The sequence below is a fragment of the Ostrea edulis genome, chromosome 5, assembly GCF_947568905.1.
Source record: "Ostrea edulis chromosome 5, xbOstEdul1.1, whole genome shotgun sequence".
Taxonomy (NCBI): domain Eukaryota; kingdom Metazoa; phylum Mollusca; class Bivalvia; order Ostreida; family Ostreidae; genus Ostrea; species Ostrea edulis.
This window is the reverse complement of record NC_079168.1, coordinates 34097582-34163103: the sequence shown is the minus strand read 5'-3', so window position 1 is coordinate 34163103 and position 65522 is coordinate 34097582. Positions and strand designations below refer to the sequence as shown.

General features: G+C 34.2%; 4 protein-coding genes and 1 long non-coding RNA gene across 9 annotated transcripts in view; 4 read left to right on the top strand and 1 right to left on the bottom strand.

The window, feature by feature from the left end:
• The window catches only part of LOC130054869 (uncharacterized), an 8261-nt gene extending 6468 nt beyond the window's left edge, over window positions 1-1793 (top strand). Inside the window, exons 4-5 of the mRNA XM_056165888.1 lie at window positions 567-879; window positions 1714-1793. Of these exons, the coding sequence (XP_056021863.1) occupies window positions 567-592 (26 nt within the window). The 3' untranslated portion in view covers window positions 593-879; window positions 1714-1793. The remainder of the gene's footprint in view (window positions 1-566; window positions 880-1713) is intronic.
• Window positions 1794-5103: 3310 nt separating this feature from the next.
• LOC125649232 (uncharacterized) lies at window positions 5104-24020 on the top strand. 2 transcript variants are annotated; one of them, XM_056165882.1, is made up of 12 exons: window positions 5104-5118; window positions 5256-5395; window positions 12401-12625; window positions 13207-13518; window positions 13608-13663; window positions 15262-15304; window positions 18237-18365; window positions 18476-18688; window positions 18891-19178; window positions 20072-20236; window positions 20536-20817; window positions 22564-24020. In XM_056165882.1, exons 2-12 carry the CDS (start codon window positions 5353-5355, stop codon window positions 22785-22787), a joined length of 1980 nt encoding a protein of 659 aa, XP_056021857.1. In that variant the 5' UTR covers window positions 5104-5118; window positions 5256-5352; the 3' UTR covers window positions 22788-24020. The 2 variants fall into 2 exon arrangements, with proteins under 2 accessions (XP_056021857.1, XP_056021856.1); XM_056165881.1 differs by having other exon boundaries at window positions 13596-13663.
• Window positions 24021-25247: 1227 nt separating this feature from the next.
• On the top strand, window positions 25248-27172 carry LOC130054870 (uncharacterized). The gene is made up of 3 exons (XR_008803204.1): window positions 25248-25700; window positions 26622-26706; window positions 26841-27172. It is a non-coding gene; the product is annotated as an uncharacterized LOC130054870 (long non-coding RNA).
• A 10305-nt stretch (window positions 27173-37477) lies between these two features.
• LOC130054868 (ATP-dependent DNA helicase Q1-like) lies at window positions 37478-39139 on the bottom strand. Its single transcript, XM_056165886.1, has one exon. The coding sequence runs from the start codon at window positions 38486-38488 to the stop codon at window positions 37889-37891; it is 600 nt and encodes a 199-aa protein (XP_056021861.1). The 5' UTR covers window positions 38489-39139; the 3' UTR covers window positions 37478-37888.
• A 1342-nt stretch (window positions 39140-40481) lies between these two features.
• The window catches only part of LOC125649230 (uncharacterized), a 40409-nt gene continuing 15368 nt past the window's right edge, over window positions 40482-65522 (top strand). For 2 of the 4 annotated variants that reach the window (XM_056165875.1, XM_056165874.1), the window contains exons 1-12: window positions 44477-44530; window positions 47978-48031; window positions 48140-48362; window positions 53850-53969; window positions 54166-54247; window positions 57232-57294; window positions 57479-57547; window positions 58373-58479; window positions 58649-58714; window positions 61423-61533; window positions 61699-61764; window positions 61902-62045. In XM_056165875.1, the coding sequence (XP_056021850.1) occupies window positions 44525-44530; window positions 47978-48031; window positions 48140-48362; window positions 53850-53969; window positions 54166-54247; window positions 57232-57294; window positions 57479-57547; window positions 58373-58479; window positions 58649-58714; window positions 61423-61533; window positions 61699-61764; window positions 61902-62045 (1111 nt within the window). In that variant the 5' untranslated portion in view covers window positions 44477-44524. Of the gene's footprint in view, window positions 40567-44476; window positions 44531-47977; window positions 48032-48139; window positions 48363-53849; window positions 53970-54165; window positions 54248-57231; window positions 57295-57478; window positions 57548-58372; window positions 58480-58648; window positions 58715-61422; window positions 61534-61698; window positions 61765-61901; window positions 62046-65522 lie in introns of those variants that run through there. The other 2 variants (XM_056165876.1, XM_056165877.1) reach the window with 2 other exon arrangements.

The following is a 65522-nucleotide window of genomic DNA, read 5'->3' as shown; positions in this document are numbered from 1 at the left end:
ATTAATTGTGGATCATGTGTAATTAGTCATCGTTGGATATATTTTTCTACTTAAAACATATACCTTGGACTTTTTCTGCAATTCCAATTCCAATGTATATATATATATATATATATATATATATATATATATATATATATATAGTGTTAAAAGCTATACATAAAGAATTTTGAAATAAGAATACAATTTATCTCTTTAATATTCAAGCATCCTCCTGTAGTGTAGATTCGCGTTTGTCACAGAACCAATGGACAGGGCCACAATAGTTTATTGCTTTACACAGGAATATATAGAAAAGGGATTCAATTTATTTCATGTACGAAAAAGATACAGTTAGTCTAATTAAAATGATAGTCTACTCTTGTCATGTCGTTTATTTTCTTCATTCCATGGGCCTTAAATCACAAATTAAAGATATATGATCCTAGTGACCCAAACTCCCTGCGTGATTCAGGTTAGTTTTCTAGTCTATGAACCTCTGTGTTTTCTCTGGCCCCTTTCCTAGTAACAGAAAATCTTTAGTCCATGTAAAAGCTTTCATTTATATGGTGATTTCCTTTTTTAAGTATTACAGTTTCAACAACAGCATTGAACACAACAGATGAACTGTCCACAGAAAGATCAATCACGTAAGAAAGTTTTATGGGAGTTTCTCTGATATTTTGAAGCTATTAATCCTTGCATACCACGATTTGGACCCACATATTCCGCCAAACATGTGGATCCAAAACCGTGGTATGAGATAACTAAGTGATCATAAAAGACATAAGCTGAAGTCTCTGGTTTTTTTTTTTTGTTTTTTTTTTTTAGGAATGACGTATCACAAAACAGAACACGAAGTGAAAGTGGTATTTCATACGTGGTACGGGAGAGTAATGGGTAAGGGTACTTTCATTTTCTTCGTTCTGAGAGATGATTCATAGCAATATAGTAATCAGTTCTAAGCTTCTTTTTGAATAATCCATATATGTCATCTCAAATTTTACTAACTGCTGATATGAAAATGATGTCTCATCATAATGATATCTTGCTGAGAATGTGTTAACATATTATGTATCGGATGAGGTAGTGCAACCAATGCAGTCCAACAAAAATTTAGAATAAGATTTGCTTAATTTTCCTCATCTCAAAGTTTTATCCGTAGATAACGGATGGAACAAACGAATAAACTTGCTTTGTTGAACTGTTTTTTAAAATTTACATTTTGGTGTACTATAATCCAGGATTTATTTGTGAGATTTTTGGCGCGTATGATGATGAGAGGGATCAATTTAAAACCAATTACGGTTTACATTATTTGTATATGTTGTTTTTATGTTTTTCCCTCGTATAAAGAGCACATGGATCTCACCCAATTTCAAAATGATTAGTCTGATGTGGCCATAACGATTATATTCAACATAAGATTGGCTTTGGAATCTCTACAAAATACACGTATTCTACATTTGGTATTTCCTGTTTTGATTGTGTAACACAAAATGTTGAACAATTTGACGTAATTCCCTTTAGTTTCCTGAAATCGACAATATCAAAACTATTTTCTTGATACTGGAAGTGTTTGAAATCAAGATAAAACATTAAACGTATCTATCATTATAAGTTTTTGTTTTCAAACAATTCTTTTATCGCAAAACATGAACACCAAGAGGCCAAAAAAAAAAAAAAAAAAAAAAAAAAAAAGCATTATTCTTTGCGTGCTGTCTTATTTTTCAGAAACCTAGTTTTGATGGTAATCTCCGGGATTCTGGGAGGAGTGCTACTGACAGTTATCCCGATTTTCCTCTTTATCAGTCTGAAGTTGAATTTACTAACCTACCTGAGTATGTTCATTATATTTCAATAGTATTTATGGGCGGATTCAGGATTTCGATTTATGGGTGTGGAAAATCTTAGAGGAATTCATGCTGTCATGGGATTGGATTTAAATGACCCGTTGTTTTGATATAAACATGCAACCATATAATGCCTAATCACATAAAATTTATTTGACAATTCAGAAAAGCAGTTGATGGACAGAAGACAGTGTGAAGAAAAACAGCATGTAGATGAAACTGAGTGTATATGTAAGTACTGAATCTGAATAGAACAGCTAAAATGTGTTCTATACATAAACAGCCAAACCATCGATTACATCCAAACCATCGATTAAATCTCATTATATTTATTTACATTTCCAATATTTTTTATTCGATATCTACCAATTGAAATGATTACCTTTTCCTCATGAATGTTAACAATGTACGTTTGATTTTGTTAAATATGGTACTATTTTATCGTCTGGGAATTCTGTGAGAGATGAAAGTAAAATGCAAATATAAAACATAAATTCCATTCTTGAAATAGAAGAGGGCATGGACAGCACCGCTTTACACCAGCATACTTTTCATGAAACGCGTTAACGCTACATCAGGTATGCTGGTGTGAAGCGTAACACATCATGTCCTCACGTATTTTCAAAAATGAAATTTATTATATAGGCTAACTACTACGTTACAAAACAACTAGTTTCTGTAAAATGCACATAATTAGAAACGGATTCATTTTGATTTTATAATCATGTGCAATTTAATTCTATTCTTTGTTAATGGCAATGACTAAATAATGTATAATCATTTCAATATAATTCTTCCCGAAATTCAACTAAATGGTTTGGAGAAATCGTTAATCATGGTGTTTTTGATTGGGAATGGGGCATTATTCGGCATACGGGATAACTGCTATTGAATGCTGAGGTAGGTCTGTCAGTTTGATATGCAGAAAATTCTAGAGCATGAAGTTATTTTGCTTGATTGTTTTTTCTTTTACGTTCATTTCGAGAGTTTGTCACTTACGGATGTGACTGGTCGACAGGGTATGCTTACTCCTCCTAGGCACCATATCCCACCTCTGGTGTGTCCAGAGCTCTGTGTTTGCTCTATTATTAATTTTGTGTTCTCTATAGAGTTATAAGATTCCTCATTGTTCGTTCACCTCTTCATTCATGTAGAGACGCCACTTAATTGAGGTAAAGTGTCACAAATTTTGACCTATGCATGGCGCATACGGCATTAGTAGTGATGGTTCTTTATTTTACCAACGCCTACCGGAGAAGGGTCCTTCGTTTTGAGGTCGTATCCGAAAGACCCATGAAACGACTCAAGTTTGACGCCGTGCGAGAATCGAACCCGGGATTCCTGGTTGCGAAGCGATCGCTCTACCCATTATGCTAAGCGATCAGTTGTTAACCAGGGGCGTAACTATGTGTATGAAAATTTATACACGAATGCTTCTGCATCATTTTCCAAAATATAGTGTAGAATATACTTTCTGTTCAAATAAATAAACTTACCATCTAAAAATTCCCTACAGACTACTGCTTTAATGGTAAATATTCCTCTACTTAAAACACCTATCTAGATAATTAGCAAATTACTACAGTTCCTATTATTTCCCAAATAACACTAATAAAATCGTTCATTAGTACAAGTGAGGAATTGGGAAATTCCACCCTCGGGACAATATGTACAATCTAGGATGAAACTTTGTCGAGTCCTAGACAGCGAATCTTGTCCCCCTAGGTGCAATTTCCCCATCCCATACGAATAGATAATGAAGGATTACTTTTCTCACATTTTGTCTACAGTTTTAAATTTACATTAATTATGGAGCTTTAGGAAGAATTAAAATAATCCAAATCCAAATTTCATCTTACATGCAAAAACTAAACAGTCTAAAGGACCATAGACTAAAATGCTTTTACTTAAAAAAACCTCCAAAGACTACCACCCACAAAGTTGTATCAAATCGATTTTTTCAAATATGAATACTTTCAATTATATAATATTGAGATTAATAGAATTCTTTAACTAGTACGAGTGTGGGATAAGGAAATTCCACCGAGGGTACAAAATTCGCAGTCTAGGACGATACTTTGCCGAGTTCCATATTTGATCATGATTTCTATCTTTGAACAATAGTAAAAGGAAATCGTCCGAGAGAAACAAACTCTAAACGCATAAAATAAAATATCATAACTTTATTGAATTGCAAATGTTACTGTACTGCTTGAACCCATTTGTTCGTTTATAGTAGTTCAAAGAGTAGTTCGTGGAAAGTATAATTCATACGCAGACAGACTGCACTAAAACGGATCTAACTAGATCGAAACGGAATGTGTTGTGAATTACAAACAGTGATTTAAATAGAAATGTAGGAGAAAACACACAGTGAATGTAAATGTTTAAGGATAGAATTTAATTGTGTGTGTTCTTTTTTTTAAAGAATCGTAAGGAAACACAGTAACATTTAAGGAGATACTCTACATCGTCATATATAATGGCTGACTTCCTTTTTAAACATGGATGAAAATATAAATATCAGCAATATTTATCTATTCATTTCAAAATTCATCACCTAGCTGAGTAACTCAGTAGGTTAGCACGTCGACTGCTGAACTGTAGACTGCGGGTTCAAGTCCAGCAGGGATTTTACTAAAACTGCATTTTTTTAAAGTAAATAAAGTAAATATGAAAGTTTTCAATTTCAAAATAATGTTGTACATATCCTCCACCTTTCATGCATCTTAAATTTCTCTGGTGTAGCATACTTCCTTTAGCAAAGATAATTTCTTACCTCATATTTCACAGGAACGACCATTTGTTGGACTACCAAAGAGCATGACTCCTATTTAGAGTTTCTCATTATATTGTTCCTAATGAATGATTTCAAATGTTCATTGCACATTTTTCACGACCTTGTTTATTGATGATAAAATATGCACTGTATTTTTCTCTGAAGCAATGCTGGAGACCCAATCTGCAGAAGACAATCCAGAAAACAATCCAGCATACGTTGATGTGCTGGGGGCGTCCGAATCCACCCTAGGAAGTGATTCTGGAGTAGAAACAGGTTTTAATATTAAAAACAACGCTTTTTTGTATATAAATGATGTGCAAAGAAACAACAAAAGTATACAACTATATCTTGAAATCACAGTAATAAAATATATGCATTAAGATTCTGTCAATTATGTTTTTCATTGGACTAAATTAGATGATGAGTTTTAATGTTTAGGAGATAATGGAGGGCAAAAATACAGAACAAAGAAGAGACCCGAGACACATATCAATATGGAAAATGGTAACATATACTAAGAGCAACAACAACAAACATACTTACTCCAAAATCTACATTGTAGTTTATTCAAAAGTAAACATTTTATGTGTTTTTAATGAATTTGCATTTTTACTTTTAAATTAATGGTGTATGTTTTGCAGAAGAGAAGAAAGCTGGTAAGAGTATTAAAAACCTGGAGGCCATCGTCAAATTATCAGACAAGAATTCAATGCCTTCCTTCGTGATGTAAGCAAAGATATGACTCCTGGGACGTTAGAGGAAATGAAAACACTTTTAAAAGGTAATCCAATGATTTCTTACGAGTTTGTCTTCTCTCCGGAAATATTTACATGAATAATGATTTTCCCCATATACTTAAACATGCATGTTTAAACGATTAAGCAATGATTTGAAGAGGGTAAGTATTTTTTGGGGAAAACTTCTCCGTAAAGCATTTCTTTGTTTTACTACCGTTAAAATGACACTATGGTAGAATAAAATGTGGGAAATACTTGGAATATGTGTACGAGATGTTGCTTATTGAAACATACGACCTAGATAAGAATTTGGAAGTTCTGTGTTTGATCGACGTTTGGGATGATAAATAAATAGCCTGTTTATAATTTGTAGGATGGGACTCTCTAGAATTGTCGTTTTAGTATAAACAGACTGAAAAGTTTGTGGTTAGAAGCAATTTTCAGAATTACAATTGATATCAAATCATTGGGACATGACACATGATTTCAACAGCGCTTTAAGTGAACAATGTACTTTATGAATTTTGTGTGAAATTTACTGTAAGTTAATTTTTTTCATTGATATTTTGAAATGTAATTGATAGGTTTATTAAATCTCTCAACGGTGCTATCTATACAGTATTCGATGGACTTTTGTTATTCTGATTCATAACATGAGGGGGTTCGTCCAGAATAAAGAATTTTTCCAGATGTAAATATTTCTTTAATTAATTTCAATTAGTTGTCAGCAGAAATCAACATGCTTTCGATCACAGAATTTGTTGATTCGCCGACAGTTTTGGTTTTTGATGCTTTGAAAAAGAATGAGTTGATAATAGTAAAAGGTGTACACTTCGGGTTAGAGGTAAATCTAATATGAAAAAATAAGATAAATTTAAGGTTGTAGAAGAAGTTTAAAGGAAGGAATTTTTGAGACATGGTTTTCCAAAACAAATTATTAAACATGTGAAAATGACAGAATTGGAGTTCAATTAAAGTTAGAATAATGAAATCATTAGGAAAAAGAAAAACAGAAAATACGATTAGAGCTTGAAATAAATAAAAATGACAGAGCATAGAGAGAAAATGAAATTGGAGAGAGAGAAAAAAAGATACCCAAAAGAGTGTAGAGAGAAAAGAAGGAGCATAGACAAAGGAAATGAAAGAGCAGATAGAGCAAGTTGGCTGATTGTATATTGTTCAATGTCCCGCCGCGGGAGCAATTAAACCAGAACAAAGACACCCTCAGCCGAGAGCAGTTTTTTCTAAGCAAAACAAATACCCCGATATTGTCCAACTTAGCAAGAATGGCTTTCACCAGAAGAGATCGCCATAGTCAGAGAGTTCTACTACATAAAAAGGCATCCATATGCGAAAATTTCGACAATCTGATGCATCCTAAAGAAATACAAAGTATCATTTACCAGATGTTGGTCTACTCATGAGTTTGACTCGCGCCACACTCATGGGTAGTAATGTAAGTGTCAATCACTTGCATTGACCCAAGTTGTGAAAGGATGTTTCTGAATTTGGAAGGCGTATCATGTTTATCAGATGGTAGGTAAACCTAATCAGAAAATACCATCTAACACTCTCCAACCCATTCCAACTTTTGAAGAACCTTTAATTGAACGTTGGTGGCTTATGTAGGACCTTTGCCTATGGCTAGTTTAGGGAACCAGCATTTACTTACTATCATGTGTATGTCCACTCGATTTCCAGAAAATATCATTCCTAGAAATATGAAGCAAAAGACCATATTTAAGGTCCTTACCAAGTTTTTTTTTAGTTTTATAGAAATACCAAAGGTCATTCAGTCTAAATAGGGTTGTAATTTGATGACTGGGTCATGGATGATTAGAGTTAGTATGATTCCATTGCTTATCATCTTGAGTTATCAGGGACGCTTGAACCTTAACTATGATTAAGGCATATTGTTATTAGTATGATTGGAATCATGGAGTTCACCTCTTTTTGATTCGTCACTTTGAACTTGTGTTTGATCATACAGCCAGAGGTCCTTAAAATAGTTGAACGAAAGGTGGTTGACTAAATCCAGTGCCCTTATTCTTTTAAACCACATATCTACGTTTTAAAGAATGAAAGTATGGTATGACAAAGATGTCAGGAGGAGAATTTTTAAACCATTAAATAAGGATTTTGTATTTTTGACTCATCCTGCTCATCGTTTACAGGCCAGATATTATGACCATTATGAAATTGAAAGAAAACCTAGTAATGTGATCTATATATGACGCGTCATGAGACTTTGGGTCCAAATGAGGTAATTGCGAAATAATGTCACAAACATCGTATATTGTTCAGCACGTTAAAAAATTCCGCAGAGGTTGTATTGTTTGTTTTGTTTTTTTTGCTTTTTTCATATTTTGGTTTATCAAGGTTTAAGAGAAAATATTTAATATATATAGTACTTACAAGTGCCTAAATTCAGAACTTTAATTTTTAGCCCCAGAAGAGAATGTTCGTAGAATATATAACGGGAGTTATTGGCCTTTACAAAAGTGAAAGTAAGATGCGTTTTTCTCCCTATAAGAAAGACGTAGTTTGCGATTTTGTAAACATTTGTGCTAAATAGGAATGTGACAGATCAAATGTAAAAACTTTCAGTGTGAGTCAATCGAGCTGTACATCGAGTGTCTGTATTCTGCACTATTCCATCATCCATTGTATACGACAACGAAGAAACAACCCGGGTTTTCTTTCCTGCACGATATTCGAGTGTATCTGAGAGCAATGGTAGTTATGGGGGTGATTAATTAATTATAATGATGAAAAACAGAAATAAACAATTATATATTCTGTGAGCTTGATTCAACAGGCATTATAGGAGAAAAAAATAAATACGCAAGTATATTTTTACATTTGTTAAACAATGCTAAAATGCAGAGAGATCACCACCGAGAACAATGTGATGACAGGAACATAGCTCCAAAATTGAAAAGGGTGTGACAGCCAGATAAAATATTGGAAAGGATGGGGGGGGGGGGGGGAAGGTTGAATTCATAGCTTGCTATTAACAAAAAGTGAGAGGCGGCAACCAGCCAAGGCATGGAACTTTGCAAGCAATAAAGACTTTCCAATTGGATATAACAAAAAAGGATACATGACGATGTATACGATGCCAAAATCACCCTCTCTAGTTCTTTCTATCTAATATACATAAAAATGAAAATGATATATTTATTAATCTATATTTTAGTTTCCATTTGTATGTAATGAATTCAATTGTGCATCGGCAACCTCAATGTTTATAGGTCCATGATTAATTATCAACATAGATATAGTAGTGCATCGATTATGAAAATTCAAGAAATCTGCCATCGTCGGATAATCACTTGACGAGTAGAAGACGAGATCAGCCGTGGGTATCTGGCGATGGAATTTTGTATTACCTGTAGAAATGATAGCTCATGAATATAATTTCAGTATCAATTCATTTACTAATATCCAATTTATACCAACTGTTTTGTGTGTTAAGGGGGGGGGGGTAATATACGAACATGTAATACAGTTGAAACATGTAAATAATACGCATGCCAAGTATATAATGCATGATTTGATTTTGTGGGTTATCCAAGTTGTACCCCTACAAGAAGCATTCCATTACAGTTTTAACTATATATAGATATACACAAAGTTCACTAGTCATGTTATGCTCTGGACCAGTAGCGGCAGCTCAATGGTATTGTAACCGGGAGGTCGTGAGTTCGAGCTCCGCTCGTGCCAAGGCCGCGTCAAACCTAAGACTCTAATATAGGTAGTGATTGCTCCTCCAAACGCTCGGTATTTAGAAGTGAGAATCACGGATCTTTTTGATATGACCTTAAAACTGTCACGGCTGGCATTGGCACGTTAAAAACATTCACTGCTATGGTCCTGAGCGTAGGTACTTCACCTACAGCTGATGACGTCTCAGTATGAGTGAAAAAATCTCGACGGGACGTTAATTAACAAACAACAAACAATATGGTCCGAAAATTGGGTCACTCTTTTCTTTAAAACATCAAAGAAGTGTCGGAGCTTTGTCATTTATGCATAGGAATTTGGCATTTTACATTCTTGAATATCTGTTATTGTCTCACGATAGAAAGATTATATATATTTTAAGATTTAATTCGATAAGTAAATCAACACGAATTCCAATCAGGTCTATGGAAATAATTTTGCCTGAAAACAGAAAATTAAACTAAATTCTGATAAATTTAATTTATTGAGTGCTAAATATAATTCAATATACGACTTATCATTTCAGGAGAGACAAAAAATATTATAACACTTGATTATACTTATGAAAGTTGCTTTGAATGTTTACTTCAGTAGCATAGAATATCGTAAGTCCCAGTACATACTATATACTTTGAATAAAGTACATGTATCAGTTTTCATTTTTTTCCAAACAAATTAGTACGTCTGTGAAATATTGGTCAGCCTATTTGCGATGAAAAATGCAACTTAATTGCATTGAATGATTCCAATTATAAATTGACAACATTGACCAGTCAAAGTTACACAAAGTTAACTTGTTACTTGTACATTATAATGTTAATCATGATTAAATGCTCATAGTTACAATAAAACTTGATACCCGGTATAATACAACAATTTTAAGACATTTGTATGTTATCATTCTTATTAGCTTTTAAATCTATCATGATTGAGTTAGTTTAAAATACAAACTTGGCATGCTAACTTTAGAAGCAGGTAAGAATAATTATTAAATTATAAGAGAGAATTATCTACATCTAATGCGATACAAGGCAGCCATGTTTCACCATGTTATATATAGATATTGTATAACCTTGATAGTATGGTGTATGGAGTTTGACTGCATGGATATTGGTAGTTATTATCTATTGAGTTGAAATATTTTGCAACATAGCGCTACATGCAATCAGTATTTTTTCTACCTGTAAATAATTTTACTTACTGAGAAAGTTAAAGAAACACGATTTTTCATTTATAATTATATATTTGTAATGGTTGCTATAGTGACAGTATTCTAATGGGAATGTTTCCTATGGCAGCTGTTAGCTAAGATAATGTCTGTATGATACACTTTAGAGAAAATATTGACAAAACGTGTTTGTTCTTAATAAATATCGTAACATTGTTTAGAATTGACTTCAAATTGTGTGCATCATTGAGTTTCAAGTGTTACTTCTAAATTAATGAAATTCTACACCATAATACATCATATTCGTGACGTCATATCTCCGGAACCATGCAAGATAAGACCATAAAATTTTCAATGCGCAATTAGGCATACATGTGTGTCATTTTAAAGTGAAAATCTCAATTTTTGATAAATTCCTCATTTGGACCCAAAATCTCATGGCTTGTCACATATAATGGTTAAGACACCAGAATCACATAAAGAATAAAACGAGTTTGTCACACTAATAAGTTGAAAGAATTTTGATATATGTAACCAAAATCAGTTTTGATTTCGGCCAATGTTAAACATTTCAAGATCATACTAAAAATGATGTCAATATAGATATCAGTGAAAAGGACTTCAGTCAGAATGTCCGTTTAAAGAACTACGAAATTCAAGATGTAAATCTTGAACATTTGAATATTCGCCAAAGAACAAGTACAATATCTGATGACTCCTTATCCTTCAATCTTTTTGGATGTTTCAAACCAGACCATGCTGCTTGTCATGATGTTATAGTAGGTGTTGCTTTGCCTTTCCATATCGCTTGAATGCACCAAAGTTACAGTATTAAATAACCAAAATGCAGTAAATGCTGGACAATGACATTATATATCCAACTGAAAGTGATTAGAGCTCACCTTGCATTCTTGTACCGAAACTTGACGGTGCCTACTGATTGTGTAATGACTTCGGGAAAGTAAACAATGTCACAAAACACTCATCCGATCCCCAGAATTGATGACTTTATTGATGAAATGTCAATAAATTCGACCTGCTGAAAAGTTACTGGGAAGTACCCTTAACTAAAGAACTAAAGAAATTTCTGTATTTTTGACTCCCGATGGAATATTGCAGTACAGGGTGATGCCCTTTGGGTTGAAAATCATCCAGCTACCTTCCAGAGGATGATTTACTCCCTTATTCATAATATAAGGATGTATAGCATATATCGTTAATGTCATTATACATTGTACAGCAAAACATGGTCGAACATCTCCGAATCATGTGTACATTGGTAAAGATTTTTGCTAAAGTGATCATATTTCTGAACTTTGTGGAGAGTGACTTTTGTCATGCTACTGTGTAGAATATTTAGGCCATAAAGTAGACCAAAGTTATGGTATACCTATTATGTCTAAAGTGGAAACTATAGCAAAGTTCCCGATTACTACAAACAAGAACGAGTTATTGAGAGTTTGGCTATGACTGGTCTCTACAGAAAAGTTTGTCAAAATTGTTTAAATGGACAAAGGATTTTGATGAATCATTTTTAGAAAATTAAATATATCCATATGAGTTGTCCAGTTCTCTCATTCCCAGATTTTAAAGGAATTCCAGCGTACTGTTGTTGCTACCCCGGTAGTGTGGACTAATAGTCGAAGATGTTTTGTTTCAAGAACATAATGACAATGTAGATAGAGGCGTTTCTTTTTTAAAAGAAACTTACAAAATGTCAAAACAATTCATTACATTGAGAAAAGGTGTCTTATTTGTTGTTAGCTTTACAACATTTTGATGTTTACGTGAATGTTACGGTGCATACAATTCATGTTTCTAGGGATCACAATCCCTTTACGTTTTTGCTTAAAATGTCAATGAAGAATCAAATACTCAGAAGATACAGATATGATATTGATAATTTTAAAGCATTTAAAGGCAAAGATAATATTATTGCATGTGTCTTGTCAAGAATATGTATTATTTCAGTTTCATTCTGAGCCCAAAAAATCCGCTGAATGGATATTTTTCGAAACTGATTAACATGGATATAGTGAAGGATTTTCAATTTCAATGAAAGTATGCAATATATCAGGCTTTGTAGACATCATCTTCCTGTTCATCTAATCGAAATAGTTGAATGTTGTGGCTAAACATCCTTGTTATTATTTAGATCGAATTGAAGGGTTGGAGGATGATCTTGGAGATATATCTACTGCCTTCGGACTATTGGAGTATATGGATAGAAAGTTATCCCTTTACAATAATCTGGCCATACTTCAAGCATATTCCCTAGCAATCGCTCCTCCTGATGAAACACTGTATGAGAAATGCTTGAATTATGGAAAGAAAGCAAGGGATATCTTTTATTTCCAGAAATGTACAAAGAATTTGAAGGGTAAGCGAACAAAGCAGATACAATTTGTTTGTATGATGAATTTCAATCTTTTTCTTATTTCAGTAGTGTGATAAAACAGTCTCATTTAAAGTCAGCATTTCACCAATTCTATGATCGTTATAATGACCTAATTTGCTAATACGGCATATCATTGGGCGATATGCTGTCTGACATGTTTCATACTGATTGTTAGGCCTTTCTTGGTACACTGATTTTAACTGCGGATTAAGTACTTCGTTTACCTGATCGGGATATAGGGCTTACGGTGGGTGTGACTGTCGACCGGTCACATCCACTGTGAGCTCTAAATATTGATCAAATAAACGGAGTAATTCGTAGCCAAAATCAGTGTGCTAAGAATGGCCTAACAATCAGCATGAAACTCGTCAGACAGCATTCAACCCAATGACAGGTTCTATTGGCAAATTAGATCGTTATAACGACCATAGAATTGGTGAAATGCTGACTTTAAATGATATTGTTGAAGACCCTGTAGCATCAATTTGTTAGTCAGTAAGCTGACTCGATTTAAAAACTGATCATCTATGAAAAAACAACAACATTTCTTCTATACTTTGCAGGTTTTCAAAAAGTTGAATACCACATCCAATGTGAAAATATTAACGCCTATAATAAAGGCGATCTAGACATCCTTCGCAAATCTTTAGCGAAGGTTCTTGGAGTAAAGCCAGATGACATGCTACTTGTTGGGATACGTAAAGGAAGCATTATACTAACTTTCATGATTCGGAGTGCTTTCATTCCGAACTTGAGAACAATACTTTTGGACAGGAAGTCACTGAAGAACATCACGTACCGAGTGATGCTATTCAGACGACTGACTCACAGAGTATTCAAAGTGACCATTAACGGAGAAGTCGTGTATGAGCCGGGTAAATGAAAAAATATATAAAAAAGTCTTGATATTTTGTATGCGGAGATACAAAATAGTATGTTTTGATATCTTAAGGTAATATTGTAGGGAAGAGAACAGAAGAAGTTACAGTTCCAACAGTAATAAAGGAAGCTCATTTGAAGGTAAAATTATTAGAATTATATTATTTTTTTTTTGCACAGATCAATTTTTTTTTATAACAAAAAGGCAAAACAACTTCATAAATCATCAAAAATCTGTAAGTCATACGTTAACTAAATAAGCTTGTAAGACAAATCCATATAGTATGTGAATATAGAAATGAATACTATATCCCTTCGGAGCATTGCTGAAATATTATTAGCTTGGCAGTAACATCGTGTTCTCAATTGTTTTGGGTACAAGTATCAGCTACTTTAAGTTTCCAAAGCATGCACTCGGAAAGGACATACATGAGAGAATCATAATGAAAACAACATTAGTAGATGGTTTTTATTAACATTAGACATTAAGACTTGTGAAATAAAGAAGACATAACCAACAAATTTGGTCTGCACAATTTATCATTTTGTACGTACAGTATATATGTGTAAAACTTATACGGTACCAATTTTGATGCACCAGATGCTCATTTCGACAAATAATGTCTCTTCAGTGATGCTCAACCGAAATGTTTGGAATCCAAAATAACAATGAAGTTTTAAAGCTATTTTAGGGGAAAACAGTATATATATATATATATATATATATATATATATATATATATACATACACACACACACACACACACATATATATATATATATATATATATATAAAAGCACTTAAATCCAACAACACCCTACTTTTTTTAAAGTGTCGAATCTGAGAAGATACAAGGCCAGTAAAGAAATTTATAAAAGCACTGGAAAGGCCACAACACTGTTGGTTATTTAAAACTCAAATTTTCGACGCAACCCGCGTCTTTATCAAGAGACGTATATTACATAAACAAATAACACACACCACGAAAAACGACAAGTATCAATAAACTACATTGGTGACAAGAATGATACACTGTTGTACTGGGTGATAAAAATGGTGGTTTTGATGTAAAGCGTGTTTACTGACGTCAAATGGTGTAGAGAGTTTGTACCATGGTCGGGTCGGGATGAAAATAGAATTATTCTTGAAAATTACAGAAGTCATAAATTTAGAGGGAACACTTCCAAAACAATGTGATTATGAAATAAAATGGTGGGTAGATAATGATATAGAGTGATTACTTTCAAAACAACATTTGGTAGTCCTTACCATTGATGATTATTATCACCCCCCTTTTAAAAAAAAAGAGATTAAAAGTCGCAATGTCGAGACTAGAATGAGAGAGAGAGAGAGAGAGAGAGAGAGAGAGAGAGAGAGAGAGAGAGAGAGCTAGAGCTATATAAATTCATAATTGTAGTGATTTCTTATGATGTTCTAACATAATTAGGAAGTATTGACTGTTAAATATATTTGTAAAACTTATACGTAGAAGCCTTGACCCATGGGTTGTAATGTAAAACTTATACGGTACCAATTTTGATGCACAAGATATATATATATATATGAAACTTTACAGCTTTATGAAGTTTTGTTCTGTTTGTGATTAAGAATCGAATTGAAAGACCAATCTGACTAAATATTGCATTTCATTGATTCACTTTTATTGATGAATGAAGAACCGTTGATGCTCTTTTATGTATTATTCCATACTTTGCTGTCAAATACACTTGATTTTTAGAGAGCAGAGGTTGAAAAGTACCAACAAGTTACAGATGAAAAAGGTAAATTAATGATTATACATGTTAAACTTCAAGCTTACTGTGTGATTACATATGCCAGAAGTGGTTTTAATCTAATATGGATTCTAAAAAATTCTAAAGAACTTTAAGTAAACTTGAAATCGCAGAATTTTCCCCAAACCAAAAACATTAAAACCTATGACTTTTCAACACTATACACGACCATTCCTCGCGATAAATTAAAGACTAGACTTTTTGACATTATAGACCGTTGCTTCTTCAACAAAAACGGAAAACGGAAATATTCATATCTAGTGATCAGTCATTCAAAAACTTACTTTGTTAATCACCACTCTGGTTCCACGCACAAGTACTCTGAAGTTGAAATAAAAAATATGCTAGAGTTCCTCATTGACAATATGTTCGTGGTCTTTGGTGATCAGGTCTTCCAACAGTCTGTTGGAATTCCCATGGGCACGAATTGTGCTCCTTTGTTAGCTGACCTGTTTTTATATTCATATGAAGCAGAATTTATTAAAAAACTACGTGAGAAGAAAAAATCTCTCGCTGTGGCCTTCAATTCGACTTTTAGATATATCGATGACGTTTTGTCTATTAACAATGATAGCTTTCATTCATGTCGATTTGATATATCACCTGTGAGCTCGAAATAAAGGACACCACAGAGTCGTCCACTTCTGCTTCATACTTAGATATTTTATTGAAAGTAGACATTAACGGCAAACTGACAACTCAACTGTATGACAAACGGGATGATTTCAGCTTCTCCATCGTCAACTTCCCATATTTATGTACCAATATTCCATTATCACCTGCATATGGTGTTTATATATCTCAACTGATTCGATATGTAAGAGCTTGTTCTGCGTATAGTCAGTTTTTAAATCGAGGTAAGCTACTGACAAACAAGTTGATGGTACAGGGATTTCAAGTCTCGATTAAGTCAGCATTTCGCAAATTCTATGGTCGTTATAACGATCTACTTCGTCAGTACAATCTTGCATTGAGTCAAATGCTGTCTGACGTGTTTCATACCGATTGTTAAGTCGTTCTTGGCACACTGATTTCGACTGCGGATAACTCCGTTTACCTGATCAGGGTATAGGGCTCACGGCGGGTGGGACCGGTCAACAGGGGATGCTTACTCCTCCTAGGCACCTGATCCCACCTCTGGTGTGTCCAGGGGTCCGTGTTTGCCCAACTATCTATTTTGTATTGCTTATAGGAGTTATGAGATTGATCACTGTTCGTTATCTTCACCTTGCATCAAGTAGGTACTTTATGAAGAATTCTAGTTACCAATTTTTATAGAAATGTTATTTAGATTTAGGTAATAGGTAAGTTTACAAAAATTACAAAACCCTTTACAGACTTTGTCAATAATGCAATATATGAATATGATGAAATTTTGCTATTCACCCACAACTTGCGCTCTGTTTCGTCTTATAGAGCTACATGTACCCTTCTTGACCAAGAAATTGTTAATTATACGTTGACTATAGCTAGTTGTACTATAATATGCTCAGCAAGGAAACAACAAGTTGTCCTCTATTGATTTCTAACGTATAACCCGGGTGGAAATGAAATACACAGGAACACAAACAGGTATTATAAGTGGGAAAAGTCCGAATGTATCGCCTTGGCCATAATACGTCAACGAGCGTTTATATCAACATATCAAACACATATCATGGGATACCATATTGGAATCTTTTGACATTTAGTGACATCACTTTAACGACTTATTTATATCATAAACGATTTATCAAGTAGTATGACTTAAGGAGGAATGATACATCGTCATAATGGCTGACTTCCATTTCGAAGCTTGAATGAAAATGTCAAAATTAGCAATACATGATTATTCCTTTTAAATCTAAATGCGTAGTGGGTAGCTTAGGTAGGTTTACGTGTCGACTACTGATCTGTAGTTCGTGCGTTAAAGTCTAACAGATTTTATTTTTCAGATAACTTTCTACTAAAACTACTTTTAAAAACTAAATAGGGTAAATTTGAAAGTTTTCCATTAAAAATATTATCGTATAAATTCTCCACTTTTCATGCATATAAGATTTTACTGGTTTATTATTCATCCTTTATCGTTATCACATTATCATTGAGATATAACATTCATTATCATTTAAAGTAGAAAACATGCAAATTTAAACATGTCAGTATCATAAGGTGTGTAGCATCCAGACTATATAAAAAGTCTGGACAAGTTAATTCAGACCAAAGCTCAAAATCCTAAAATTGGGGTGGGTGGGTGGTAGAGTTGTTCAAAATCAATATTTTCACTACATTTTACGACAGCCAAAAAGTAGGAATGAGCTGGTGTGTTGTAGGAAAACCAATCAGTAAATAAAACTGTGTGTAAAAGAGTGGTCTTTGCGGGTGAAAGTAATAATAAAAAAAGATTTGCTAAAAAACAGGGATATCCCCTGTTGCTACACGCCTGGCTTGAGATTTCTCGAAAAATTGCAAACTTTAGCTTGAGTTTTCTTCTATTTGAAAACTTTAGACTTAAGTTTCTTTAGAGAAATCCAGACTTAATTATTCATGGTGTTAAGGTAATGATAATTATATTTTTTGCCATAAACAATGTAATGGTCATTGGTCTATATTGCCTTTATAAGAAATTTCTTACCCTAGAAATGATTTTTGTCAATAAAGCATTCAGGTAGGAAAGACAATTGTTTAGGCAAACAGTAATTTTGGTGGCTTGATGAGGACTTGAACTTCAAAATGGATACATCACATTTTTTTTTATCGGGACGAGAGCTACGGTTTTCGGTTTTCGAGGTCTCATGAAAAAACAACTAATATCCTTCCTTTCCCAAACAGTCTTGTATTGGAGATTGGAACTCTATACTACAGCTCAGCAGATGAACATATTTACAAAAGAAATAAATATCAATTTTAACTTACAAATATTTATACTTTTCATTTCAAGGCGATACTGAGACGGAAATAGAAATCCTTAAAAACGATGATGAGGATGGTGTTATTGTTGAATTTCTGGATAAATTAGGAGGCTCAGTCACGGACGATATCCTTACTTCAATGAAAATGGCCTTGAAAGGTACAATTTTCTATATGATTATTCAACCGTATGAAATCACTATGCAAATTGTTAGCAAATTAATTCTCTTCATAGTTATGGATTATTATTTTTGATGTAAATCATTTCAGATTTCATCGATGAAAATACATTGAGAAATTTGGACACATCAAGCCTTTTCCGACATCTTCAAGCTAATTTCAAGATTGAATATAACTTGTATTTTCTGCAATGGATATTTGAGAAATGTTCTGCACATCAGCTTAGTGAAGAATGCTTCGAATTTGCGTCAAAGCATCGATTTCCATTGCTGTATTTCCAATCAAAACCTCTATCAGGAAAATGTAAGTATGAACATTTTCTTTCTGTTTAGAATATACAATGGACCCAAATGTATCAAGGCAGTACTTGGATTTCATTTTCATTCAGCATTTCATTTGAATGATATTCCAATTTTCATTCCGTTCTAACTCAATTTACATTGGCTTTGTTTCTGATAAAATGTATATTATACACGTATTACAGACAGGTTTTTGTATTTTTCAGCAACGGAGGAACAGTGCATAAAGTTTTATATTGAAAATGATTTAGAGAAATGCCAGGATGAAGTATATGATCTCCGAGAGTGGATTGCCAAGTACCTTGAAATAGATATTGGCCAAATTATGATCGCTGGATTAGAGAAGGGGTCTGTAACCGTGATTTTCAGAGTGTTGCCAGGAAACCCTGCGACAGATCTAATGGCACTGGCAAGCACAGATGAATTTCAAGCAGGTGTATCACGCAAAGGTGTGAAGAAAATTTTCGTCGGTAGTGAGAAATGTATCACAGTTGGTAAGTTTGAAATTACAATGCAATTAACATGTTGACATATTGATACTACCAGCTTGTTAAGATCTGCATATAACCAAATTACAACTCTAATTTACTTTCTTTGGTTGTGGTTAAAATGCGAGCTAATCGGCGCAATCACACCCCCCCCCCCCAAAAACCCAATTAACTCTTCAAGTATGGTTCTCTATATTTTCTCCCGTTTATTTTAAATGATGCAGACCATTTCCTATCATTTTTTCCAACTACAACTCGAATGATTTTTTCCATATCTGGCACCCTGTAGGCAAGTTTAATCTTTGTAAGTTATGCAGTGTTTAACATTTGTAGATGCCTAAATCTTGATGAGTAAGTAAAACTTATACGGTACCAATTTTGATGCACCAGATGCGCATTTCGACAAATAATGTCTCTTCAGTGATGCTCAACCGAAATGTTTGAAATCCGAAATAACTATGAAGTTTTAGATCTAAATATAGCCAAAAACAGCGTGCCAAACAAGTGGAGCCAAATTCGTCCAAGGATAAGAGCTATGCATGAGGGAGATAATCCTTAATTTTGAAATGAATTTCTAAATCTTATAACAGCAATTAAATATACATCCGTATTTTCAAGCTAGTAACGAAGTACTTAGCTACTGGGCTGTAGAGACCCTCGGGAACTAACAGTCCACCAGCAGAGGCCTCGACCCAGGGGTCATAATGTAAAACTTATACGGTACCAATTTTGATGCACCAGATGCGCATTTCGACAAATAATGTCTCTTCAGTGATGCTCAACCGAAATGTTTGAAGTATATGTTCATATTCAAAGTGCATTTATAAATGAGCAGTAAACTTAAGTACACATTACTAAATACAAAGACACACTCTTTGAATGATTAGTTTCTTTTGAAGGGAGAGCACAAACATTTGTTCACATTCATTGCTCGGGTCTGCACGAGGGAAATACAGTAGAGAATGTCAAGAAGATGGTGTCGACTGTGCGTCAAAAGGCAAGGGAGTTGGTCATAGATGGATCAAAGGTGTTTTTACGGATGAAGGATAAGCAGAAAAGAAAAGGTACAGACTTCGCAGCATTAATTATTTATCGATACATTAAGTAAATTTAATTTTATTAATACTGCACATGTAATGTACATGAGATAATAATGGTATTGTAACCCCCCCCCCCCCGATTATTCTCACTCTTAATTGGTATTCCACAATTAAGTATATTTAGGCGTATAAATATTTTGTACTTTTGAATGGCAGTATGTTTCTCGTGGGAATTTTATCACAGGAATGATGTCATATTTACTGTATCAAAATATTTTTTGCTTAATTGTCCCATTATTTTGTTTTTTTTCTTAAAAAACCAGAAATCGGAAAAAAGAGGACAAACACTAAGGAGGGACAGCGTTTACTGGAGGAACTTGAACCGACACAATTTCTAAGGAACAGAGAAGTGCAGAAAGTAATAGAAGGGCAAGGAATCAATACAACGTTGGTTCAAAGTCGAGAAGAAAAATGTAACATCGTAATAGATGTGGTCGATCAGTTACCTGACGCGACAAGAGATGTTATATTGAATTCTGTGGGTGAACAAGAGGAAAGTTGTGACGAAACAAATCACACCAAGACATGTTCAAATAAAAATCCAGGTATCATTTAGTATACTACAACTATAATTCCTCATTTTGTTACAAGGCACAAAATGTTATGTAATTTGAACACTTTTTGAAGTTGTTGCACAATGTAAATGTAAAGAAATAGCAAAATCTTCAGATTACAGTTAGTAATCACGAGAAATCATGCATGATACACTACACAATGTCATTTGCTTTTAATTGTAGCAAGTATTAGTGTTCGATAAGTATTTCAAAAATATTGTCTAGAAATGGAGTTTTGGGAAACAATACTTTCCACACTCATTGTATTTGAGTTTACTACTATTCCAATACTCTCTAGCATCTGTACAATATCGACAAGATAGGCATTAATTGAAACTTTATATCTAGGTTTCAACTAATATTGTAGAAATTTGTTTTTTACTCCTTTTCAGGTCACCTGAGTCACTTAGGTGACCTATTGCTATTGGTCTGCGCTCGTCGTCGTGTGCCGTCTATCGTGCGTTATCAATTGAACATTTTTAATTGTTTGATAATAACTACCATTCCAATTTCATGTATATTATATGTACAATGTATTTTCAAAATTGGTATGAAGCATCTTTGGGACAAGAAGGGCAAATTGTAAATTTCAATACTTCTGTACCCCCGAAGCCTTCGGGGTGGGCAAAAACTGCTAGAGATTGAACATTTTCAAAACTCTTCTCCTCTCCCCATGTATATCTGTGAGAAAAATTCAGAGTCGGAATGTTTTTTACCATAAATTTAAATTTCATAATCCCCCGGGAAGAGGTTCTGACTTGAACGTAGGGCCAAATATGACATACAATATTTTTGTGTAAAACATATATTTAAATAACATTTTGTTTAATATCATTGATAATAAATTGAAACTGAATAAATATTTAGAAGGAGCATTAACCTTTTACCAAATTTGTAAATTCTATGACCCAAGGGGTAGGAGTTTTGGTTCCAGGTTGGGCTAAAATTATAATGATTTATTGTCTTTTTCATTTGAAAGACTTCTTTAATTTGCTGGTGCTGTATACAATCTACATACATACTGTTCTTTATTTTAATATTTTCATGCATATTTTAGGGAAAGAAGATTAATTAATTGATTGATTATGTTTAACGTCCCTCTCACGAATCTTTCACTCATATGTAGACGTCACCATTACCAGTGAAGGGCTGCAAAATTTAGGCCAATGCTCGGCGCCTATGGCCATTGAGCAGGGAGGGATCTTTATTGTGTCACAGTTGCTGTGACACGGGACTTCGGTTTTTGCGGTCTCATCCGAAGGACCGCCGCATTTAGTCGCGTTTTACGACAAGCAGGGGGTACTGAGGACCTATTCTAACCTGATTCCCCATGGTATTAGGGAAAGAAGAAAGGAGTGTACAAAAGTTGTATTTTGGAATTTCGTAACAGAAAGGGTCTAACTCTACGTCGGGTCCAAAATCGTCATATAGTGTTACTTTATCATATGTTATGCAATGTCTTTCAGTATTATGGATACGTTAGGCGCATTTCTGTTTTGGAAAGACATCTTGTTTCATACTGCTGCTAAACATTAGAATTTAGATTAGATATGCAAAATGGAAAAGTGTTATAGATTTCATAGTCCTTGGGGCTTGTGATACTTTTAGCTAATATCAGGTGTCCGATAAGGCCTGTGGGCCTCTTGTTTTAATCAAAATTAAGCTAGAATAGTCAAACTTTTAAATGTTACCTAACAAATACAAGATATCCCTATGATAAAAATTTTGATTTTGCAGTGACACTTCCGGATTTTGATACGTTATCTGAGGAGATCGATTCATCTATAATCGACGAAACATTTGAAAAGATCCACAATGTGCCCAGTCACATTAAGCAGAAATGCAGCAGTGCATCAGGGAGGAATCGGAAAGAAAGGGCAAACACTTTCCTGAATTATATCCAAGAGAACGCGAATCATCGACAGCTATTTATGATGGTTTGGCAAAAGTATGTGGAATGAAAAATTCGATGTAACAATATATATGTGTATACTTTAAAGAGTGACAGAATTACTTCTTTTTTCATTAACCATTGCATCCAAACTTTAATGTTTTCATTTTACACAAGACAATCATTTTGAACATTGTTATTTGTACATTATCCCGATAATTTATAGTGTATATAATGTGTGTGGGATGGGGGTTTTATTTACAAAAGATCGCATGCGGAAATCATTATCATAAGTAATTTATACATCCAAACAAAATAAAGCAAAAACAAAACAACAGCAACTTTAATTTCTGCAAAGAAATATATTTTCTGAATTTTCATTCAGTTGTTTTTCATCAATAATTAAGGTCATAGATTATCCAAGATTTTAGTCGCATCAAATGAAGTGAAATTTTTGCCGTGTTTACTTGCGATTTTTTATTTTTTGTTCAAACAAGAATGTAAATCGGTCATTAATACATGAAATGTATGAAACGGGGTTAATATGGTTTTTAGCAATATTAAAACAGTGGAAATAGTTTTACAAAATTGTATATCAAATATTTTGGGGTGGATCTTTTGTTCTAAAGTGTTGTTGATACATATACTTGTGTATATTGTACATGTGCATGTATATACATATTAAACCATTGTGAACGAAATGTTACATATATTTGTGATATTGATACTTTATTTTATATGAACATTTTTATTAGTAAATCAGATAAAACTCTCCATTTGCAGCTGGTTTTTGATAAACAGATTCTTAAAAAAACTCATATCACATGTCTGTACATATTTCTATTGACATAATTTATGTGTTTGATTATTGAATATTTTAGCAATATTGCCAAGATTTATAGATCATACCTAATAAGGGAAGTCTTCTATTTATGATCTATAAAGATTATACACATACATTTATATTGCAGATATAGCTTGATTGAATATATGGTATATGCCCAACTCGTAATTTTGTATTCCTTATCGGAGTTATGAGATTGATCACTGTTCGTTTTCTCCACCTTTCATTGAATGTATAATCATATTGACTGTAGATAATGTATATTTAATTCATTTTACTTTGAAATTCTGCATAATAATTACGTGTGCCAAATACTGTAAATACATGGAATACTATTAAATTCTTGAAGTTTATGTACGCATTGATGAACATATTTCTAACATCTAATTTTGGTACTGCACATATGCAATGAAAGATGCTATGTATCATGTTTCTGATTGATAAAAAAGTGAACATTTAGTTTTTTATGACCCAGTTTCTTGTAATGATGCATTCAGAATACATGCAACTTTTCTCAACATTATATCATTTTTCATGACGTTTCATGTACAATTCACTTCCATCTTAATTTCATAAAAAAAAACTCGAAAAGGGTGTATTAGCAGGTCTGCTCAAGAGTTAGATTGCTTTGATAATGTCTGGTTATGGTATGTAAAATGTAAAGTAAACTTTTATGCATTACAGAAAGTTGTATGCATATATGTGCATTACTAAGTTATTGTAGTAAAGACCGAAGGGAAAAAAAATAAGTGGATCAATCGGAAATCGATATCGTAACCTTTGCATTTGCACATCTGCAACCACTGAACCAACCAGGCCTAATAGTGATATCAGTACAATGTCAACTTTAAACCTATTCAGGAAATATTACCACTATATAACATTTAAACTTGTTTTGGAAACCATAAATTTACAAAAACTATTTATTTCACAGTTTTCGAAAACAAAAAAGTCACATGTAACCTTAAGCCCCGATCCCACTGACACAATTTGGAGGTATGATTTATCATGAGTGCTGGCGAGTTATATCTCGCCAAATCATACACGAATTTGCGATGGTTTTTGATTATGGGGACATCAGTTCGGCGTCTGCTTGAGTTCTCTTTCATACTGACACGATGTTAGAACGAACGACAGTTTCTTTTTAACACGAATTTTAGACAACATCTGTACAATGTGTGTACAACATTTCTCCAGAATCGAAATTTTTCTACGAGAATATACAAGCTCAGACTAGTCTAGTCGACATTTGCACAAGTTCCTGAGGAGTTGGGACGATTGTGTTAAGGGAAATGTACAAATGTAGGCGACCTTTTATGACATAGCTATAAATATTGGTAGTCGTTCAGTTTTGGATCATTCCTCTGTTGGCTATTTTAGATTCAACATTATGTCCATGGCCCGTTAGAGGCTCAGAATACAGGCCAAAAATCGTGAATTTTTTGCAGCAGTTGAAGGAAGATGCTGCTGAAGATCATCTTGCGATCGCCCATGTTATGAAATACAGGGAAAGAAGAAAAAGAAGAGCTCACATAAGATACTGGGTTAGGCCTCAGACGAGGAGACTTTGACTCTGGCAGACAGTCATGAATTGTCTGAGGGTTTAACCCAAATCGAACAGAAACTTTCTGAGAAGTTGAAAACGTAGAACACTTGATCCTGAAATGCCCTAAAACCTGGTTTAAGGTAGAGACCGATAGCAACCACGTGATCAGTAAAAATCGTGTATTTTCACGTGAAATTATTTTTCGGAATTCCGTACATCGCCATAGAGTAGTTGAAAAACAAAAAGGGGTTCCGAAAGTACAAGTTGCTGTGACTGAATCGATGATTGAGAGGGTCGTCTCGACGAAAGATATAGAAATTTGGCCATAGTTTAGATTAGGAATACGTCAATGTAATAATAGTGGACTAAATGTTTCGTCCGTGCAGAATGGCACTTTTTACCTCACGAAATTCACCACCATGCATAGCTGCGCTACGTAAACAAAGTTGTTGATGTAGCGTGATCGTGGTGTCCGAGTGCTGCGAGTTTCAATACTGTTTATGTAGTCATTGAGAGTTTAAACAAAGTTTCTTCTGAGAAGAGGAATTCGATGGATGCATTCAACGTGGACAACGAAATCATAATTTCGTTTGGTAAGTGAAAAAAATGGCAAATTGAATTTGTATTCAACCCACTTTTCCTCTGCTATTTCACAACGCGATTTTATAATAACATCTATAAACGCACAATTTGGAGCTGTTTCATTTTTTGTGCATTTATGTATTCCATATGTGCCCAAAATATAACTCCTACATGTGCATGTAATTGTAAATGGATGTCATGTATATGCCAGATTTGAAAAAAAATAGGGCTCTCACAAGTTTGGGGGGGTGGGGGTGTTGCACTAAAATTCTATTAGGTATAAATGATAGTACTTATAGTATCTTGAAATTTCATTGACCTAAGGGATATTTCAAATCTGGGGTTTCATGTTTCATGCAAGCATGTAGGTCTACAAAACTTTATTTAAAATATTTGTAAAATCACAAGCCCCCCTCATTGGCAAATAAATGTATTGTATGAAAATAAGATATGGATGTCCTTCTCTTGACCCACACTCCGTTGACTTGTTTTGATATTATTAGAATGAACTGGCAGTTTATGAAAACATATCTGTCATCTCATATTGTAATATGATAATTATGATGTTTATTCACCTCATTAAGGACCCGGGGGTGGGAGGGTATGTACAGTTTAAATAGAAGGTAACTATAACAATATGAAATAAATAGCAATCATGCAGATGTACTACTACTGCAAGAGTTCACATTGCTGCACTGCACACATTTAACATACATGTAGTGTTACATATGTAATACTGATTTCAGACAAGATTTTAAAAATTAACATAATAAAATACATGTTATGTGTGTATTTTTCAATATATCAGCATTTTAAAGTTCACTAAACATGCATTGAGACACACGATTTTAAAATTGACATTGTCTGACACAGTATAATTAATGATTAATACTGACTGTGCAAATATTAATTATGATGATTTTTTTTCTAAGCATCATCCTAAGGACCAGTGCAAGTTGAAATGGGCTTCCAGCCAACAACTTCCACAGCAATTTGCCATGAAAATCAGCAAGAAAGGTACAATATTTTCTATCTTAGTAAGATAGAATTTTTCATTTTAACACCAGACATTTATAAAGACAATTCTTAGTATATTAGATATTCATCTTTTTTTCAATATTTGAATATACAGAATATATTTTTTATAACAGGTACTTCATTTACATTGATGATGTCATATCCCCTGGACCCCACAACTTCACAGGTTACAGAGAAAATTCAAGAACTTCTGCAAAATGTGGGACTTGGATAGAATCAATAATGTATTTGTGAGCCCAGAGCAATGGATATATTGTGCAACATACTAAAGTGTGAATTTAATGGAGAACAAGTACATGTACTCATGTATTACATGTCTTTTTTAAAGACAATAATATTGTATAAATATAGAGGAAGTGTCATTGTTGATTATTCTAAGTTTTTGATATATCAAAATCAGTAAACATTTCTAAATGAAAATAAAATACCAATTTTATAACTTTAATCAATGTGTTTGAATTTCTCATTTTCTAACAACAACCCCCCCCCGTTACACACACTCAGTGCATATATACTGCCAAACGCTCAGCATCAGGTGTGAATGTCACTGGTCCTCGGAGATGACCATCAAAACGGATGCCCAGCGTCACAGTAGATGTGGCACGCTAAAGAACCCTCACTGCTCAATGGCCGTAAGCGCCGAGCAAAGGCCTAAATTTAAAGCCGTTCACCGGTCTTGGTAACGTCTCCATATGAGTAAAAAATTGTTGAGAGAGACGTTAAACAAGATACAATCAATCAATCCATGGGTCGATTAGGTGGAAATCTTTCCATTGATATTAAATATAAAGTTGTTATTTAAACATATTTGGTGCACTATGCTGTATAATCATATCAATATCTTATAATAGGTAATCGTGTCTGGTTATTATAAAAAAAATGTATGAAAAATAACTAAATATTAATGCAATCATTGTGAGTGCAAAAAGGTCAATCGCAAGAGCACATACATAAATGCATTGGCGGATATAATGGGTGGGGTGGGGGGCAACCGGCGCGAGCCCCCCTAAAATTTTCAAGTTTAAAGTAAATCGTGGTCTCTTGTTTAGAAAAATATATACGATAAAAGAATCCATAATTTCCTCCACTCTCAGAGAAATAAATGTCTGACACAATCTTTTGATTTATTGAATTACTTTTAGTGGGAGAACGGCTACTTTTTCCAAAAACCCTTAAAATTTGCGTTATTTTATTAATTTCACCTTATTAAAAATGACAGAAAATAATAAAAATGACTACATAGGAGACATATTTTAAGCCCTAAAAAATCTGTAAAATCCAGGAGTTTCTGGGGAATCGCCCCCCCCCCTTTCAAGGCGGCCCCCAGACCCCTGCCTCATACAGTTGCACCCCCCTCCCAACTTCAATTCCTGATCCGCCCCTGAAATAGCTTATAGAAACCTTCTTATTGTCATGTTCAATTTTCAAAGAGGTAATTTGGGAATGCTTAAACATTCTAAGTTATAAAAAGGTCAGTAGTTTATCTCTGCTGGCTGAATCTTTCTTCTCAATGCACCGAGTGCATATTCATGACGTCTATGTTCCTGCTCATTCTTAAAGGGGTTGGGATGTAATGGAGACATTTGTTTTAACAAATATAAATTGTATTTCAATTTTTTGTGGGGATTTTTATTTGAGAAAACTCTTAATATTAATCATCAAATATGATGACGTATGATAAATCTATATTCTGAGTGTAAGTGCACAAAGGTCAACAACGAGAACTACAACAAAATATAAGCTAAAATTTGAAATACATACTTTCTGTATTATATTTATTAATTTAAAAAAGGTATTACAAAGAATCTTCGAATTTCAGCAAGCTGTTTTTGATGGATTGTTTACAACATCTTTTAATAACCCTTTTTCTTACGAAAATGTGTAGTTTGTTAAAAGGGGGTGGGGTTAGGAATTTTTTGCTAGTTCCATATTGAACCCCATTATGGTGTATAATTTTTTTCATATATTTTACTTACTAATAGATTGACCACTTAATGAAATAAAATAAGAAATTTGATGGGTAATTTTTTTTGCAACTTAAGCAAAGGTATGACCCTGTGTGCAAATATTGTGCACTGTTTTAAGGTAATTGGCCAATGTAGCTCTGTTGAAGTATTGTTGTTGCATGTTAATAATGATTGCTGAACTTGAAATTGATGTGTAATATACAATTATGTGAAAGGTTGTTTGGAACCATATATGACAAGTTATGATCCTTTTTACAATAAAAATGTTATAGCTCTATTTGTATATTGCTCTCTACTTATTTTTCTTCACTTTTTACGCTTTACAAGGACTAAAGAAGGTGTTGTTAAAATCGCCATATTTCTCAAAAACAAGGTCGATTACCTACATTGATTTTTTATTATGTTTTATATCGAAGCTTCATCATAAACATATATCAAAATAAAAAAAATTCAATGGTTAATTTTTTTAGCATCAACCTATCAATCTCTACCTTAAAACTTGTCATTACTCTTCGGTGTATGGCTTACGGCGAGGACTGCTGCCCGGGTCTTATATACGGCTTCAAAGTGGCACACAACACTATATGTCTCTTTATAGCAGAAGTTTACCAGGCTATCATCCAGGCGTACAGTGATGAAGTGATATCGTGTACTATAATTCGAGACGAATGACGGGAAGTTGCACAGCAGTTTGAAGCTTGTTGGAACTTCCAATATGCCATTGGAGCAATAGACGGAAAACAGGTTCCGAATAAGTGGATTTCTTTATTACAACTACAGAAAGATTTTTTTTTATCGTGATGCTTGGAGTTGTTAATGTAGACTAGGAATTTTTCTGGGTAGACATTTGGGCTAATGGCTGAAGATCAGATGCACATTTGTTACATTCTTGTGAATTGAAGGAAGTAATCTACAGTAGGAAGATAAAATTTACAGATCGTGTGCCTCTTCCTCAAGATAGAGCTCACGGCGGGTGTGACCGGTCGACAGGGGATGCTTACTCTTCCTAGGCACCTGATCCCGCCACTGGAAATGTCCAGGGGTCCAAATTTGCCATACTCTTGATTTTGTATTCTTTGCAAGAGTTATGAAATTCCAACTTCCCCTTCAAAAGATGACATTCTTTAAAACCATAGTTTAGTTTTAAACACATTTAATATCCCAGTCAATGGGACAAATGGATATGAGTAACCGTACCGATACTGGATTGGTAACAACCCTTACAAACTTAGATACATTGCTGAATTCAGTAAATGTTCTACCCAGTCCCTTTGTTTGCTCCTCACAAAAATATTAACTACCGTGAAGGAGAAAATTCAAACGAATTGTGCCACAACCCATGCCAGAATTGGTATAAATCAAATGTTGATTCTAAAATATTCCCAAAAAAAATATTGAATCGAAAAACTGTTTGCCAATCAATATCGAAACATGACTTTTCAACACTTTACACAACCACTCCTCATGATAAACTAGACTTTTTGACATTATAGAAAGTTGCTTCTTTAACAAAAACTTCATATTTTGTGATCGGTCATTCAAAAATTCCATTGTTAAACACCACTCTGATTCTATGTACAACTACTCTGAAGTCGACATTAAAAAGATGCCGAAGTTCCTCATTCACATATTATTGCAGTCTTTGGTGATCAGATCTTCCAACAATGTTTAAATTCCCATGGGTACGAATTGTGCTACTTTATTTACTGACCTTACGAGACAGAACTTATTCAAAAGCTTCTACATAAGAAGAAAAAATCTCTTGCTGTGGCGTTCAACTCAACATTTAGATATTTCGACGACGTTTTATTTATTAACAATAATCATTTTAATTCATATGTCCATTCGATCTCGAAATAAAAGACACCACAGAGTCTCCCACATGTGTTTAATACTTGCATGTTTTATTGAACATAGATGTTAACAACAAACAACTCAACTTTATGACAAACGGGTTGACGTCAGGTTCTCGATCGTCAACTTCCCGTATTCATGTAGCAATATTCCATTATCACCTGCATATGGTGCTTTTGTTTCTCAACTGCTTCAATATGCAAGAGCTTGTTTCTTGTTTTGTGTATGGTGTGTTTTTAAATCGAGACACGCTATTCACAAATAATTTGATGTTACAGAGGTTTCAACAGTCTCATTTACAGGAGCAACAACCGCGCTCGCTAGATGGCGCGTCATGTTCTATTTTTATTTCTACTGGAAAAGTGGGACGAGGTTCCACCCTGTTTTTTACGGGCTAGTATGGATAAACCTAGAGCCTACGAATGATGTGAAGTTGATCGTTCGGATCTAAAATAGCTATATTTAGCGTATCTCACGTGATTAGGCACACTCCAGAAAATCCCTTTGAGATTGAAGCGGTGAAATACACAACAAAGAGTGACATATTAATCATTTTTATGCATAAATAAATTATACTGAGGTCAAACATGGACGATAATTGCCCGTGTTCATATAGTATTTGATTGATTTCAATATCCAAGGAAAGATAACTCTCAATATTAACGTACACGCAACGTAACGGAAGTTTACAATAATACAATGTTTATACATCACATGTGAGTGAATCTTTATTTTCATCAGAATCTTTTTCATCACACTCACAGACCAGGTCCCCATACCCCTGCCAGTGTCAATCTGTGACTGATAGTAGTGCAGTATTTAATTTGATATAGTCTAGGGTAGAGGAAATTCGAGATATAGTGACATTTCTTCCTCACTGAATTAGCTGGATTTTAGTGTTTAAAGAAAAGTGGAATATGGACAAGGGGGGGGGGGGTGTGGCTAAAATGCTATTTGTCAAATTTTCAACAATATTAATTACAAGGCAAGACAAATTTAAAAGGGGTCATAAGCTACAGATGGTACAATTTTCACTTGCAAGTTGCAGTGCCTCTAGTTACACTTAGTGACTTACTTACAGATAAATAAAGTAACTTACAGACGAATATTTTATTTATCTATTATTTCATTTCATTTTTTAAATATATTATGGTTTGTACTTGAAGAGCCATTGCATTACAGGGACATTATTGGTGTTACAAAAAAAATCTGATCATTGAAGTTTTTAAATTTCTGAATTCTGAAAAAATAAAAATACTTAAATAATCAACATTTCAACCATTCATTTTCAGACAGATTCTGATACCACTCAGCCCCCAGACTGGCCAGAGAGTTAATCTGCTTCTGTCATTTCTGATGCAACTCAGCCCCCAGACTAGCTGCAGAACTGTAGTTCTCTGAAAAAATATTTTGACAGAACAGAGATATATAGATACCCATCATTTCATGACGTGATACGCATGTAGCTCAAAATCTCAGATGCTAAGAGTTCTAAAATGGCGTGCATTAAATGCAATCAACCATTTGAAACAAGGAAAACAGATTTTAAAAGAAAGTTGGTATCAAAGTTACCTACTCCTTTGATTAAACTTAATGATATTTTGGACAAGAAAATTACTCTGCCATTAACCCCGTCTAGTAAATTTATCTGTAATGATTGTGCCTTTCTGACTGTAAGCATTTATAAGCATGATACTGCCAAATGTTCTAGCAACATTGCTACAGCTACAAAACCGGTTAAGTCCTCACAAGCACAAAGCTAAAAGAAAATTTAGCTTCACACCACTAAAAGTTGTGAAGAGGAAATGTTTGACCTCAACTCCATTGAAGTCTTCAAAGCACTTCAATTTAAAGAAGGAAGGTTTTAAAGAGCAGGTGTACAAGTACATCATGGACTCTCACTATGAATATCCATACCGACTTCTTTTAAGAAAAAGCAAAACTGCTAGGGATGCATTGGTGAGAGTTTTGAAACTTTCCATAAAGAAAGAAGTGAAAAGTGTCAATATTCCATCACTCAAGAGGCCAACCAATCTGAAGTCATTCAAAACGTTTAGCTGGAACAGTGCAATGCATGAAGCATCTTGTGGGATGCTTCTCTTGACAGGGGTTTTGCAAGGTGCACTGTCATGTCGCCGAGCTAAAAATGCTGAAATGTAAGTTGTAAAATCACATGCACATTATCAAATTGAATGTAAATCCAGTAAGCAAGAGTCTTTATTAGTTCGTTGTACTGTCAATATATTATGTTTGGCATATGTGTAATATTTAGTGAAAATTAGATTTTTCCTTGCTTACTTTGGATTCAATTTAAAGTTTTTTTTGCATATATATCAATTATAACAATAGACTTTTGCAAAGACATTAATTCAGGAGAAGGTATGTAGCACTAAAATAGATATACATCATGAATACATGAACATAAATTCTATAATAAACATTACAGAAATGACATGGGAAAACTTGGCTCTTTGGTTCCAGTTCTTGGTTTTATTTTGGGAACCATTCTCTACCTCCATAAACCCCAGCAGTACAACTTCCTACAAACCATTATTTCCATTACAATGTACAGGTCGGGTAGCAGTCAAAAGGTAAAAATTAAAATATTGAAGCCTCCGTTTTCTTTTCACAATATGATAAGCCAACTTTACAATTTAAAGAATTTTCTCGTGAATCTGAGGCAATATCAAAATTGTCACCTTGCGCATTGCAGCTTTTCCGATGGTTCCAAAAGTTAGGTTGGAGCAAAGGAGTGAAAGGAACACGAATAGCAGCTGATAAAATATGCAGCGAATTCGATCAGTAAATTGTCATGGAAGAATGAAATACAGGTGAATGAATAATATTCTGTCCATTCCCAAACTCTTGAATAGTACATATACATGCATTGTAAATCTGTCATGCACCTATATCTCAATTCAATTATGTACTGAGATACTGGCAGTTGTAAATCCCTGTACTACCCTTAATAGACATAAATTAAAACATTATTATTTGTAACATATACCACCAATTTATTTATTAACATTGGATGAAAAGCCTATAATTGTGTAACAGGAAGGGAGAAAAATGCAACGGACCAGACCGGGATTCGAACCCGGGCTCCCTGAATCTCTAGTCAGGTGCTCTACCAACTGAGCTATCTAGACACCGGCGATCGAATCCGGGTGACCGTTACAATTGTAATGTCAATCAAAACGTATCCACATGTCATATATTTTAAACTTCTCTTGTATGAAATTTGTTTAGTCATTTTACTTACACATGAAAATATAAAAATTATGCTCCCACAAGTGCATATTTTCCTCATTAGATGTAGTAAAGAATTAAGCTGAGCAAAGCAAAATGTATAGTACAAGTGATCATTGTCAGAAATCGACCATTTACATGTCCATTATGAATACTCTTGTGTATACATTCTTGAATTATTCCGTTGGTACCATAAATAGGTGGAGCTTGGAATGCCTGAACCTCCTCAGCAACCATTGTTGAACGTGGACTTTGAAAGTTCAGATACAGACAGCTACTTGGATACAGTAGATAATACATTCTCTGTAACAGATATAGGACTGCAGGTGAGAAGTTTTTCTTAAGTTATTTATTTTTATCCATTAGAAACTTGAAATAAATTTCAATATAAACCAAATGTAGTAGATGCACACAAGTTCAATGCGATTTACAAATCAATTGCAAATCATTTCAGAACTACCTACCCTCTGATACAGACTGGAGAATACTGAGGAGTAGAATGGAGCATCTTGTACAGAAAATAGTCCAGGTTTACTTCCCCCAGTTCAGTGAAATGGATGTTAAAGATACTCCTCAGCAGTACACACAACAGTCTAAAAAAAGTCTGAAATAGTGAGTATATACATGTATATCATTTATAATATGTGTGCACACATATATACCTATAATTTTTCACAGATATATAGCAAACTGCAGTGCATTTAAAGTGCATGTACCGATCATCAGTTTCTGTTCAGCTTTTCATAAAAACAAGGTTTTTTCACCTGAGTAAACTCAGGTGACCTATTGCAAATGGTCTGCGTCTGTCGTTGTATGTTGTCTGTTAAGAACGTCCTCCCAGAAAGTACTGGGTCAATCTTGACCAAATTTGGTATGTAGCATTTGTAAGTGAAGGAGACCGGAAATTGTAAATTTCATGACTCCCACCCCACCCCACCCCAAGGGGCTTTAATTTTGGGGTACAAACTGTAAAATTGGTGTATTTCTTTACGAATCTTCTTCTTTACTCATGGGCATCTAGCAGAGAAAGTGAGTATATAGTAATGATGAGCAAGGAAGCTTCTAACAAAATTGTAAATTGCATGATCCCTGGGGTAGGGGTTCTAACCCCAGGGTGGGGCCAAACTTACAATATACTGTTTACATGTAAAACACTTAAATAAGATCTCCTTTAGTGCTATGGATACTAAATTGAAACTAAATGGATATTGAGAAAGAGCAAGTAGTCCTTTACCAGAATTGTAAATGTGATGGTCCCAAGGGTAGGGTTTTTGGTATAAGGGTGTGGCCAAACTTAGTATATAGTATTTATGTATAAGTTTGCTGATACTGTATGAAATCTAAATGCATAATTAGGAATAGCTAAAAAGGATGTACAAAAAATGGTGTATTTCACAACCCAGAGTTTTGACTCTAAGGTGGGTCCAAATTAGTCATATCTTTCAATGTTTTAATATTAATACACTTATTATATTATGTAAAACCTTTCATCAGTGTATGCACTTTTGAGGGCATTGAAGTTTTAAGAATACATCTAGTTTTATACTGTTGCTGAACATTAGAATTTAGCTTAGATAATCAGAACAGGAATTTTATTCTAGATTTCATAGTCCTTGGGAGTAGTGATACTTTTTGACTAGTACTCAGGTGTTTTATAAGGCCTGTGGGCCTCTTGTTGAAATTTAAACATCATTATTAATCAATCTACAAATGTAATTAAAATTAGCTGTTTTGAATCTGCTCCCACTTTTCAAACATGCATTTGAGAAGCAGTAGCAGATTCAAAACAGCTAATAATTTTAATTAGATTTATTATTAATGTGAATAGCATATTGGTCCTTATACATAATTAAGTGCTATTTCCTGATTAGGTGAATCTGGGAGTTCTTCAGGAGAATCCATCTACTGCCCATGGAGTACTGGAGATTCTCAAGTACTTACACAAGTATGTGCCAATTGGACAAGACAGAAATCCTTACCAAATTCTTTGCCATGGTGATCAGCTGAATGTGGAAAGGATGGTTGAGGCAAAAGTATCTATGGCCTTCAGTGAGGATGCAGAAGATCAACTCACTGGTCTTGTCCCACGTCCTCAGGGGTTTCACAAAAGGTGCATCATCCTGCAGGATTCCATGAACATGCTCTTCAGTGGCAGCACTGTGAGTGACAAGGGTTCGTTATGCCATATAAAAAACAAGTTCACCTTTCGAAGTGTTAAGAAAAAAATATCTGATTGTGTAAATTCAGTAGTGGATTTTTTCAATTTTGTGACTGAAGGTTGTGTGTGCTTGATAATTTGCAAGCTACTAAATATCAAGAACATTGATGAGTTGTCAAATCTTGTACCCGATGATTCAGCTGTCTTGGCCCCTGATAGACACACAGTCAATCCAGGAAGTAGTAGTCGGTGAAGCAGCAGAGGATGTCCAGTACCACGACGATACAATCATCTACTGGGACAACAATCAGATATTGGAGGATACGCTGCCATATCATGAGGACTCTGACAATGACTTTGGTAATGAAATGTCTATTTTAAATTTTTTTTATATGAATTCAACTATAAAGGATATATGTGACTATATGTAATTATTGAATAATTGATGAACCTGTCGCAGCACACCAGGAAAGTGGAGACTCAGTCTATCAGTACAGCCGTATCATGTTGTGGCGCGGACTTCTCCATATGGCCCAGACACATGCAGAACGCACCAACAAGGGAGACCATATCATTTCAGATTGGAGAATGGACATGGTTCAATTTTGGAATCATAACCACAACAAATACCTGATTTTAGGCCATCGCCTCCTTGGAGGTAAATGTTTTGTTCTGTTTGGTTGTATATTGTCTTACATACAATTTTTAAAAGTGTTTACTCATGTACAGATGTCATTCAGAGGTCATGGCAGTGAGTTTGTTTTTAAACATGCTTATGCCTACTGTGACCTGCTTCTAAAGTCATATCTAAATGACCCAATTACTTGCTGAAAGAGTAGTATCTATCTATGTTAAGCAGGTTAGGTTTGATACAGCAATGTGATCCAGATTCGAACCCAGTATTTTCAGTTATAATATGACATGGCAAGTGGTGGCATGTAAAGTAATGATTGATATATACTGCTACAAAAGATATATATATATATATATATATATATATATATATATATATTTTTTTTTTTACAACGTAACCACCACCATTTTTATCACTCAGTACAATAGTGTATCACTCTTCTCACCAATGTAGTTTATCGATACTTGTCGTTTTTGTGTGTTATTTGTTTATGTAATTTATGTCTCTTGATAAAGACGCGGGTTGCGTCGAAAATTTGAGTTTTAAATAACCAACAGTGTCGTGGCCTTTTCAGTGCTTTTATATATATATATATATATATATATATATATATATATATATATATATATATGGCAATGTTTGTTTCACATGTGTCAGTGGGTGTTTACCTCCCAGATTAAGAAATGAAGTCATCTGGAATAGCACTGCTAATCTGACTGGAAAACCTGGACACAATATAGCCCTGGATCTTGTGAATGAATTCCTGAATAATGAATTCAAATGTAAGTGCACATGTACATTAACACAATAATAGCCAATTACTTCATGAAAGAACATTATAAATTTTAAAGTATTTGGGTTTTAATGTACATTACAGCAAACCTGAAGAATTGTCATGGCAATACACAGATGCGAAGGTGTCAAGATGCAGCCATCAAGTAGGGAGTGTTGGCAAGTCTATTGAAGACATTTTCCAATCTGATATAATTCAGGATTATATCCCCAAGGCAACGACAACAGATGGTTCCTCTAAACCTAAAATTAAGAAATTTGTTGATGAATACAGTGGAGAGAATTTGTTTGAAGATGTTGGTGAAAGACATCACACAGGATTTGAAAATTTTGAGCACAAAATAGGGGTGAACAATCCAGAAAAGTTAAAAGCGAGGATGCAAAAATATGGTAAAAGTTTGGAAAATGAGGAATACATATTCAAAAACATATAATTTTGAGATCAAACACAGTCAATATGCAGGTGGGGTTAATTAGATATATACATTGTACGTACATGTACAAATCTTATGTTCTTGAACAAGGACAGCAGCTACGACAAATGTGACAGCATTGGCATCTTGGACATTTACACTCCTCACATTTCAGTTGACAATCACTTGCAACAGGTACAGACTGTGCTGAACTGTATCCAATGAAGTGATGGAGGATATATTTCCTAAAACAAGTCACCTCGGATTTGTCCAGAGATCTACACAATTCCTTCATGTCGTCAGATGCTTGAAGTATGGACCCAGGGGTTAAAAAGTATAGTGCTTTTGCACTACGTCCATCTCGCCCTGCTCTTCCAACCTCCTGCCAATAATCCATTATGGAGTCACAGGCTCCCCAGTGGATCACAGTATCAATATCAGAGATATTGATACCCATTCCAAAGGCTATAATACATATGACAAGTCGAATAACACTACCTGACTTTGAGATTTCCTGATGAATGTAGTCTAAGTCTTTGTTGGCCATTCCTGCATGGTACAAAGCAACATGGCTGTTGTGGTGAAGCTTAATGTGGTTTAAGTATGCATGTTCTCTAAGGTACCCTAAAATATCTCTATACAGCTGACCACCTCGACCCAAGCTCCTGCATTGAACATACATGTGATGACTCATTACAATTTACAAAGTAGGCATTGTATATGATTTTGTTTAATTCAAAATTTGTGAAGAGTAAAAGTGAGACAGTGAAGAAATATATAGAGGTAGATGAAATGATAAGAAAGAAAATGATAGGACAATAGCTGGGTCCCTGATCAAAGCCATGTTTAATTATTTACTTTTACTTCCAAATATTGAAATTGTAGTTACATAATGTTCAACTTGCAAAATGACTTATTAAGCAATACCTTTTTTTGTGATGACATTTTTTTTTCATATACTGGGCTGGACTGATGCCGTGTTATGAAAATGCATATATCGCTATGAATCTATTACCTGACACAAAGCAGTGTTTTCCTGGCAGCTATTCCTTTCTGTTTAATTTCATCAAACGGCCAATGGAGTTCTTCAAAAATGTCTTTTCCTCTCTTGTATTCAAGGTAAATACATGGCCTATCAATTAAATCACAATGTTAGATCTGTTTAAGTAAAACTGTTTCTGAGAGAGAGAAAATTCCATATGCATTCTAAAATATTTCCAAACTATGGGTGGAAAGATTGGCAAACATGTGCTGTAGATAGAAAAAGGTGTTCAGTAGAATATACATATCGTCAACAGTCACCTATTGTTAACATGTTATTGTTTCAGAGTTGTATAGTTGCGAACAACCAGAACACACAAACATATTATATATATATATAATTATCTTAAAATGTTTTACTGTTATGCTTCAAAACAGCTACAACCTTAAAAATTCTTTCAAGTATTTATCAGTAAGATTGGTCTTAATTGTAGAGCAAACGTAAAGAATAATTCTAAACGACAACTTTATCTGACTTATTACCTGTCTGGAGATGCTGTTAACATTTTCATATTAGGAAGATGTATTTTTCCAGTAATATGCTTTAGAATTTTTGGTGTGCAAGTTGCTGTCAGCAGTAAAAATGGTGTAGTTGGAAAGTGGGAGCGCAGCTCTCCAAGTCTTGAAAAGGTCGGTCGAAAAGTATCACCCCTGTAAACATTACATTCATTCACAACATGACAAAACTTTAAATCAGCTAGTACTTATTAAAAATAAAATTCAATTTCTTTAATAACCTTTCCATATTAAAATAAATCTTACCATGATGCCAATATGTGTGCCTCATCTATAGCAATCAAAGCAACTCTCTCCTTATATACACCTAAGTTCAATATTATATCCCCCCATGAATCAAAATTCAGCAGGATCTCGGGTGACATATAGAGAATGGAATAGTTTCCTGCGCTTATTCCTATATATGATATTATGTGTGTTTTAATTTGTGCATGCATTAGTTTGAAAATTGCAAACTGCAGAGTCTATACATTTCTTTGGACATTACCTTCAACCACATCAGGAGACATTTCATCCCTGCCCTTCATAACAGCTGCAGCTATACCATGTTTAGAAGCATGTTTATATTGATCTAGCATTAGACTTTTCAAAGGAGAAATCACAATACAAATATGTCTGACAGAAGAATCCTGTACATCTAGTATTAATGGAGGTAATACAAAGCATATACTTTTTCCAAACCCCGTGGGAAAAACACCCACAGTGTGCTTCTTTTGTAGCACACTCTCAATGACAGATTTTTGTTCCGCCTTTAAATCAAATTCAAAATGAAAGCGATGCTTGATTCTTTCATAAAAAAATTGTCGGATGGATGCCGCCATATTGTTAGATTATGTAAACAGTTGAGTAAAACGTCATACACAATTTTTTCCTACAGGTCTTTCTAGGGTACATGTTTTGGAAGATGGGTAAAATGAAAAAAATGAGAGAAAGTATGTGTAATTATTCAATCTAGTAATTGGTTAATACCTGAAAAAACAAGATAAACACAGATAATATGTTGTCATCGTTTATTTGCTACAACAGAGATCGAAACCGGTGTCGAGCGCGGTTTGTTGTGAAGTAAACACGTGGAATGTCGGTCAGGTTGTTTTCCTTGTACCACGTGACTATTCAACGAGAGTTTGTCAGTAGGTCAAGATGGCCGTCAGAAGGCAACAATTTCAAAACATTGACATTCCGAAGACGCGGAGGACGATTTAAAGCCGTGCACAGGTAAATAAAGTGATCTGAATTGTAGAAAAAAGTATACAGAATCGATAAAAATTGTGCTCAGAGCGTAAGTCTCTAGATGATTCGAGCTATAATGATTGAAGCATGCGCAGAAAAACGTGCGCCGTAAATCGAAGGTTTTTATAGGGGGTGGAACTGTAGCTCTCTGTTATGTCAAAATATTTTTTCAGAGAGCTACAGTTCTGCAGCTACCCCCAGACTGGCCAGAGAGTCCAGTGTTTCGGTAAATTCTGATACTGATACAACCCAGCTTCTCTCCCCCTATATATATATATCTACCACTTTCTATTGCACGTTCATATGAACAATGGAACATATAAAGGCATAACATACAATTACCGACTCCCCAGGCTCCAGCCCCCTTGAACATGCAACAGTCTAATTAATTAGACTCAATATGTATTGGAGTTGACGAAAAAAGAAAAATTCCCCTTTAAACTTAAAGTTAGTCGTATCGAGGCACTCAATCCCGAATGGCAATTCAGTAACAGTTCGTGTGGTCCAGGTTTCACCATTTACTGCATCAAGGGAATCTGTAGCGAGCCTTCATCTGTTGCGAACCTATGAAAGAAAAGGAAACAGCAGAACAGAGAAAATATAGATGTAAAAAGGGGTCGGGTGGGTGGGTGGGTGCTTCGGTTGGAAATTGTCTAATGAATGGGTTCTATCTCAGGGAGTACGAAGTGTGGCGTAGAGCATACAAAGTAACTCGTACACGAACAGCAGATAAGTAAGGATTGAAAATTTATGTAATGAATGAGTTCTATCTCAGGGAGTATGAAGTGTGACGTAGAGCATATAACATAACTCGTGCGCTGTAGCAGATAAGTCACGTAGACCCAACATACAGAGTGTGTCAAAATTAATACGGACTATTTGATATATAATCAAATAATCTCGATTATTTGGAACCGGTTCGTAATTAATAGGGTTGATCTTGATCGATCTCATTGTTGTTCTCTTAAATCATCGATGTGGCAGGCCTTTGCATTGAAGGTTCAAGGTGATATCCTTGTACAACAAACTCAGGTCCGTCTTCCAGTTGTGAAATAAATCGCCCGAAGGACTTGCTTTTGTATTGATTCATAAATCTGGATGTGGTCTCTTATGACGTCACAAATTCAGGGATCAGGAACGATAGTTTCTGTGACTGTGCGTAGGGTACACCAGTCCAATGTAAACCATTACATAACTTAAAGTACGTATATTCCTGTCCAACACAAGTTTTACCTGTGAGCTCACGTGCTGTTCCTTATATAGGGGCTCGTGTAGCGGTTATAATCTCGGCTGAGATTTGGCTTGGTTGAATATTTGGACTGACGCCTTCACCGAATCTCGGAACAGTCCTTCATCATTCATGTCTGGACATTTACCTGCTCCAGCATACGCCTCCAGTAATACACGTAGTTCAACATTCATACGTGTGTTGTGTTCACACTTAACTCCGAATACTGTACCAAGCTTCACCCCCTTGAGTTACAATTCTGTTAGCTGAGTACATTTATCAGTAGTGCTGTTACCACACACGATTACCTGTCAGATGTCAAAGACAGCCACTTACCTTTTGGCTCAATTTCAAGTTCACTGCCTGTGAGTTCGTGTATAGGTTATATGGGCAATCCAACTTATGTTCTCACGACATTGCTTGCAAGCCATTCTGTAGCATCACTTGTCGGTTCTGTAACTGCGATGCCGAATCATAATTCTATGAAACTAGTACCAGTATTTCCGAGAAATACATATGAGTCCTTGGGAGTGACAGGAGATCAAATGGCGTTGATTGCACTCACATATATAGTAAGACAAAGTTCTACAAATTACCGTGGAATAGCTCGCAGGAAATGGCAAGGAATCGAAGGGTCCGACTAGCTTTGACACAGCCTCCATATCTCCAAGCATGAGCAGCGACAGCGACGCGTCAAAAGCTGTAGTTCTTCCAAGACGCCCTCGTACACATACCCAGGTTAAAATACCATATTACTTATACACTGGAAAAGAAGACTGGACCGTCTGGTTTTGTAGATTTGAAGAAGTAGGGAATTCGATATACCGTGGTATATAGTTGTCTACTGATGAGATGCTTGATCAATTACTGCTTATATCACATCATGATGCCGCCGACTTTGTATTTGGTTAACTTTCCAGAGAAACCGGGAACAGTTACAAATAGCTAACCAACGAGATTACCAATCGTTTCAGTGCTGTTGAGACACCTACCTTGCTAAATTCAATAAACGAGTTCAGAAGCTGAACGAGCGAGCTGAGGATTTGCATCAGACTTAAAAACACATCTAGAAAGGGACCGAAAGATTCGAGATAAGGATCTTCTCAGAATTTGATGGCCTAGCTAACAGAGGTGCCCAATTTCATATTGCCATGGACCCTTGTGACAACCATGAAGCTGTGTTGCAAGTAGTGAATGATGAAGAAGCTGGTCGATACACACCTCCCAAGAGAAATGCTAGATTACCAGTTGAAAGAAATGTGAAGATAACGAAAGTGATAAATCTCATAACTCCTATAAGCAATACAAAATAGATAGTTGGGAAAACACGGACCTCTGGATACACCAGAGGTGGGATCAGGTGCCTAGGAGGAGTAAACATCCCTGTCAAGTAGCCACATCCGCCGTGTGCCCTATATTTTGATCAATTAAACGGAGTAATCCGTAGTTGAATCAGAGTGTCAAGAACAACCTAACAATCTAACAATCGGTATGAAACACAACGAATAACGGTTGACCCAATGATAGGTTGTATTAGCAAACTAAATCATTATAATAACCTTAGAATGATTTGAGCGTATTTTATTGTATAAGTGCGTATTATACAAACGATTTGAAAACATTTTCTTTCAACTAACTAGGTTCTCACCTTAAAATAACTTAATTAATTTCATTAACTTAAGATAACAGCCTTTCATTTGTATGGCAGTAGCCTGCCTTGATTTAAAAACTGATCATACGCAGAACAACCTCTTGCGAATCGAATCAGTTTAGAATTGTAAACACCATATGCAGATGACAATGGAGTATTGCTATATAGATATGGGTAAGTTGACGATGGAGAAGATGAAATATCCCGTTTGTCACAGCGGAGTTGTAAGTTTGCCGTTAATATTTATTTTCAATGAACTACATCAATACGAAGCAAATGTGGAGGACTCTGTCATGTCTTTTATTTGGAGTTCACATGGATGATACCATGCACATGGGAATTCCAACTGACTGTTGCAAGACTACGAAGGTATTGTCAATGAGAACTCCAGCAAATCTTTTACTTCGACTTCAGAATATTTACAGTGCGTGGAATCAGTGGTGTTGAACAAAATATTTTCTTGAATGACTAATCACAGGATATGAATATTTCCGTGTTCCATTGAAGAAGCAGCTGCCCATGATGTGTATTAGCCTAGTCTATAATTTATCTTAAAGCATGGTTGTGAAAAGTGTTGACAAGTCATACGTTTTGATGTTGTTGATTTGGGGAAAGTTTTTTTTAAATTTCAAATATACTAAAAGTTCTTTTCATAAATCAATATTTGATTTACACCTTCAACTTAATTGATTTATTAGGAGTTAGGTTAGGTAAATGAAAATAAAGGTAAAAGATAGACATGCTTCATTTTCTTCTCATTTATTATCGAAAACTCACGGTCAAGAAAACCAGATGAAAATAGAAATGTACACGATAGAGAGCTTTACATGAGGACGAGAGTCGTGGAATGCTGAAGGTAGTATGAATGAGAGGGTGAAGATTAGAAACAGATATATAATGGTATACTAGTATTGTTACCTCCCTCGTAATTACAAGATTGTAGTTTTATTGTTCAACAATAATACACATTGACTTCCGTAGGTACATTGTATGTTTAAATACCTGTGTCACGTGTAGATAAATATAGATCGAAAGGGAATGGCGGATATTCCTAAGTGGAGGTAATGTCGGTATGTATGATTCGTATACCATACTCTTTGAGTGATAAATATTGAAGATAAAATTGAGTTAGAATTGTCTCTAATTTAGTCAGAAATATCTCTGGTTTAGTGACGGTGTACGTTATGTATCAATTTGAAATAATTTTTCAACTTTCGGTTTGATTGTGTCAATCGTCCATTTCATTTTCGTGGTCGAGCATTGCATGATGCAAAGGGAATTTTGTTTATCCCCAACGTTATTCGACACGTATGTAAATGACTTTGAAATGCATTTTTTGAATATTAAATATCAAATAACTGTAAAGATTTAAACGTATTTTTACTTTTGTATGCTGATGATATTGCAATTTTTTCTGAAACCAAAGAGGGTCTCCAGTCAATTTTCAATTCTCTATCCCAATACTGTATGGAATGGAGATTGAGTGTTAATACAGAAAAGACGAAAAATATTGACGTTTCTCAAGGGTGGTAAAATAATTCTGCAGATAATTGGCATATAGATGCCAAGATTTAGAAATTATACGTATTTTTATATGTTTTTGTTTTGTTCATCTCAATAATAAATTCAGAAAGACTGCGAAGCATCTCTCGGATCAGGCAAGGAAAGCTTTGTTTATTTTGAATAGTAATGTAAAAAAAAATGTACTTAAACAACGACTTATTGACTGTTACTCGTATATTGGGAGAACCTGTAATTATGCTTCTGAAATATGGGGCATTCATCTTTAGGTGAGGATGTTGTAAGGTTGAATCCTGATTTTTGTAAAGAGTCTTGGTGTTAAATACAATCTACATACAGTGTTGTTTACGCTGAATGCGGTTGCCTTGCATTGAAATACAAAATAATGTACAATGTAAAAATATTGGTACAAACTATAAAAACTGATAGTTGTATACTTCATTCATGCTTTGAGTCTTTATATGATACAGCTGTTAATATAAATGATAGTATTTGGATATATTATATATAAGACATCTGCTTGCAATGTTTTGTTTTCGTGATATATGGATAAGACAAAGGTTAAATGAAAGTGACTTGTATATATTGAAACAACTAATAATGGACCAAGGTCAAAAATATGGTATGGAACAAATTTCACTCTCCTCAAAATGTTTTATAAAAGCACTTGATAGATGATTCTAGTCTGTAATATCATTTATGAAATCCTATTCCATGTATTTACCAAAAATGTAGAGCAAGACTTTCATCTCATTGTTAGCTATAGAAGCTGGGAGATTTAGCAATGTTCAGAAATTTAATAGAAAATGTTTACTTTTTAAGAATTTAATAGAAGATGAACTCCATTTTAAATTACAATGTACTGTGTACTCTAGTTCAAGGAAAATATTTATCAAGTCATAATTTTTTGGGGGAAACCTGTGTTTGAATTAATTCAGTTGCTTGAAAGACATGTGTAACTTTGGAAAATATATATACCTAGCATTCAAAGTCCGAGAAGAAAATATGTAATTGTGTTCTACGTCATACTTTATTATAGGATTAAACATTCTTTTGGAAGAATTTATCGATGTGTAAACTCCGGACATTTTACTCACAAACTGAATAAAAGTGCGAAGCACTTTTATGTTAAGTTTGTGAGTAAAATGTCCGGAGTTTACACATCGATAAATTCTTCCAAAAGAATGTTTGATTCTTATAATTCCAATTCATTGACTTTATTAACAATTGCAAAAATTTGAATAGTTACCCGCACTATGTTGTTTGTTTTCAGGCGTGTATGAATACATCGCGTTTTCGGATTTATTGATGTGTAAACTCTTGTTCAGCTTTATTTTTGCCCAATCAAAACAATTGTAATAAATAAGATTGGAATTATATACTGATATCATGTAAAACTTATACGGTACCAATTTTGATGCACCAGATGCGCATTTCAACAAATAATGTCTCTTCAGTGATGCTCAACTGAAATGTTTGTAGCAATAATCATTTATGTAAACAGATAAGCTGTATAGTTTAAAGTTAATAAAAAATTGAATTGAGAGAGATTTCAATGAAATACTTTTTGTTCTCAGTGATCAATCACATTGAAAAAAAGACACAGTGTGGTCACTTTCATTGAAATCATACGGCCAATCAGTGTGTGGTATTACAATACATGGTTGGAATTTTTACGCATTTCTCCACGCGAACAGACACTGTGTCTGGAACGATAGTATTCACAAGCCCAATAAATGTGTACATTAAGTTTTCTATCTTATTTTTCATGTAATGTATCGGACAATATGACTTTTTACTATACAATGACGTGGTAAATACTTGTAGAAAACTCAGGTCACTGGTATTGTGATATGCAAAAGATGATTTCATTAAATTTGAATAGCCAATAGATAGCAATATGGTAGTGGTCGTATTAAACTTTAGCCTGTTTGGTGAAGTGAAATGACACGCTGTTTTTGGAATGATAGTTTTAAAAGAGGTATTATCATATGATCTTAAACAAGGTCAGGGAGTTTATATCCCATGCATGAAGTTTCCCCTTGAATTTATAACTTTTTGCATTATGCATCAAAATCTTTTTTAATACATGTTGACAGAGTTCTTTTTCTTTTGTTTTACTTTTTATACTTTCCATGAAAATCCTTTTACTGCAATTTTCATGCAATTGCAACATGAGATTGGAGACTTACAATTTTAAACACAAAAATCATTGATTTATGTTTACAAATATATAGAAAATATAATTATAAACGCTTAACAAGTTCTTTGACGCCGTTGGTTGTTGAACTTTATACTTATTACTTGTACTGAAACTATATTTATACAAGTGAGGAAAGACGCCTTTTTGTAATTTACAAAATTAATGTTAACAGGTTGTACATGTAGCTGTATAGGTTGTGGTACTTTTTTTTCAATATCGCTTTTTGTTGTCATTTAACATTTGTTTAAAAGTGTTTAAAAAGTAGATGTCTACTGTACTGTTACAGTCGAACGGTAGCAGTCGTCTTTAAAAGTACTTATCAAGATTGTAAAAGTACTAAAAGGAGAGAAAAATCATATGTCTTAATTCATACTGATAAGAATATAGAGGGGGGTACAATGTACAAGATAGACAGAAAGTAGGAGGGGTAGACGTTCCAGGGACTGGGTGTCTGTGTTTACTTTCTATATTGATAATTACTCTACATCATATGCGTACACAATGCATCAACAAAAAATATCTAATATCTATTCTGAATGCATTACACTGATAATGTGGTATGTACCGAACGTACTAGTTTTATACATGTCCATGTAGCTGGTTATTTGGATTCTGTGTTGACAAAGATCAAGGGTTAGCGCCAACAAATACAATACATTGTATCATGGATGACCTTAAATGCTTTCCTTTAAACGATGTTGTATTCTGGTGTTTACAATTAGATCTTTTAATAAAATGATTTCAGAGCAGTGTTTAGTTTTTTCCACTAAAGTATTGCTTTCTTTTTCTTCAGAAGATCGCCATCTCAGAAATGAAAATCATCTACTTTATTTCGCTATTGTGTCTGGTAAGATCAGCTGGTTTATGATAAAATGAAACATTTCATATTCATTAATCAATGGTTTTTAGACAATAGTGAGGTAAACATTAAGCACAGTTCCGTGATACTTTGTAGAGTTGTGATGCTGTGCCACTTCCGCGATGGATACACAGAGTGAGTTCATGTCCAGAGGCAAACAACATAACAGCCTGGAAAGCAGCTTCAGAGAAACTCAACTGTCTGTATGATCTCACTTCCGATGATCCAGCTCAACAAAAAATGGTTTACCATTGTTTGGCCAGTACTTACCTAAATGAAACAGTCGAATTCTGTGGCAGAAGTGTGCCCATCGCACCTGGTATGTTCAGATTATACTGTAGAAATACATTTTAGTAGATTTCATGTACATCTATATGTATGTAACCACAACGAAATACACAATTCATATGATGCTTAAGGTAGCCCCACCCTCGTGTGACTTATCAATATTAACGGTTGAAAGTGGAAAAACTGTTTTAATTTCCACTTAATATAGTTTAATTTAATTGATAACCAAAGAAAATATGTAAGTTGCCACTTTTTTTTTATATAAAGATGTCAGACATACACCCTCCTCCCAAGAAGTATAGGTCAACAATCAGAAAATCGCACATTTTCATAAAACAGAATAATAAAAATAGATAAAGAACTTGTTAAAATGACAAATTTTTAATGTCAACAGTTTAGAAAAACTGCGAATTTATAAATATGTACAAATTGATTGTGGATATTAAAGAAATTGTGGTATATTAGACATTCAGTAGACGAAATACCAGCATAGGAGTTAGTGTTCTTGACAACATTTTTTGATATATAAATGATTGATTATCTATGGAAAATATAAATTATTGACTATCAATAGTTTACAAATTTCTTTATGTTATCCAGTGAATAAAATTCTTCTGAAAGATAGATTTCTACCATGCACAAAGTTTAATTTGATAAAGATTTTTGCGAAAACCTATGGCATCACATGAAGATCGATCTACCTTAAATGGACAGACACCATATCAAAGAAATTACACCTCAATTCACTAAAACTGTCATAACTTGGCAATCTACGAATATTTTCCACGTGAATTTAAGTGATTCCTATGGTTGCATATTTCTGCTCTCCCATACAGACAAGATAAATCATATGAACATGCAAGAAAAGTATATCAACATGCATAATAATAATGTCCCACCTCACCTATCCTTTTTGTATCTGTTGGTACATAGAAACCCGATACTCTACCTGCCTCTCGTCTCTGGTTGCTACCATTGCCAATGCCTATAGCTACTCCATCCCAGCGGTGACTGTTCCTTTGCTTGGTAGTCCTTTTCCATGTTGTTTTTGGCTGACCCACTTCCTCCCCCCTTCTGGATGCCATGTCAGTGCGGTGGTACATACGCTGATGTCCAATTTTTGTATATGATCGCAATAGCTCAGTGATAGAGCGTTCACTTTGTAACCGCCAAGTCATGAGTTCGAGCCCCCCTCATGTCATGTCGCGTCAAATCTAAGACTTAAACATAGGTAGTGATTGCTCCTTCGCCAAATGCTCGGCGTTTAGAAGTGAAGATCAAAGGTCTTTCGGATATGACCTTAAAACGGATCTCACTTTTCGCTGCAGAAGTTGTATCGTTATATAACACTCGCTGCTACGACCTCGAGCGTTAAGCATAGACTTTTTGTAGTACTTCACCTACAGACGTTGACGTCTCAATATGAGTGAACTATTTACAAGGGAACGTAAACAAAATACGCAAGCAACCAATTAACCTTAGTTCATCCATTTCCGTTTCACTCGCTATTGCCGTTTTGTTCTTCGCATTAACTCTTCTTTTGATATTTTGTCCGGCCATCTCACTCATAGAAGTTGTCTCAGACATCAATTCTGGAAGGTGTTAAGATTCTTTTTGCCACGTTAAGTTGTTTTCAATGTCTCGCTCACGTGCATAAAGATTGAAAAGATCAAGCTGTAGAATGACTTTCCTTTAGTTTGAAGGATTTTTTTTTGATGAACTCCAGAATTTGATGAACATTGCAAATTGAGCTTTTGCTGTTCCCATTTGATGTTACCACTCCTCCAAGGTATATAAATCTTGCTCATCGATCTTAACTGGCTCCTTAATGTCAGAGTTGAGTCTTATTACTTAAGTTAGCTCCATCCTCATGTGACTTATGAATATTAATGGTTAAAAGTGGGAAAACTGTATTAATTTCCACTCAATATAGTTTAATTTAATTAATAACCAAAGAAAATGTATTTGTTGCCACCTTTTTAAAGATGTCAGACATACAAAAACAGAAGTATATATCTACATCAGAAAATCACACATTTTCGTTAAACAGAATAATAAAAATAGATAAAAACTTGTTGAAATGACAAAATTTCAATATCAACAGTTTTAAATTCATAAATATGTATAGATTAATTGTGGATATTAGGTAAACTAATGTATAATAGACATCCAGTAGAGGAAATTCCAGCATAGGAGTTATTGCCCTTGACAATTTGTTTTAAACAATTGATTATATATGGAAAATATAAACTTTTTCAGTATTGATAGTTTACCAGATTTTTCATTATATCCAGTGAATAAAATTCCTCAGAAAGATATATTTCTATCATGCGCAAAATTTAATTTATTAAGATTTTTGCAAAAAATGACATCACATGAGGATCGAGGATTTTAAAAAAATATTTATCCTGAGGCCAAGGCAACTTCTATTTTTATGCAGTCTGTTTTTTTTTGTGTGTGTTTTTTTTTTGGTTGTTTGGAATTTTCCTTCAACTTCTAATTTTTTAATAGTTTTATTCAAATATTTTTCAGATTTCAGAAATACCTTGTGGGTTTTTCCCCTTCCTCTATCCATCTAGCTTGAGATCTTATGATATGGCCTTCCATTTTTTCTTTTTTGAAGTTTTCTAAAATCAACCTCCTTTCTTCAATAAGATGCAAGTCTATTTTTTCCTCAGTTTCTAAGTGACCTATTTCTGCAAGTAGATACATTTCTTGCTTTTTCCTTTGTTTTTTCTTGTAGGAAGGGTATGAATTAAATAGTAACACCCCTTATTTCCATAAGTAAAACCTCCAATAGTATACTATCATCAATAGATCTTGTGTTATACGTGTCACTTTTAATATATTGTCTACCAACTTTATGAATAGTTTCTTTGACTTTCTGTACATATTTTTTATCTGAAAGAAGACTACATGTATTATTGAATTTCCAGAGTCCACATCTCCTTTTAAAAGAGTTCAATTTTAATTCTACAACAACTATGGAGTGATCTGATCTATAACCAGGTTTAATTAAGTATGTTTCCACAAAATTGGACAAACTTTCAGAGATTAAAATGTAATCTAGACGACCCTGTTTTAAGGGTGTCTTTTCATGCCATGTATAAACCCATCTATCAGGATTCAAAATTCTAAAATAATCTAGAAGTTGTAAGTCATTCATAATTTCTAATAATTTCTTCCTTGCTTTTGGGTTATTTAGTGAAGTATAATTAATTGTATCAATATCTGAGCTTAGTGCAAGATTAAAATCTCCTAAAAGTATATAATACTCATTATCCAGTTCTAAAAATACCTCACGAACATATTCATAAAACTCAGGACTATCAATGTTTGGACCATAAATGTTAATAAGAGTGACCCTATTATCCTCTATTGTTAAGTCTAGGGCAATTAAATTTCCCTCTTTGTCCCTCTTTTCTTGGTGTACCTTGAATTCAAAATTATTGTTAAAAAATAAGGCTATCCCTCTTGCATTTGATTTATAAGAGTTGAAGAAACATTTATAGCCCCACATGGCTTCAATATATGGTTCTGCTTCAGGAGTGAAGTGGGTATCTTGAAAACATATTATAGAATAACCTTTCGATCTACAAAACATTAACACATCTTGACATTTTGATAATGTAGACAAGCCCTGGCAATTCACAGTAGCAATTTTTTTTAATCAACCATTTTCTAAATTAAAAAGGCCAATATATAACATAAAGCATTGCATAATTGATAATGGATATTGTAAGCAGACACGTATCGACATATACATATAAAAAATTTAGCATCTTTATTTGTAAACAAAAATACTCTGGACCGCTTTCACACATCTTCCATACATGTAAACAAAACCTTAACATTGATCCCGATTGTATTTAGTTTGAGTCCCGATCCCGATGACAAAATACAGGCACGGATGTTAGGTTTGTCTCCGCAAGAATAAACACACTAACGCCGGTGTTTAAGTTTCTCATTCACATCATCCAAAATGTCGAATTTATGTCTATTTCCACTACTATCAATGACGAACACTTTACCATTGAAGTACCATGCTGAATGAATCTTAGAGTCTTCATTTAGATCGCGGATGAGCTTGGCGTTCATGGGTGTTATATGGTCGTGCATGATGAAGTGTTTCTTCACTTTTTCCTGTGATCGATTCTTTATCACTCTTATTTTTGTCTATAAACAAAATTTGGCTATCACCGGTCTTGGACCGTCCCTCACTTCATCTGGTATACGATGAATGGCCACAATATCTGCAGGTGCCAAATCGATATTACCCGACTTTCTGAGGATTTTGCACATGTCCTCTCGCAAGTTTTCACCCTGTTTTTCTTCCCACCGCAGGTACTTTGTTACTTTTTTTTTTTAGAGTATTGCTGATTTTGATTTGCAAGTCTAATCGCACTGTCTGCTCTACTCTGCAGTAGTTTAAGGTTTTCTTGCATACCTCGTAGCTCCCGTGCTTGATTACAGAACTTCTCACATAGTGTCTCAAAGTCAATGATGAAGCCGTCTGAGATATCTTTAACGTGTCCTTTAAATTCTTTCGTATTGTTCTCAAGTTTTTGTTCAAATTCTTTCTTTACATCAGCTTTGATTTCTTTTGTGGTGTTTACTTTCATTTCCCTCAGAATTGTGTTTTTCACGACAGCAATGATTTCCTCTTTCATTTCCTTTTTTATCTCCTCCAGAATAGAGGACACCATGTCTTTGATTTCTATTTTGCTCATCATATTGTCTTTAATTTCCTACAAACTGTCCTGAATAAATTTCAAGTCCATTGAAATATTTAAAGCACCTGTATGGGCCCCACCTGATGGAGAGTCCATATCTGAGCTGTCTGTTCTCTTCTGTTTTTAGCCGATGCTTTTTCAGAAACCGTGGAACTTCTAACGGCTTGAGGAACACTGTGTAGATTTAACTGCAACAATTTTCTCTCCGGTGTTTTCAGAATTTCTGTTTGCTTTCTATCTGCTTTTTCTCTTTCTTTTGCTTATTGTCCGCCATTGAGTAGTAATCACGATAGACACAATGATTCACAATATCTTCCAAAATACACCCACAATACTCACATGTGTTTTAAAGTATCACAACAGTGTCAATCAGATTTCAAATATTTAAAAATCCGGCTTAAGAACGTCAAAAACAGAACAAAATTTGATGAAATAAGCGGAGCTTTTTCACCTGTGTCAGTACTACTCCATCACGTGATCCGATCCCCTGCGAGCATTGTCTTACTTATGTATAGACAAAATCTTTTCTCAAACGCTATTTGATATGATATTATTATTCAAGATTTTGAAATATAAGAATAAGTTGTAATATAAAATCACCATAAACGTACGATATCGCAGCAATTATATCTGTTGTGGAAGAATATTTTACTGGAAAGATAAAGTAAAATGATCTTACATTCACTGGTCTTCTCTTGCATTATTTTGAATATATGAAATATATTTGTTATAAGTTTTACATGACGTTGAATGTAAATCACCAATAACATATCATTGTTTTCCAGGAAATTGTCCAATTTACAATTACCAGTTCTTTGAAAATAAGGTGGCGTCCTACTACAATTGTTCAAAATTTATGAGTGGATGTCCTAACCATATGACCCATTCCAAAAACGTTTTCAAATGTAAGTAACATGAATATATGATGACAATGTTTTTTTGATTTACCAGTACTTTTATGTACGATAGATAAATATAAATCTTGTCCAATTCATGCAGTTATCTTACAAATATGTGTAGCTGTACTTATCATAGCAGTGATTCATTTGTATGTGTTTGTACACATAAATTGATGCAATAATAATAAAAATGTATTTTCAGACCCTGAGTGCTTTAATATTGATTCGGAAAGAAGTTGCTTTCGTTCTGAAGATCGATGTTCGATGACCAACCTCACAGAAAAGTAATAATTTTAGCTCATCTGAGCTATAGACTCAAATCAGCTTTTCTGATAAAAAACTGTCCAACTTTTGTAGTTGTTGTCTGTCGTAAACTTTTTACATTTCTGCAGAAACACTGTGCTGATTTCAACCAAATTTGTAACTAAGTATCCTTAGCTAAAGGGAATGTATGTATGTTCAAATGAAGGGGCATGTTTCGTTCAAAGCGAAGGCAATTGGAATTTTTATGCCCCCGAGATTGAAGATCGGGTGCATATTGTTTTTATCCTGTCTGTCATTCTGTAATTCTGTCATTCTGTGCAAGGTGAAAATAACGAACAGTGATCAATCTCATAATTCCTATAAGCAATACAAAGTAGATAGTTGGGCAAACACGGACCCCTGGACACACCAGAGGTGGGATGATGTGCCTAGGAAGAGTAAGCATCCCCTGTCACATAACCATTGACAAACATCACCACGTAATGAATAACTCAGGGCCGCCGGGGAGCATGATGAGGCTACACATGAGTTCAAAGTTTTGAATAGAAATATATAAAAAGTACTATGATAAACTTCTCCTCTAAGCCCCAGGGTAAAAGTTGTCAAAGTAAGACATTCTCTTAAGCTTGTAATGTAGATTAAAGTTGATCCATACATGGACAGGGAGGAAACACAACAAGGATTCAAAGTTTTACATTGGAATATATGAAAGGTGAAGATAACGAACAGTGATATATAATATCCGACGATGACTAAGGTTTTTGGTTCCAGCTGACAAAGATTGTTACAACATTGTCTTTGTTCGTAAGGTTCATTATTACAAGTGTATTTTAAAGGAATTTGGTAATCGTACTTATACTCCAACTGCTCTTTCAAAAGACGAAATTCTTCAAAACCATGCTTCAGTTTTAGACACATTTAATATCCCAGCCAATGGGTCGGATGAATTTGAGTTACCATACCTATACTGGATTCCTAAACTTTATAAAAACCCTTACAAACAAAGATACATTGCTGGATGCATTAAATGTTCTACCTAGCCCCTATCTTTGCTCCTCACGAAAATATTAACAGCTGTGAAGGAGAAACTTCAAACGTACTGTGCGACAACATATGCCAGAAGTAGTGTAAATCAAATGAGGATTTTAATTTTTTAAAAAGAACTTTTAGTAAACTTGAAATCGCAAAACTTTTCTCAAACATCAAAACGTATGACTTTTCAACACTTTACACGATGATTCCTCACGATAGATTAAAGACTACACTTTTTGACATCATAGACAGTTGCTTTCTCAACAAAAATGGAAAACGCAAATATTCCTATGTAGTGATCAGTCATCCAAAAATTACTTTGTGAAACGCCACTCTGATTCAACGCACAAGTACTCTGAAGTTGAAATAAAAAACATGCTAGATTTCCTCATTGACAATATCTTCGTGGTGTTTGGTGATCAGGTCTTCCAACGGTCTGTTGGAATCCCCATGGCCACGAATTGGGCTCCTGTGTTAGCTGACCTGTTTTTATATTCCTAAGAAGCAGAAATTATTAAAAAAAAACTTCTACTTGAGCAAACCCCCCCCCAAAAAAAAACACCTCTTGCTGTGGCCTTCAATTCGATATTTAGATATATCGACGACGCATTATCTATTAACAATAATGATTTTCTTTCATATGTCGATTCAATATATCCCAGTGAACTTGAAATAAAAGACACCACAGAGTCTTCCACTTCTGCTTCATACTTAGATATTTTATTGAGAGTAAATATCAAAGACAAACAAACAACTCAACTTTATGACAAACAGGATGATTTCAACTTCTCCATCGTCAACTTTCCATATTTATGTAGCAATATCCATTATCACCTGCATCTGGTGTTTACATCTCTCAACTGATTCGATACGCAAGAGTTTGTTCTGCGTATGGTCAGTTTTTAAATCGAAGCAGGCTACTGAGAAACAATTTGATGGTGCAGGAGTTCCAATAGTCTCGTTTAAAGTCAGCTCTTCGCAAATTCTATGGTATTTATAACGATCTAGTTTGCCAATACAACCTATCATTGGATCAAATGCTGTGTGACGTGTTTCATGTCGATTGTTAGGCCGTTCTTGGCACACTGATTTTGACTACGGATAACTCCGTTTACCTGATCGAGATCTAGGGCTGACGGTGGGTGTGACCGGTCGACAGGGGATGCTTACTCCTCCAAGGCACCAGATCCCACCTCTGGTGTGTCCAGGGGTCCGTGTTTGCCCAACTATCTATTTTGTATTGCTTGTAGGAGTTATGAGATTGATCACTGTTCGTTATCTTCACCTTGCATACTACCTCTGGTAGATCCAGGGATACGTGTTTTCCCAACTCTCTATTTTGTATTGCTTATAGGAGTTATGAGATTGATCACTGTTCGTTATATTCACCTTTCATAATCCACATTTCATTAATTGTGTAATTAATTAATTAATTAATTGTGGATCATGTGTAATTAGTCATCGTTGGATATATTTTTCTACTTAAAACATATACCTTGGACTTTTTCTGCAATTCCAATTCCAATGTATATATATATATATATATATAGTGTTAAAAGCTATACATAAAGAATTTTGAAATAAGAATACAATTTATCTCTTTAATATTCAAGCATCCTCCTGTAGTGTAGATTCGCGTTTGTCACAGAACCAATGGACAGGGCCACAATAGTTTATTGCTTTACACAGGAATATATAGAAAAGGGATTCAATTTATTTCATGTACGAAAAAGATACAGTTAGTCTAATTAAAATGATAGTCTACTCTTGTCATGTCGTTTATTTTCTTCATTCCATGGGCCTTAAATCACAAATTAAAGATATATGATCCTAGTGACCCAAACTCCCTGCGTGATTCAGGTTAGTTTTCTAGTCTATGAACCTCTGTGTTTTCTCTGGCCCCTTTCCTAGTAACAGAAAATCTTTAGTCCATGTAAAAGCTTTCATTTATATGGTGATTTCCTTTTTTAAGTATTACAGTTTCAACAACAGCATTGAACACAACAGATGAACTGTCCACAGAAAGATCAATCACGTAAGAAAGTTTTATGGGAGTTTCTCTGATATTTTGAAGCTATTCATCCTTGCATACCACGATTTGGACCCACATATTCCGCCAAACATGTGGATCCAAAACCGTGGTATGAGATAACTAAGTGATCATAAAAGACATAAGCTGAAGTCTCTGGTTTTTTTGTTTTTGTTTTTGTTTTTTTTAGGAATGACGTATCACAAAACAGAACACGAAGTGAAAGTGGTATTTCATACGTGGTACGGGAGAGTAATGGGTAAGGGTACTTTCATTTTCTTCGTTCTGAGAGATGATTCATAGCAATATAGTAATCAGTTCTAAGCTTCTTTTTGAATAATCCATTTATGTCATCTCAAATTTTACTAACTGCTGATATGAAAATGATGTCTCATCATAATGATATCTTGCTGAGAATGTGTTAACATATTATGTATTGGATGAGGTAGTGCAACCAATGCAGTCCAACAAAAATTTAGAATAAGGTTTGCTTAATTTTCCTCATCTCAAAGTTTTATCCGTAGATAACGGATGGAACAAACGAATAAACTTGCTTTGTTGAACTGTTTTTTTAAATTTACATTTTGGTGTACTATAATCCAGGATTTTCTTTGTGAGATTTTTGGCGCGTATGATGATGAGAGGGATCAATTTAAAACCAATTACGGTTTACATTATTTGTATATGTTGTTTTTATGTTTTTCCCTCGTATAAAGAGCACATGGATCTCACCCAATTTCAAAATGATTAGTCTGATGTGGCCATAACGATTATATTCAACATAAGATTGGCTTTGGAATCTCTACAAAATACACGTATTCTACATTGGTATTTCCTGTTTTGATTGTGTAAAATAAAATGTTGAACAATTTGACGTAATTCCCTTTAGTTTCCTGAAATCGACAATATCAAAACTATTTTCTTGATACTGGAAGTGTTTGAAATCAAGATAAAACATTAAACGTATCTATCATTATAAGTTTTTGTTTTCAAACAATTCTTTTATTGCAAAACATGAACACCAAGAGGCAAAAAAAGAAAAGAAAAAAAAGCATTATTCTTTGCGTGCTGTCTTATTTTTCAGAAACCCAGTTTTGATGGTAATCTCCGGGATTCTGGGAGGAGTGCTACTGACAGTTATCCCGATTTTCCTCTTTATCAGTCTGAAGTTGAATTTACTAACCTACCTGAGTATGTTTATTATATTTCAATAGTATTTATGGGCGGTTTCAGGATTTCAATTTATGGGTGTGGAAAATCTTAGAGGAATTCATGGGATTGGATTTAAATGACCCGTTGTTTTGATATAAACATGCAACCATATAATGCCTAATCACATAAAATTTATTTGACAATTCAGAAAAGCAGTTGATGTACAGAAGACAGTGTGAAGAAAAACAGCATGTAGATGAAACTGAGTGTATATGTAAGTACTGAATCTGAATGGAACAGCTACAATGTGTTCTATACATAAACAGCCAAACCATCGATTAAATCTCATTATATTTATTTACATTTCCAATATTTTTTATTCGATATCTACCAATTGAAATGATTACCTTTTCCTTATGAATGTTAACAATGTACGTTTGATTTTGTTAAATATGGTACGATTATTTTATCGTCTGGGAATTCTGTGAGAGATGAAAGTAAAATGCAAATATAAAACATAAATTCCATTCTTGAAATAGAAGAGGGCATGAACAGCACCGCTTTACACCAGCATACTTTTCATGAAACGCGTTAACGCTACATCAAGTATGCTGGTGTGAAGCGTAACACATCATGTCCTCACGTATTTTCAAAAATGAAATTTATTAAATAGGCTAACGACTACGTTACAAAACAACTAGTTTCTGTAAAATGCACATAATTAGAAACGGATTCATTTTGATTTTATAATCATTTCCAATTTAATTATATTCTTTGTTAATGGCAATGACTAAATAATGTATAATCATTTCAATGTAATTCTTCCCGAAATTCAACTAAATGGTTTGGAGAAATCGTTAATCATGGTGTTTTTGATTGGGAATGGGGCATTATTCGGCATACGGGATAACTGCTATTGAATGCTGAGGTAGGTCTGTCAGTTTGATATGCAGAAAATTCTAGAGCATGAAGTTATTTTGCTTGATTGTTTTTTCTTTTACGTTCATTTCGAGAGTTTGTCACTTACGGATGTGACTGGTCGACAGGGGATGCTTACTCCTCCTAGGCACCATATCCCACCTCTGGTGTGTCCAGAGCTCTGTGTTTGCTCTATTATTAATTTTGTGTTCTCTAAAGAGTTATAAGATTCCTCATTGTTCGTTCACCTCTTCATTCATGTAGAGACGCCACTTAATTGAGGTAAAGTGTCACAAATTTTGACCTATGCATGGCGCATACGGCATTAGTAGTGATGATTCTTTATTTTACCAACGCCTACCGGAGAAGGGTCCTTCGTTTTGAGGTCGTATCCGAAAGACCCATGAAACGACTCAAGTTTGACGCCGTGCGAGAATCGAACCCGGGATTCCCGGTTGCGAAGCGATCGCTCTACCCATTATGCTAAGCGATCAGTTGTTAACCAGGGGCGTAACTTTGTGTATGAAAATTTATACACAAATGCTACTGCATCATTTTCCAAAATATAGTGTAGAATATACTTTCTGTTCAAATAAATAAACATACCATCTAAAAATTCCCTACAGACTACTGCTTTAATGGTAAATATTCCTCTACTTAAAACACCTATCCAGATAATTAGCAAATTACTACAGTTCCTATTATTTCCTAAATAATACTAATAAAATCGTTCATTAGTACAAGTGAGGAATTGGGAAATTCCACCCTCGGGACAATATGTACAGTCTAGGATGAAACTTTGTCGAGTCATAGACAGCGAATCTTGTCCCCCTAAGTGCAATTTCCCCATCCCATACGAATAGATAATGAAAGATTACTTTTTTCACATTTTGTCTACAGTTTTAAATTTACATTAATTATGGAGCTTTAGTAAGAGTTAAAATAATCCAAATCCAAATTTCATCTTACATGCAAAAACTAAACAGTCCGAAGGACCATACACCAAAATGGTTTACACTTTATGCTTTTACTTAAAAAAAAACCCAAAGACTACCACCCACAAAGTTGTATCAAATCGATTTTTTTCAAATATGAATACTTTCAATTATATAAAATTGAGATTAATAGAATTCTTTAACTAGTACGAGTGTGGGATAAGGAAATTCCACCGAGGATACAAAATTCGCAGTCTAGGACGATACTTTGCCGAGTTCCATATTTGATCATGATTTCTATCTTTGAACAATAGTAAAAGGAAATCGTCCGAGAGAGACAAACTCTAAACGCATAAAATAAAATATCATAACTTTATTGAATTGCAAATGTTAATGTACTACTTGAACCCATTTGTTCGTTTATAGTAGTTCAAAGAGTAGTTCGTGGAAAGTATAATTCATACGCAGACAGACTGCACTAAAACGGATCTAACTAGATCGAAACGGAATGTGTTGTGAATTACAAACAGTGATTTAAATAGAAATGTAGGAGAAAACACACAGTGAATGTAAATGTTTAGGGATAGAATTTAATTGTGTGGTGTTTTTTTTTAGAATCGTAAGGAAACACAGTAACATTTAAGGAGATACTCTACATCGTCATATAAAATGGCTGACTTCCTTTTTAAACATGGATGAAAATATAAATATCAGCAATATTTATCTATTCATTTCAAAATTCATCACCTAGCTGAGTAACTCAGTAGGTTAGCACGTCGACTGCTGAACTGTAGACTGCGGGTTCAAGTCCAGCAGGGATTTTACTAAAACTGCATTTTTTTAGTAAATAAAGTAAATATGAAAGTTTTCAATTTCAAAATAATGTTGTACATATCCTCCACCTTTCACGCATCTTAAATTTATCTGGTGTAGCATACTTCCTTTAGCAAAGATAATTTCTTACCTCATATTTCATAGGAACGATCATTTGTTGGACTACCAAAGAGCATGACTCCTAATTAGAGTTTCTCATTATATTGTTCCTAATGAATGATTTCAAATGTTCATTGCACATTTTTCACGACCTTGTTTATTGCTGATAAAATATGCACTGTATTTTTCTCTGAAGCAATGCTGGAGACCCAATCTGCAGAAAACAATCCAGAAAAAAATCCAGCATATGTTGAAGTGCTGGGGGCGTCCGAATCCACCCTAGGAAGTGATTCTGGAGTAGAAACAGGTTTTAATATTAAAAACAACGTGTTTTTGTATATAAATGATGTGCAAAGAAACAACAAAAGTATACAACTATATCTTGAAATCACAGTAATAAAATATATGCATTAAGATTCTGTCAATTATGTTTTTCATTGGACTAAATTACATGATGATTTTTAATGTTTAGGAGATAATGGAGGGCAAAAATACAGAACAGAGAAGAGACCCGAGACACATATCAATATGGAAAATGGTAACATATACTAAGAGCAACAACAACAAACATACTTACTCCATAATCTACATTATAGTTTATTCAAAAGTAAACATTTTATGTGTTTTTAATGAATTTGCATTTTTACTTTTAAATTAATGGTGTATGTTTTGCAGAAGAGAAGAAAGCTGGTAAGAGTATTAAAAACCTGGAAGCCATCGTCAAATTATCAGACAACAAAGAATTCAATGCCTTCCTTCGTGATGTAAGCAAAGATATGACTCCTGGGACGTTAGAGGAAATGAAAACACTTTTAAAAGGTAATCCAATGATTTCTTACGAGTTTGTCTTCTCTCCGGAAATATTTACATGAATAATGATTTTCCCCATATACTTAAACATGCATGTTTAAACGATTAAGCAATGATTTGAAAAGGGTAAGTATTTTTTTGGGAAAACTTCTCCGTAAAGCATTTCTTTGTTTTACTACCGTTAAAATGACACTATGATAGAATAAAATGTGGGAAATACTTGGAATATGTGTACGAGATGTTGCTTATTGAAACATACGACCTAGATAAGAATTTGGAAGTTCTGTGTTTGATCGACGTTTGGGATGATAAATAAATAGCCTGTTTATAATTTGTAGGATGGGACTCTCTAGAATTGTCGTTTTAGTATAAACAGACTGAAAAGTTTGTGGTTAGAAGCAATTTTCAGAATTACAATTGATATCAAATCATTGGGACATGACACATGATTTCAACAGCGCTTTAAGTGAACAATGTACTTTATGAAGTTTGTGTGAAATTTACTGTAAGTATTTTTTCATTGATATTTTGAAATGTAATTGATAGGTTTATTAAATCTCTCAACGGTGCTATCTATACAGTATTCGATGGACTTTTGTTATTCTGATTCATAACATGAGGGGGTTCGTCCAGAATAAAGAATTTTTCCAGATGTAAATATTTCTTTAATTAATTTCAATTAGTTGTCAGCAGAAATCAACATGCTTTCGATCACAGAATTTGTTGATTCACCGACAGTTTTGGTTTTTGATGCTTTGAAAAAGAATGAGTTGATAATATAAAAGGTGTACACCTCGGGTTAGAGGTAAATCTAATATGAAAAAATAAGATAAATTTAAGGTTGTAGAAGAAGTTTAAAGGAAGGAAGTTTTGAGACATGGTTTTCCAAAACAAATTATTAAACATGTGAAAATGACAGAATTGGAGTTCAATTAAAGTTAGAATAATGAAATCATTAGGAAAAAGAAAAACAGAAAATACGATTAGAGCTTGAAATAAATAAAAATGACAGAGCATAGAGAGAAAATGTAATTGGAGAGGAAAAAAAAGATACCTAAAAGAGTGTAGAGAGAAAAGAAGGAGCATAGACAAAGGAAATGAAAGATCAGATAGAGCAAGGTTGGCTGATTGTATATTGTTAAATGTCCCGCCGCGGGAGCAATTAAACCAGAACAAAGACACCCTCAGCCGAGAGCAGTTTTTTCTAAGCAAAACAAATACCCCGATATTGTCCAACTTAGCAAGAGTGGCTTCCACCAGAAGAGATCGCCATAGTCAGAGAGTTCTACTACATAAAAAGGCATCCATATGCGAAACTTGGGACAATCTGATGCATCCCAAAGAAATACAAAGTATCGTTTACCAGATGTTGGTCTACGTAATATATCGTAGGAACTCATGAGTTTGACTCGCGCCACACTCATGGGTAGTAATGTAAGTGTCAATCACTTCCATTGACCCAAGTTGTGAAAGGATGTTTCTGAATTTGGAAGGCGTATCATGTTTATCAGATGGTAGGTAAACCTAATTAGAAAATACCATCTAACACTCTCCAACCCATTCCAACTTTTGAAGAACCTTTAATTGAACGTTGGTGGCTTATGTAGGACCTTTGCCTATGGCTAGTTTAGGGAACCAGCATTTACTTACTATCATGTGTATGTCCACTCGATTTCCAGAAAATATCTTTCTTAGAAATATGAAGCAAAAGACCATATTTAAGGTCCTTACCAAGTTTTTTTTTAGTTTTATACAAATACCAAAAGTCATTCAGTCTAAATAGGGTTGTAATTTGATGACTGGGTCATGGATGATTAGAGTTAGTATGAGTCCATTGCTTATCATCTTGAGTTATCAGGGACGCTTGAACCTTAACTATGATGAAGGCATATTGTTATTAGTATGATTGGAATCATGGAGTTCACCTCTCTTTGATTCGTCACTTTGAACTTATGTTTGATCATACAACCAGAGGTCCTTAAAATAGTTGAACGAAAGGTGGTTGACTAAATCCAGTGCCCTTATTCTTTTAGACCACATATCTACGTTTTAAAGAATAAAAGTATGGTATGACAAAGATGTCAGGAGGAGAATATTTAAACCATTAAATAAGGATTTTGTATTTTTGACTCATCCTGCTCATCGTTTACAGGCCAGATATTATGACCATTATGAAATTGAAAGAAAACCTAGTAATGTGATCTATATGTGACGCGTCATGAGACTTTGGGTCCAAATGAGGTAATTGCGAAATAATGTCACAAACATCGTATATTGTTCAGCACGTTAAAAAATTCCGCAGTGGTTTTTTTTTTTTTTTTTTTTTTGCTTTTTTTTTCTTCTTCATATTTTGGTTTATCAAGGTTTAAGAGAAAATATTTAATATATATAGTACTTACAAGTGCCTAAATTCAGAACTTTAATTTTCAGCCCCAGTAGAGAATGTTCGTAGAATATATAACGGGAGTTATTGGCCTTTACAAAAGTGAAAGTAAGATGCGTTTTTCTCCCTATAAGAAAAAAACGTAGTTTGCGATTTTGTAAACATTTGTGCTAAATAGGAATGTGACAGATCAAATGTAAAAACTTTCAGTGTGAGTCAATCGAGGTGTACATCGAGTGTCTGTATTCTGCACTATTCCATCATCCATTGTATACGACAACGAAGAAACAACCCGGGTTTTCTTTCCTGCACGATATTCGAGTATATCTGAGAGCAATGGTAGTTATGGGGGTGATTAATTAATTATAATGATGAAAAAAAACAGAAATAAACAATTATATATTCTGTGAGCTTGATTCAACAGGCATTATAGGAGAGAAAAATAAATACGCAAGTACTTTTTTAAAGCGCGGGGTTGCGTGTATAGACTTTATGGATAAGTGTAGATTCAGATGTACCATTAATAAGAATTATACTGGAAACATTACATTTGTTAAACAATGCTAAAATACAGAGAGATCACCACCGAGAACATGTGATGACAGGAACATAGCACCAAAATTGAAAAGGATGTCACAGCCAGATAAAATAATGGAAAGGATGGGGGGGGGGGGGGCAAAGGTTGAATTCATAGCTTGCTATAAACAAAAAGTGAGAGGCGGCAACCAGCCAATGCATGGAACTTTGCAAGCAATAAAGACTTTCCAATTGGATATAACAAAAAAGGATACATGACGATGTATACGATGCCAAAATCACCCTCTCTAGTTCTTTCTATCTAATATACATAAAAATGAAAATGATATATTTATTAATCTATATTTTAGTTTCCATTTGTATGTAATGAATTCAATTGTGCATCGGCAACATCAATGTTTATAGGTCCATGATTAATTATCAAAATAGATATAACAGTGCATCGATTATGAAAATTCAAAAAATCTGCCATCGTCGGATAATCACTTGATGAGTAGAAGACGATATCAGCCGTGGGTGTCTGGCGATGGAATTTTGCATTACCTGTAGAAATGATAGCTCATGAA

Excerpts from the sequence above, each read along its gene's own strand:
- LOC125649232 (XM_056165881.1), top strand. The coding sequence starts at position 5,353 with ATGACTCCTGGGACGTTAGAGGAAATGAAAACACTTTTAAAAG. Across the intron at positions 19,179-20,071 it reads TGAGAAATGTATCACAGTTG|GGAGAGCACAAACATTTGTT; the intron begins GTAAGTTTGAAA and ends TTTCTTTTGAAG. Across the intron at positions 20,818-22,563 it reads ATGTTCAAATAAAAATCCAG|TGACACTTCCGGATTTTGAT; the intron begins GTATCATTTAGT and ends TTGATTTTGCAG.
- LOC130054868 (XM_056165886.1), bottom strand. The coding sequence starts at position 38,488 with ATGAGTCATCACATGTATGTTCAATGCAGGAGCTTGGGTCGAGGTGGT.